The sequence below is a fragment of the Rutidosis leptorrhynchoides genome, chromosome 4 (genome assembly GCF_046630445.1).
Source record: "Rutidosis leptorrhynchoides isolate AG116_Rl617_1_P2 chromosome 4, CSIRO_AGI_Rlap_v1, whole genome shotgun sequence".
Taxonomy (NCBI): domain Eukaryota; kingdom Viridiplantae; phylum Streptophyta; class Magnoliopsida; order Asterales; family Asteraceae; genus Rutidosis; species Rutidosis leptorrhynchoides.
In genome coordinates this window covers 195656260-195728348 of record NC_092336.1, presented here as the reverse complement: position 1 = coordinate 195728348, position 72089 = coordinate 195656260, and positions in this window count along the sequence as shown.

The window sequence follows — 72089 nt, the reverse complement described above, 5'->3', positions numbered from 1 at the left end:
TTTATCCATGTGTTGTAGTGACTAGCTAGGTCGAGTTAGTCAATTACGGTTTGACTAACCAGGTCGGGTTAATCAATTGTTGTTAGGTGTTGACCGAGTCGGGTTGACCAAGGGTATTTGACTAACCAAGCCGGGTTACTCAAATTGTTTTTAGGGGTTTGACCGAGTCGGGTTGACCAAGGGTATTTGACTAACCAAGCCGGGTTACTCAGATTGTTTTTAGGGGTTTGACCGAGTCGGGTTGACCAAGGGTATTTGACTATCCAAGCCGGGTTACTCAGATTATTTTTAGGGGTTTGACCGAGTTGGGTTGACCGAGATAGTTTGACTAACCGAGTCGGGTTAATCGATAAATTGTTAGGAGTGTTGACCGAGTCGGGTTGACCGAGTGCGTTTGACTAATCAAGATGGGTTAATCAATTGTTGTTAGGACTTAACCAAGTCGGGTTGACCGTGTGTGTTGACTTAACCAAGTAGGGTTAATCGATTGTTGTTAGGTGTTGACCGAGGCGGGTCGACATAGTGTATTTGACTTGACTGAGTCGGGTTAATTGGGTTGGTGTTGGAGGCTTAACCAAGTCGAGGGTAACCATGGGATGATTAGAGGGTTACTTGTATTGTTCTCCATAAGGGTTAGCATAGGATGGCATGCCGTTCGAGAGGCGCTTACGTTGATCATGTAGGTGTGCGAGAAGAGTCACGATTGTTGACTATCTTTGGTGTGTGTAAGTAACCGTGTTAACGGTTGAGAGGATACGAGTTGGGGTGTAAGTCTTGGTGGCACCAAGCATCACCATTGTAAGTGAAAGGATTGCTAGGCTTGCTTTGCGGCCTAGGCAGAAAGTGACAAGCAGGCGTCACTAGAAAGTTGTAGGCGTTGAGCCGTAATGTCCATTGGATTTGTGTGACTTCGAATAGTCAAGTGTCATATGACACCGAGGAGTTACCCGAAAGGGTCGAGTGATTTAGACTCAGTGGTAGTAATGGGAGTTGCATAACACTACGTCAGGTGCCCTCCGTATACCTGCAAGTGGAATGCTTCACTCTGGTGTTGTGATTATTTTGTACTTGGGTACCAACGAGAAAACCCGAAGGTACGAAGATGGTTTATTGTGAAGATTAGCGGGCGTCGACGTTTGACCGATTCAAAAGGTCGAGTTTCGAGTATCTTGAGGTAAGTTCGCAGAAAATTTTGAGTATGACCAACGTTGGTGCCGGTCATGTGTGTGTGGAATGTTGAAATTTCACAAGATATTATCGTCTTGACGGTGATAAGGTAGGGTTAAAACCCTAAGTGGGGGAGTATGTACCCGGAGGGTACGATGTTTCTTCGGTTTGGTAGGCGTGTTTGAGCCATTTACCGGAAGTTGTCTCGTTTAGGGAGCTAACTAGGGGCGTAGAGTGTTAGTTTGGACTGTCTCATGTAGGGGCGTGTTAGTGTATAGTGCATTCGGGAACGAACTCTCTAGAGTATTGGCGGTGGGCGTTAGAACTCTAAGTCGTGAGTTGGAGTACGCCAAGGAATTTCTGAAGGATAGTTGTGCGATTGGAACGTTGCATGGTGGTAAAGCGTGATCGATAGGATGCAATGGCGGCATCAAAGGGTCCGAAATTGTGTGAGAACTCGAAGACTTGAGGAAAGTGTGTTGTTTTTGTTCGCGATGAGGTTTAGATCGCGAGGACGCGATCCAATTTAAGTGGGGGAGAGTTGTAAGACCCAAATATTTATTGTACATAATGTATTCATGGTGTACGATGCGTATATGAAGTGTACGAAGCATGTACGTGTTGCTTGCTCGAATGTCGAAGAAAACTGGACGTTGTTTGAGGTACAAGGTGTGTACGTATCTTTTCAACCCTAAATAAAGTTTGAGTTGATGTTTCAAAGCCTTACCATTGGATAGAATATCTTATTACGTTTCCAACGATATTTGATTCATCGAAAACGGAGTTACGGTCGAAAAGTTATGGCCAAAACAAGTTGCTGAAACCTGTTTTGGGCTCGACCACAATTTCCAGTTATTTGGAGCGGCGCTCCACCTTCTGGCGCGGCGCGGCGATTGCTGCAGAGGCAATTTTCAGCCTTTTTAAAAGGTTTAAATGAGGGTTACTTTGGTCTTTTCAATTAGGGTCGGTTTGGGGTCATCAAAACTGATCTAGAGCTCCATTGGAGCTCATTTTCACTCATCAAACACTCTCATCTTCAAACCCTAGAGTAAGAGGAGAGTTTTAGAGAGAGAGAGCTCCAATTGGAGAAAAAGAAGGGTGTTTCGGGTCAAACCTCGGGTATTAAAGTTGTTCTACTCGTCAACGGCATCATTTTGGCGGTATTGGTAAGTTCTAACTCCGAATTACGTTTGTTAGATTTTATATTCAAGTTAGGGTTTGAGTTTGATTTGTAGTGAAACCCTTTTAGATGATGAAATGGGTTTATGGTGACTAGTTATTCTTGTCACTTGGCGGGTTTTGGGTTGGTTGACGATTTGGCCTTGATTAGGCTTTAAGCTTGAGTTTAATCACTAGGTTTTGTGATTATGAAAGTGTTGGAATCACTTTAGGTGAATTTGGGTTGACTAATTTTGACTTGAGTCAAAATTAGGGTTTGGTGATGATTATGACCCAATTGTCGATTTAATAAGGTTTATAAACTTAAAATGGATTAAGTTGAAGTATAAAACCGAGTTAAATATGTTTTGGTATCAAAACTCGCTAATGGCGCGATGTTGACTCCTTTGGGTCAAAATTAGGGTTTAAGTGCCATTTTGGGCAAGATAGGTGTTTAACACCTATGATTGGGTATAATTGGCGTATTAGGACCATTCTCACTTGTGTTAGTGATTATTGGTTAGTTTGGGCACGGTTTGTGCTTGGAAGTGCATTTGGGTCGAAATTGCACTAGTTGTCAATTTGGGTTGATTTGTAAATCCACCCTAATTGTGTTGTTGTGTTTGTGATAATGGAATAGGTACATTCCATCGGTGTGTTGCGGATTATTCGGTGGCATTTCTTCAAGGCGACAAGGTGAGTGGAATATTTATACATGTATGTATGTGGTTTATTTACTCGTACGCGATGTGGGCCTTTGGTGCCACATCGTGAGTAGTGGGCGTTATGTCACAAGACGGTGACATATTTGTTGGTATGATGGGATGGGAACTACAAGTCGGTAGTGTCTCGACAGGTTATTCACAAGTCGGTGACACCTCATAGTGGTTCACGGGGCGGTGACACTTAGTAGTTAGTTGGTGTATCACAAGTCGGTGTCACCATAAGTCGGGGAAGTGATTCACGAGTTGGTGACACTTCATATTGTTCACAAGCCGGTGACACTAGGTGGTGCTTCACAAGTCGGTGATGCCACATGGAGGTTCACAAGTCGGTGACCCATATGTATTGATGGGGGTTCACAAGTCGGTGATACCCTTGGGTGATTCACAGGTCGGTGACACCCTATAGTGTTCACAAGTCGGTGACACTTAGTAGCACTTCACAAGTCGGTGATGTCACATGGCGTTCACAAGTCGGTGACCCATAGATATTGGTGGGTAGTTCACAAGTCGGTGACACCCTTTAATGAGTCACAAGTCGGTGACAACATACGAGTGAGACTCGACGTTATTGGTCGTCTACAAATCGGTAGTGCCATAGAGGGGAACGGTTTGTTATATTTATGCATTATTGTGATTTAGTATATTATTGTGGCGATTTATATACTAACGTTGTTGCTAGTCGTATGTTTAGTGTTGCTAGCTCGTTTATGCATTTTGTTTGCATGGTATTGTAAGTGGATGCGTGTAGGTAAATTACATATGTATATGTATAAGTATTGCATTCACTAAGCGTTAGCTTACCCTCTCATTGTTGACTTTTTTATAGATTGCATGGATGCGGAGGCTTGGGTAAGCGGGGACTAGTGGACTTGCGTAGTTGCTTTAGAAGGCTTGCTTTTGGATTGATTAGGATTGGGTAGCGTATCCCCAATCGCCATGCTCGGCCTTTATTTTGTATTACAAATCATGTGGTTGAAAACTTGTATTTTCGTATGAAAGTCGTAAAACGGACGATGTGGGCCCGGTCCTCTTAAAACTTATTTTATGAATGGAACACGTTAGTTTTTCATACATGAATATGTTGTGAATAGCGTTTTGTCTAAATACGTCGGGAAGTGGTCAAACATTTTAGCATTTCAAGACTTTTTGGACAGGCCACTTTGGCGCGCCGCGCAAGGTTATGGCGCGCCGCGCCACCTGCTGAACAAAGAATTTTTTTTTATTTTGGTAAATTTCACGTGGTCGATTGTATATCGGGTTGGGTTGTTACATCTAGCTCATAAATCCTAACCTATATCAACTTATAAAACAACTACTCAAGAAAACTTCAAAAACACTTTCAAGTTTGCAAGTCTACTTCCAAGCTTTCTAATTCATTCCAAGTAATCATCCAAGATCAAGAAACCTTTGTTATTTACAGTAGGTTATCTTTCTTATTCAACGTAATACTCATATTCAAACTTTGATTCAATTTCTATAACTATAAACTATCTTAATTCGAGTAAAAATCTTACTTGAACTTGTTTTCGTGTCATGATTCTACTTCAAGAACTTTCAAGCCATCCAAGATCCTTTGAAGCTAGATCATTTCTTGTCACTTCCAGTAGGTTTACCTACTATAATTGAGGTAGTAATGATGTTCATAACATCATTCGATTCATATATATATATATAACTATCTTATTCGAAGATTTAAACTTGTAATCACTAGAACATAGTTTAGTTAATTCTAAACTTGTTCGCAAACAAAGTTAATCCTTCTAACATAACTTTTAAAATCAACTAAACACATGTTCTATATCTATATGATATGCTAACTTAAGGATTTAAAACCTTGAAACACGAAGAACACCGTAAAACCGGACATACGCCGTCGTAGTAAAACTACGGGCTGTTTTGGGTTAGATAATTAAAAACTATGATAAATTATGATTTAAAATTTGTCCTTCTGGGAATATGATTTTTCTTATGAACATGAAACTATATCCAAAAATCATGGTTAAACTCAAAGTGGAAGTATGTTTTTCAAAATGGTCATCAAGACGTCGTTCTTTCGACTGAAATGACTACCTCTTACAAAAATGACTTGTAACTTATATTTTCTACTATAAACTTATACTTTTTCTATTTAGATTCATAAATTTCAGTTCAATATGAAACCATAGCAATTTGATTCACTCGAAACAGGTTTAAAACGAAGAAATGATGGGTAAAATAAAATTGGTTAAAAATGGTTAATTTGACTACGGGATGAATTTACAAAAATCTATACTAACCATAACTTAACTAACTTATATTTTATTATACATGTAGTCTAACATATATTATGTAACCTTGATAGACCATAGACACGTATACAATGTTTTTACATATCGTATCGACGTCATCTATATATATTATTTGGAACAACCATAGACACTCTATATGCGGTAATGTTCGAGTTAGCTATACAGGGTTGAGGTTGATTCCAAAATAATATATATACTTTGAGTTGTGATCGTGTCTGAGACTTGTATACACTGGGTCATGGATTGATTCGAGATAATATATATTGATTTATTTCTGTACTACTAACTGTGGATAACTAATTGTGGACTACGAACATTGGACTGCTAACTTAACAAACTTAAATCGTTAAAACATAATAAAACATATTGTGAATATATTTCGATCATACTTTGATATATATGTATAAACATAATAAAACATATTGTGAATATATTTCGATCATACTTTGATATATATGTATATATTTGTTATAGGTTCGTGAATCGACCAGTGGCCAAGTGTTATTTTCCGACGAAGGGATAATCTTTGAAAGTGAGTTATAGTCCCATTTTTACTATCGAATATTTTTGGGATGAGAATACATGCAGTTTTATAAATGATTTACAAAATAGACACAAGTACTTGAAAATTACATTCTATGATTGAATTATCTTATTGAATATCACCCTTTTACTTGGTAACCTAAGAATTAGTGAACGCCACTAATTGACGTGAATCCTGAAGATAGATCTATGGGCCTAACGAACCTCATCCAGGTTATGGATGCTTTAGTACTTCGATTTTTATATACAGATGAGTGTACCTGTATATTTGGGGATATTCTATATGCATTTGTTAATGTCGGTTACCAGGTGTTCTTCATATGAATGATTTTTATACAGATGAGTGTTCTTGTATTATATATTTTTGTAGATGAGTGTTCATGTAGTTAATTATGAAAAATGAAATCTTGTGGTCTATTAATATAATTTGATATATAGGTTAAACCTATAGCTCGCCAACATTTTTGTTGACGTTTAAAGCATGTTTATTCTCAGGTGATTATTAAGAGCTTCCGCTGTTGCATACTAAATAAAGACAGGATTGGAGTTTGCATGCTTGTACAATATTATTTAAAAACTGCATTCGAAGACTTAAGTTGTTGTGTAATATTATTGTAAACTATTATGTAATGGTCGTGTGAAAACGCTACATTTTAGATTATCATTATTTGATAATCTTCGTAATATTTTAAACCTTTATCGCAAATATAAAGTTTATGGTTTGTTTCAAAAATCGAATGCAGTCTTTGAAAAAGTCTCATATAGAGGTCAAAACCTCGCAATGAAATCAATTAATATGAAACGTTTATAATTATTATGAACGGGACATTTCAACCTCAAATCGAGAAACGAGAATGTTCAAGTGCTCTTGAGAAATATTCTCCTCCTTGAGAGCCTCTTCTTGAGCTACGCGGATCTGGCTGTTGAGATTCGTCTGAACGATGATGTTCAAGGCACAGACATGAAGAGGTACCGTTCTCTCCTTTCGGCTTAAGGCATCGGCTACAACATTTGCCTTGTCAGGGTGGTAACGAAGTTCACAATCATAGTCGTTCAACGTCTCGATCCATCGACGTTGTCTCATATTCAGTTGCTTCTAATCCAAAATATGTTGGAGGCTCTTGTGGTCGGTGAAGATAGTGCTCTTAGTCCCATAAAGATAGTGTCTCCACAGTTTTAGTGCGACGACAACGGCTCCAAGCTCAAGATCGTGAGTAGTATAGTTTTGCTCGTGAATCTTTAGTTGTCGGGAGGCATAAGCAATAACCTTCTTCCGTTGCATCAATACACACCCAAAGCCTTGTCGGGAGGCATCGCAATACACAACGAAGTCATCACTGCCTTCAGGAAGGGATATAATAGGTGCGGTGATTAACTTCTGCTTCAGGGTTTGGAATGCAGACTCTTACTCGGTCTCCCAAACAAACTTCTTCCCCTTATGAGTTAATGCAGTCAAAGGACGCGCAATCAAAGAGAAACCTTCAATGAACCTTCAGTAATAACCGACGAGGCCTAAGAATTGGCGAATATGAGTAGGAGTAGTGAGGGTTTCCCACTTGCTGATAGCTTCAATCTTTGCGGGATCGACTTTGATACCTTAATCGCTCATGATATGACCAAGAAATTGAACTTCCTTTAGCCAAAATTCGTACTTAGAGAATTTGGCATAAAGTTGCTCTTGTCTCAAGAGTTCTAGCACGAGTCGATGATGTTGCTCATGTTCTGTTTTACTTTTGGAATAGATGAGGATATTATCTATGAAGACGATAACGAACTTGTCCAGATATGGCTTGCATACGCGATTTATGAGATCCATAAATATGGCAGGTGTGTTGGTTAAATCGAATGGCATCACAAGAAATTCATAATGACCATAACGGGTTCTGAACGCAGTCTTCATCACATCGCTCTCCTTCACCCTCAATTGGTGATAACCTAATCGTAAATCAATCTTTGAGTAAACACTGGATCCTTGCAGCTGGTCGAAAAGATCGTCAATCCTGGGAAGGGGATACTGATTCTTGATCTTTAGCTTGTTAAGCTCACGATAATTGATACACATGCAAAAAGATCCATCCTTCTTCTTCACGAACAAAGCAGGTGCGCCCCAAGGCGATGAACTCGATTGGATAAATCCACGGTCTAGCAGTTCCTGCAGTTGACTCTGCAACTCTTGCAGTTCAGAAGGTGCAAGTCGATAAGGTGAGCGAGCTACAGGTGCAGCTCCTAGCACTAGGTCAATCTGAAACTCCACTGATCTCGGCGGCAGTAATCCAGGCAACTCTTCTGGAAAGACATCGGGAAATTCGTTCACAATTCGTACATCATCCACACTCTTCTCTTCAACTTCTAGCTTCTTCGCATGTGCCAGAATAGCAAAACGCCCCTTCTTCATAACCTTTTATGCCTTCAAGCAACTAATAAGGTTCAACTTTTAACTACATCTCTCTTCGTAAATAATCAGTGGCTCTCCAGTCTCGCTTGGTATACGGAGAATCTTCTCACCTCAGATAACTTCGGCTATTACTTTGGACAACCAGTCCATACCGACAATCACAGCAAAGCTCCCCAATTTGATGGGTATTAGATCAATTTCAAAATCCACTCCGGCTAGGTTGATAATACCTCCTCAGCCAATTTGGTCAACCTTCTCATGTTTTCCATTGGCTACCTCAACAAGCATACTCTCCTCCAAAGGAACTAACAACCAATCTATCTTAGAGCAAAAGTGTCTACATAGATAGCTCATATTGGCACCAGTATCAAACGGAACAGAAGCTAATAGGTTATTGATAGTGAATGTACTTGTAACCAAGTCAGGATTCTCGCGGGCATCTCTTGCGTTCATGTTGAAGGCTCTTCCACGTGCTGGCCCACCATCCTTCTTCTTGTTAGGACATTCATTCCTGAAGTAGCCCTGTTGTCTGCACTCATAGCACTTCCTTGGTCCATTTGGGTTTGTTCTCACAGCTGGGGCGGTGCTCTTACAGTCTCTGCCGATGTGTCCAATCCTTTTGCACTTCTCACACACTACGTTGCATTATCCAGTATGATGCTTGTAGCATCTCTTACATTGAGGAAGGGTACCTTTGTAGTTAGGGTTGGAGCTAGGGTTCGGGTTCGGGTTCCTCCAGTCGTTGTTCCCTTTGAAAATCTCATACCTCTTAACTGGATTCTGGTCAAAACTTTTTCCCTTGTTTCCGTCCCACTTACGTTTCCCATTACTAACTCCCGATTCTGATTTCGCCTTCTCTGGCTCTTGGCGGGTAATTTGATTCATCAGGGTGTGCGCCATACGCATAGCTTCTGGGACATTCTGTGATGGCCCCGTCAAAACACTTAACGACTCCGTCACTTGGTCCCACAGCTTGATCGAACTTAAATGAATTTAATAAACGATATTGCATTCTTTTATTTCAAAAGTTTCTCAAAAAGGAAATATACCAAAAATATGTAGTTTAAGTAACCAAACATATTTAATACCAAAGTTGACATTAAAACATTGTCAAGGAAACCCACAAGTTTAAATTGTTCCAAAATAGAATGCAAGCTCAAAGTTCATAATTGTTTAATAAAATCTGCCCAAATGCATGCAAACTCTTCTAACACAGCGAAAGCATCAAACAAACTCAAGTACCTGTGAAAACATGCGAGTAAACTGTCAACAAAAATATTGAGTGAATTATAGGTTTAAATAAACGAATAAGCTTTAGACCACAAGATTTAAAATGTTAGAAAACATAAAACATTATTCCATTATCAATGAGCCACCTGGTAACCACTTAACCCTTTATTTACCCTTGCCAAACATAATAATAATATACACTGAACATGTATATCTTCAACTAAATACGAAGTACTAAACATTTCGATTAAAAATTGCTAGCGCGACTAGCTCGAAATGGGGTTGTCAAACCCGATAGATCTATCCGTAGGATTCGCGTTCACCAGTAGAAACCAGTGATTACAGTTACCATACTAGGGAATATTTTTGTTCAACTCATAACGAATAATTTAAATTTAATTGCTACTTGTGTCTAAACGTAAAATAAAATGCATGTAATCACATCCCAAATATATACTTTGAAAAGTATGTAAAAACGGGACTATAACTCAACTTAAAGTAAACGAAGTAACCACACAAAAAGCGAACAGCAAATGAAGTAAAGTGATCAGGAATGATCACAACACCGACCTATAAACAAAGAAGGTCGATATAAATAACTAACTTAGGTCAAGTCTTAGTATGATAGCTATTGTACATGTTACAAGTAGATATAGAACAACACTCAACATGCATCGGTTTGATCAGAACAACGTACGGACACACACGTTCTATTTTTAGAAAATTTCTATTTTTAGCAGGTTTCAATTTTTGGAAAGTTTCTATTTTAGGAAAGTTTCTATTTTAGGAAAGTTTCTATTTTTGAAAAGTTTCTATTTTTGGAAAGTTTCTATTTTTAGAAAGTTTTCATATTTAGAAAGTTGCTATTTTAGGAAAGTTTATAAGTTAGGAAAGTTTCCTTAATTAGAAAGTCAACAGAAAGTCAAAGTCAAGCGAAAGTCAACTCAAAAGTCAATCTTGGTCAAACATAGTCAACATTGAATTTTAATGTGTAAGTTATATTAATAATATAAGTTATAATGTTAATTAAAGTCAAATGTGTATAATTATGTCATAACATAAGTTTAATTAAATTAAAATAAATTATTAAAGTTAACATAAGTTTAAATGATATAATTAGTATAACATAAGTATTTAATTAATTAATTAAATATTAATCATAATATAAATATTATTAATTAATAATAAATTTTAATCATATCATAAGTATTATTAATTAATAATGAATTCTTAATCATATCATAAGTTTCTAATTATAATCATTAAATCATAAGTATTTAATAATTAAATTATAATTAAATAATAACTAAGCCTTATAATAATTAAATAATTAATTAATCCTTATTATAAGTCTTATTATAATAATCTCATAATATAAGTTTAATACTTACCATAAGTATTTTTCATTAATAATAAAAGTATTATTAATCATAAGTTTAATTAAATGTTTAATTAAATCTTAAGTAATTAATAAATGATATAATAAATATATATATCATAAGTCTTAAATTAAAATAATTACTTTTTATATCATAAGTAATTTATTAATAATGAAAATCATTATTCATATCATAAGTTTTATTTTATAACCAAAAGTTTTAATTAAAAGTTCATCGAGTCAAAACTTGAGCCCCGGGAATCAGTTTTCGGCGAGTCTTATATATATCTTCGCCTAACCAACCCACCCGACACTTTAATGTGCTCAAGAAAATCCCAATAATAGCCACCAAGTCGTGACTTACAGCCATTAATCAGTTTGGATCTTTAATCCGCTCAAAAACGTGTTTTAGTCATAACGGGTGATCCGTGGCTCGAATTTCGATGACCCGAACATAAAAGTTCATCCCATCATCAATCCTAACACACTAGTACACCCAAAGACTCTAAAAATGGTCACAAAGTCAGAACATACCTGTACCAATTCGTTTTCATATTTCAATTTCAATGAAACACCATTTTGATCATAACTTATGTTCCGGAAATCGAAATAACATGAATCCGGAGTCTAAAATTAATGTCTTGATGAGAGAACTCATCTAGACACTTTAATTTCACTTTTATAACAGTTATATTTACAGAAAACAACAATCAAACCGCTATCCCAAAATAATCAAACCGAAAACATGAATTAACGAGCATTTCTACGCATACTATCATCAATACAATAACATGTAATCATCATACTATTAATATTAATATAACATATAAAATCAGTAAAATAAATGAAAAATTAAAAATCTAGGGTTAGGGTTTATACCATAATCAAGAATCAATATATATCGTTGCGTAGAGATCGAAGAGAGGAACGCGTTTATGTAATTGATATGATGATCCAAGCAATTTTAATTGATGATGATGATGATATTGAGGGTGTAGGGCAACTGCTAAAAGGGAAGGGAGGAAGGAGAGAGCAAACTAAAATTTAGGTTTTGTTAATTTAGAAGGGAATGAGAAAATGATGAAAAAAAATGCAAAGTGGAAGGGGGTATACCCCTCCCCTTAGTTTAGGCCGAATGGGGTGAGTGGGGTGGGCCCCACTAGCCCAATATTGATATTTTCAACTTCCTTGTGGCCCGAATGCCCGATCGAAACCCGAAACGCTAAAACACGATTGCGCGATTGAAAATTTGGAGAGATATTAAATACGCGACGAAAAATATATATAAACACTATATATAAATATATGACATTAAAATATTATATTTAAAAATAATTAGGATTTAAAAATCCCAAAAGCTCGACCGTTGGTTTGAAAACTGAAAAGATTCACCGGATAGAAATCCGCGACACGTAGAAACGTACGATTTAAAATATGAATACAATATTCATTTAACACATAATACTTAATATATTATTATAATAATAATATATGTCATAGAAATGACGTGACACTAATAACAGTTAACGGTCGTTATATAATTAACGGTAAAAGATAACGGAAAAAAGTAGGGTCGTTACACATTCACTGGTTTCGATGAAGTGACATTCCCTTGAATGTCCTTGGGGAGTCCCCACAGATACCTCTCCATCTACTTGTACTCTAGAGTAACCATTGTGGGGCACATCAAAGCTAACTCCAAGTACCTTCGGTTATAGCCATCAAGATCAGTTCCTACAACTTTTAGTTCCCAAAACTCCGCTTCCATTTTCTAAATTTCGGTTCTGGGGCAGTACTCCTCGATCATGGCACTCTTAAACTCTTCCCATGGTGTAGCATAAGCTTCGTCGATTACTCACGCCTGGGCGAACGTATTCCACCAAGTCAAAGCGCCATCCGACAAAGTGCAGGATGCGAACTTAGTCTTATTCCCCTCGGAGCAGTTACTCACATGGAACACAGATTCCAACTTCTCAAACCATCTCGTCAGCCTAACTGGCCCTTCTGTTCCACTGAGATTGTAGGGCTTGCAGCTCTGGAACTCCTTGTAAGTATACCCGTTCTGAACAGCTGGGTTAGCCGATGGAGCTGAAGCAGGGTTGGCATTCGCTATATCCGCGGCTACTCGAGTAGCTATCATCTCCTCGATTTGAGCTGCGGTGGGGATTTCTCTTGGACCTCTTCCATTAGCCATCGATCTTCCAAACAAAAGTTTCGACTTAAGTCAAAATCTCATAATCGGTAACGTCACAGCATAAAGTAAACAGTACGGAAACAACACAATACACGATAACTAAGCATGGTAAACAGCAGCAGATATCACTAAAGCCAACATGTGATAACTTAAAGTAAACGCCGTACAACAATTAAGCAACAGTATTTCCATTCATAATAAGAAAGTTACGTACAATGGCATGAGGTTCGTACATTACATTAATGAAAAACAGGAAACTACAAATGGAATACATAAGGAAATCTAATACAATAGTCCTAGGGCGAAGGTGGGTAAATGATGTCCATCAGGTGGGACATCTGGTCCTCGAGCTCAGTTACCCGAGCACGGAGGGCATGCACTTCCCTCATCAGTTCCTCGACGACGGGAGATGCTGGTGGGGCAGGTGGTACAGATGGTGCAGATGGTGCAGGTGATACAGATGTAGATGGCACAGTGCGGGCGATCTTACGCACGAATGGATCAGCAGGATACGGTACGACCCTCTTATGAACGGTGACCCTAACCAACTGTCCATGTGCGTCCATGAACGGTCTACCTCCATTAACCCATGGAATAATAGTACCATCGAAATGGTACCGCTTCTTCGGTGGGGTAGAGGGCGGCTGCACGGGCTCCTCTTCAGGGTCCTCCTCAGAATCCTCCTCGGGATCCTCCTCGCTGGAGTCGTCGGATGATGAACCGTCTGAATCATCGGAAGGTAAAGCAGGATCATCACGGGCGGGAGAAAACGTCTGGCCGGTGGTCATAAGTCGATATCTGCCTGGTGGAATCGGTACAACACGTCCATCAGCGGTGCGTCTAGCCCAATATCCATGCTCGTTACAGAAAGGACCGTCTCCGTTTCCCCCAGGAATCACAGCATCACCGGAATGATGTTGTGGCTCCGGGAGTCTAGGGCTGGGTGGAGCTGGAATATCCTCTGGATCCTCGTCTCCATCTGAGACGTCCATCAGGTCAAGCACGAGTCCACTATCTCCAGAAGGCTAATCGACAGAGTCGTCGGAGGGTAGCGGTGAATCAGCAACAATCGTAGGCAAGGTAGCAGACGTATCCGAGTCACTCTCGAAGTCAAAGGTCATGGGCAGCATGTCTGACATCTGAACAAGGAAAAATAACTTTTTCCATGTCAGTAAGACATATAGCAAGCACGTAATAAGGCACTACAGCAACCTAGATTGTCTACCGTAGTACATAGCATGACAATAACAACAGTACTAAACAAAGTAACATGCAATCGAAAGCAGACAGCAACATGCAGTAAAGAGGATAAGCAATAGCATACAGCAAGTTCACATAGCAGTATAAGTAAGCAGTAGCATGCAGCAGTAGTAAGCAGTAACAAGTATACGAGCAAGTTGTAGATTAGTCCTATTAGTGAATCCTACTCGATCTGGTCTAGACTCACTAATGAAACCTAAATCCCTACAACCAATGCTCTGATACCAAATGTGACGCCCCATACAAAACCATCGTGTACGGTTCATCAACAACAGGATCATTACAAGGTCAAACACAATATGCTGTTTGAAAACCAGTTTTGCATTCATAAAAAGATAGCATTTTACAAAAGATAACGTGCTTCCTATGAATAGAAGCGTTAACATAAGTACGTGACCCAAAGGTCGTTATAAAGCCATTGTTTGAAAATAACATAAGTTACGAATGCAAAATAAAATTTTCATGATTGAGATATCTCTAAGTAATGCAGCGAAAATCTAATACAGCAGGTCCATAACAGCAAGTGTATAACACCAAGACATCAAGTCTAACAGCGGAAGCAACATCGTCTAAGCACCTGAGAAATACACGCTTAAAAGTCAACACGAATGTTGGTGAGCTATAGTTTATAATCGGTAAAGTAATGTAGACCACGAGATTTCAGTGCTTCAATCAGCAGTTTAAATCAGTATGAAAAGTATATGCTTAACTGTGATGCCCCGTACAAAACCATCGTGTACGATTCGTCAACAACAGGATCTTTACACGGTCAAATACTACATGCTATTTGAAAACCAGTTTTGCATTCATAAAAGACATAGCGTTTACAAAAGATAACATGACACAAAGGTCGTTACAAAGTCATTATTTGAAAATAACATAAACTACGAATGCAAATGAAAAGTTCCATGATTGAGACATCTCTAAGATTATGCAGCGGAATTCTAGCACAGCAGGTCCTTAACAGCAAGTCTAAACAGCGGAAGCAACAAACCTCTAAGCACCTGAGAAAACATGCTTAAAAACGTCAACAATAATGTTGGTGAGCTATAGTTTAAGTTGTAACAGTAATGTAAGGTAGGCCACGAGATTTCAGTGTTCCAAAGCAGTATGAAAAGTATATGTTTAACCGTGGGCACTTGGTAACTAACTTAACGTTTATAACCCACTAAAAGTACACTTGGTGAGTACGTATGTTTACGAAGTATTAAACACCTGTTAAATACTAGCGCGACTAGCTTGAGTGGGGATGTCAAACCCTATGGATCCATATCTAAGATTCGCGTTCACCGGTTCAAAAACCAATGACTAAACGTTACCTAGCTAAGGGGAAAGTTTATGCCATTGTATAACCCACACATATATAAAGCTTAAGTACTCGTGCCTAGTATGTAAAACGTAAAAAGCACATGTATTCTCAGTCCCAAAATAATTAAAGTAAAAAGGGATGCTATAACTCACAGTGATAAGAGCGGTAAAGTCGATAATGAAAGTATGCAAGTAGTAAGTCGGTCCGAAAGGTCGTCAACCTAAGTCAAAGGTTATTAGGTCAGTGTGTTATCCTCATAAGTTCTAGTAGTGCATAAAATAAGTTTAAGTGTCATCATCATCATCGTTCATCATCATAAAAGCTAAGTAAGTTTGACAAGAATAGAGATCGAAACAATAGGCTGACTTCGGTCAGCTGCTACGACCTCTACATAAATCGAAAAGAGTAATCAGTGGCTATGGCTCCGTATATGAGTCCCCTAACCGCTGACCAATTTTCAAAATCTAACTCGTCTTCGTTTGACCATGGTGGCGGTCTAAGTGCGAGTAGGTCAGAAATTTCAGCACAACGTTAATAGGGTGTAGTGACTTTCGGAAGGCCATAAATCCTAAATCGTAACTCGGATTAAGACAAGGTCTAAATGGAAAATCATCTACTCGAACCTATCTAACTGAAAATCAACTTTACAGTAGCCCAGGTGGTTTGATAAGATCCCGAAAACAGTAAGAAAGGTGCTCCGGTGGGGTTCTTAGTGCTTGATGCTCATCACGGTTCTTATCCTTAATGCTTGTAGCTTCAAGTGTACAACTCGTTGATGGGTTAGCATCACCTTGACCAAGATTCTACCATCAACACACAATATGTTAAGACCAAGTAAGAACAGAACTCATTTAAGAGTCTTAGATGGATGATGAACCAAGGTTACATCATATCCTTAGTCTTAACACAATTACAAGTTACATTTACAACTAAAGCTACAAACTTTACCTCAATCAAACAAGTATGAACATAATCTAAGTCAAATAAAGTGATGGAACCCTAAGCTAGAGAGCTTGGATCCTTTTCCCACAAGATATAAGGTCACAAAGCTAGAAAGCTTGAACCTTTAGTGTTCTTGAAGAACTTGAAGCATAAAGCTTAGATCTTTAAGTTATATGAAGACCATAAACACAAGTTTTGATCTTTATAACAAAATAATGAGATCATAAGTTATAAAACTTAGATCCAACAAAAGATATGAAGATTCAAGCTAGAAAGCTTGCATCTTGGTTGTTCTTGAAGATCTTGAAGCATAAAGCTTGGATCTTTAAGTTACATGAAGATTACAAACACAAGTTTGAATCTTTATAATAAAATAGCAAGATTAAAGTTAAAAAAAATATAGATCTACAAAGTGGGTGAAGATTCAAAGCTAGAAAGCTTGAATCTTCCATGTTCTTGAAGGATTCAAATCTAAGTTTGAATCTACAAGATGTAATCAAGATAAAAGCTAAAAAGCTAGACCCATGATGATGATGATGATGAATTTGTGAGAGAGAGAGAGGAAGAAGAAGAAGAAAAATCAATACTTACACTTTTTAGAGAGAGAATGACTAGAGAGAGAATTAGAGAGTGAGTGTGTGTGAATTACAAATGAAAGCAAGTGTAAAATGGAAGGAATGAGGCTTGTATTTATAGGTGGATGGGGTGAGGGAGGGGGTAAGGTGGCCGTGATTTTTGGAGGGGGACAAGGGAGACCAACTTTTTCTTTTTGGTTAATGGTTGTCTAAAGTTGGTGCTTATGTTGGGATCTCATGCAACATTAAGGATAATACTTGACATAAATTCTAGTATGTTCCCTCTAATAAATGGGCATTTGTCTTACATATTAATGGGTCACTAGTTAATAATAATTGGGCTAATTAAATAGTCCACTAACTAGTGTAGGGTGGGCTAAGGCCCAACAAGGTAGAAAGTCCAACAAAACTAACTAGTAAGCATAAGTAAATTACTATGCGTAATTAAGCATCCATAAACCCAAGTAATTATTATTATAAAATAATAATTAAAATTTCGTAGTCATAATATTCCGATTACGACAAAACTTAAACGTGTACATAGTACGCAGTTTGTTCGTAACGTCAAGTGACACTAACGGTCATAAAGGTTTTCGGTGATCAAGTTAAGTATCCTACGTACTTAAAGGCACGTTTTAACACATAAATGAAAGTAAGCCATGTGTATAAAGTAGCACAGTACGCACAAATACGCAGTTTCGCTAAAACACAAGGCACAAAAGCAAGTCGAAAAAGTCGGGTCGTTACATTACCCACCTGTTAATGGAAATTTTGTCCCAAAATTTTAGCTGAGGTAGGTGTTAAAGTCGGGAAAAGGTGAGGATACTTCTGCATCATTTGATCCTCTCGTTCCCAGGTAAACTCGGGTCCACGTTTGGCATTCCATCGGACTCGGACAATTGGAATCTTATTGTGCTTCAAAGTCTTAACCTCACGGTCCATGATTTCAACAGGTTCTTCCACAAAGTGGAGTTTGTCATTAATCGTAAGTTCATCGAGAGGAATGACAAGTTCTGGTTCGGCAAGACATTTCTTCAGATTCGACACTTGAAAAGTAGGGTGAACTGCGCTCAACTGAGTCGGAAGATCCAAACGGTAAGCAACGGGTCCAACACGCTCCAAGATTACAAAAGGACCAATATATCGCGGGTTAAACTTTCCGCGCTTTCCAAAATGGATCACACCTTTCCAAGGTGCGACCTTCAACATTACACGGTCACCCACGTTGAATTTGAAGTCTTTACGTTTAAGGTCGGCATAACTCTTTTGGCGATCGCGGGCTGCCTTAAGTCTCGCTTGAATTTGGACAATCTTCTCGGTTGTTTCATGGACTACCTCGGGTCCGGTGATTTGCTTTTCGCCTACTTCGGCCCAACAAATAGGAGAACAACATTTGCGGCCATACAACGCTTCAAAAGGTGTGGCATTAATACTCGAATGATAACTGTTGTTGTAAGAGAATTCAGCTAGCGTCAAATGTCTCTCCCAAGCCTTTCCGAAATCAATAACACAGGCACACAACATGTCCTCCAAAGTCTGAATCGTTTGTTCGCTTTGACCGTCGGTCTGTGGGTGATACACGATGCTCATGTCGAGACGAGTTCCCAAGGCTTCTTACAAAGAACGCCAAAACCTTGAAGCAAAACAGGTATCGCGATCTGAGATAATAGATAAGGGTACACCATGACGAGATACAACCTCTTTGATGTATAGTTGAGCGAGTTTCTCCATCGTATCAGTTTCCTTCATGGCTAAGAAGTGTGCTGATTTGGTAAGTCGTTCAATGATAACCCAGATGGTATCATAATTGCCTACCGTCTTCGATAGCTTTGTGATGAAGTCCATCGTTATCCTTTCCCACTTCCATTGCGGGATTTCCGGTTGTTGAAGTAATCCAGATCGCCTTTGATGTTCGGCCTTAACTTTCGAGCAAGTCAAACACTTACCAACGTAAGTTGCACTATCCTTCTTAAGGTTAGGCCACCAATACTGTTCCTTGAGATCGTGGTACATTTTACCGGCTCCTGGATGAATCGAATATCTCGACTTGTGGGCTTCATCTAGTATAAGGCTCCGTAGATCTCCATAACTAGGTACCCAAATCCTTCCGGCAAAGCATCGGAGTCCAATCTCCTTAACCTCGAATCGTGAAACGAGAATGTTCAAGTGTTCTTGAGAAATATTCTCCTCTTTGAGAGCCTCTTCTTGGGCTACTCGGATCTGGCTATTGAGATTTGAATGAATGATGATGTTCAAGGCGTGGACACAAAGAGGTACCGTCCTTTCCTTTCGGCTCAGGGCATCGGCTACAACATTTACCTTTCCAGGATGGTAACGAAGTTCACAATCATAGTCGTTCAGCATCTCGATCCATCGTTGCTGCCTCATGTTCAGTTGTTTCTAATCGAATATGTGCTGGAGGCTTTTGTGGTCGGTGAAGATGGTACTTTTAGTTCCATAAAGATAGTGTCTCCACAATTTGAGCGCAAAGACAACGGCTCTAAGCTTGAGATCATGCGTTGTGTAGTTTTGCTCGTGAATCTTTAGTTGACGAGAAGTGATAATGCTAAAAACGAACATATATTTCATAGCATTATTCCTCAAGAAAGACGAGCTTTTAGTTGCAATTGTTCTATTTACAACAGATATTCGTTTAAATAATAAAAGGTGAAGACAAAAGACAGATTCGACGAATTGAAGACGCAAACGACCAAAAAGCTCAAAAGTACAAAAGACAATCAAAAAGGTTCCAATTATTGATAAGAAACGTCTCGAAATTACAAGAGTACAAGATTCAAAACGCAAAGTACAAGATATTAAATTGTACGCGAGGACGTTCGAAAATCCGGAACCGGGACCAGAGTCAACTCTTAACGCTCGACGCAACGGACTAAAAATTACAAGTTAACTATGTATATAAATATAATATAATATATAATTAATTATATTAATTATATATATATTATATTTATAAATAAAAAACCGTCGGCAGAGAAAAACTCCAAGGACTGAGCTGTAAAAGTAATCTCCGCGACTCGCGGGGTTTGAAGGCAAAATTCACCGCGAGTCGCGGAGCCCCAAAAATCAAAAATCCCTATAAAGCAAACCGAATTCTGATCAAAATTTCATATTCTATTTCTCTCTTCTCTCATATATACGTAAAATATATATATATAATTTATATTTTAATTTTAATTATAATTCTAATAATAAGGGTATGTTAGCGAATGTTGTAAGGGTGTAAGTCGAAATTCTGTCCGTGTAACGCTACGCTATTTTTAATCATTGTAAGTTATGTTCAACCTTTTTATATTAATGTCTCGTACCTAAGTTATTATTATGCTTATTTAAAACGAAGTAATCATGATGTTGGGCTAATTACTAAAATTGGGTAATTGGGCTTTGTACCATAATTGGGGTTTGGACAAAAGAACGACACTTGTGGAAATTAGACTATGGGCTATTAATGGGCTTTATATTTGTTTAACTAAATGAAAGTTTGTTAATGTTAATATAAAGATTTACAATTGGGCGTCCCTATAAATTACCGTATACACTCGATCGGACACGATGGGCGGGGTATTTATATGTACGAATAATCGTTCATTTAACCGGACACGGGAATGAATTAATAGCCACTAGAATAATTAAAACAGGGGTGAAATTACATTCAAGGGTAATTGGTGTAATTGTTAACAAAGTAGTAAAACCTTGGTTTACACGCAGTCGATAACCTGGTGTATTCATTAAACAAAGTATTAAAACCTTGTTACAATTCGAATCCCCAATTAGTTGGAAGATTTAACTTCGGGTATAATAATAATCTGACGAGGACACTCGCACTTTATATTTATGATTGATGGACTGTTATGGACAAAAACCAGACGGACATATTAAATAATCCAGGACAAAGGACAATTAACTCATGGACATAAAACTAAAATCAACACGTCAAACATCATGATTACGGAAGTTTAAATAAGCATAATTCTTTTATTTCATATTTAATTTCCTTTATTTTATATTTAATTGCACTTCTAATTATCGCACTTTTATTTATTGTTATTTAATCGCACTTTTAATTATCGTACTTTTTAATTATCGCAATTTTATTATTCGCAATTTCATTATCATTATTTATTTTACGCTTTAAATTAAGTCTTGTATTTATTTTATATTTTACATTAGGTTTTAACTGCGACTAAAGTCTTAAAATCGACAAACCGGTCATTAAACGGTAAAAACCCCCCTTTATAATAATAATAGTACTTATATATATGTTTGTATTTTTATAAAAGTAAACTAATATAGCGTTGAGCTTTGTTTAAAGATTTCCCTGTGGAACGAACCGGACTTACTAAAAACTACACTACTGTACGATTAGGTACACTGCCTATAAGTGTTGTAGCAAGGTTTAAGTATATTCATTCTATAAATAAATAAATATCTTGTGTAAAATTGTATCGTATTTAATAGTATTTCCTGCTAAAATTAATAACTATTTTATATACACCTCGCATAACATCAAGTATTTTTGGCGCCGCTGCCGGGGAACTATCTTAAAAGCCGGAAGCGCAACGCTAATATAAAAAAAAAAGATTTTTAGTTAACTTTTATTAAAATTCGTTTTTGTAAAAATATGTTTTAATTATTCAAAAATATAAAAAGAAAAACAAAAATTTATATATTTTTAAGATTTTGTTAAATATTTAAGTTTTATAAGTTTCTTTATTTTTATTTTAGTTTATAAAAATATAAGTTTAATTTTAATATCTTTTATTTATATAAAAATTAAAAACAGAAAATAAAATAAATAAATAAATAATGAAAAACGCGTTGAAGATAAAACCTGTCAGCTGAAATTCTGAACCCCGCGACTCGCGGGGTTTTCTTTATAAATTACCGCAACTCGCGGAGGCTACCTGACACACGGACAAAAACCCTAAACCAGCATTAATTACGAATTATTATTAATTATTAATAATATAAACCCTAATTATGTATTATTATTATTATTAGTTTTATTTTAACTTTTACTTTTTATTTATTTTATATTTTGTTTAATTAGTTTTATAAAAATTGTTAAATTAATAGTTTAATAAAATAAATAATATAAAAATAATATTTTTATAAAAATTGTACTTTTTACAACTTTTTGTATATTTTTATATTTTGTCCCTTTTTAATCGTTGTAGCATAACTTTTGTATTTTTAGCTCATATTTAATTTTAAACTTAGTTTTTGCTATAGTCATTTTTACTCCTAGATTTTTAGGCTTTGCCGTAGAATTCCTTAAGTGCTTTTTCTTTAGACTAAGATTTAGGTGCTTTAGAATTTTGCGACGCCTTTTTAAGTTTTAGTTTCTTTTTAAGTTATTTCTATTTGGGATTTAGTTTTTCCTGTAAGCTTTAATATTTTTAGACCTTTTACTATGTATCAATTATCATTCCAATTAGTAATATCAATTTGCGATTATAATTTTAAGTTAGTTGTAGTAATAAGGTTAGGTTAGTTAAGTATTTTTAAGTTTTTATAAGTTTCTTTTATTTTTCCGTCACCTTTTATTTTTCAACCATTTTTTTTCTTTTTCAACCTTTTTCGACGAACTCTTTTTCTCTCTTATTTCTCGCTATTCTAGGTTTTAGGACATAGATTTTTATTCTACTTCTTATCTAAATTTCTTAAAATTACGAAAATTTATTTTAAGTGGTTAAATTAATAGACATCAAAATTTTCTGGTTCGTAGTAATAGTTGGATTTGTACGTGGACCGGGTTATTGGAGCCAAACAGTCCACAATTATATTGAGACCAAACGAATCCTGCCCCTCTGCTGCATCTTTTGGCTATTCGAAACGTGGGCAAAATCAGAAAAGTCTATTAATTGGATAACTTATTATAATTTTTCTTTCCTTTTAAAAACTAATAGGATATTCAGTGAATGCACCGAGCAAGACGTTCATCACCTTTTGTACGTTCACCACCTGTAACTCGATCAAGACATCGTTTAACAAATATAACCGCCGTTGATTTTTCTTTAGAATCGTCATCCAGTCGACCAAGTACTTCAGTTCAAATTTCCGATAATCCATTTTTTGAACCCAACCTCACAATTGAGAATCCGGAAAATATTCAGGAACGGTTCGTAGATCCTGAACCACTAAACTTTCCTCCGGAGCCACCAATCATTCAAACAGAGATTGTTGAGGAACGAACCATTAAATCAGAATCATCTAGTGATACCGATTCAACAAATTCAATTATGGAGAATCTGGAACCTTTAAGTATGGAAGACCGAATGAGAGCTAAACGCACTGGCCAAGGTCACGCAATTACTCATCCAGACATTAATGCGCCAGATTATGAAATCAAAGGACAAATTCTACACATGGTGACTAATCAATGCCAATTTAGTGGTGCGCCGAAGGAAGATCCAAATGAACATCTACGTACCTTTAATAGGATCTGCACACTATTTAAAATCCGAGAAGTGGAGGATGAACAGATATATCTCATGTTATTTCCCTGGACTTTAAAGGGAGAAGCCAAAGATTGGTTGGAATCGTTACCTGAAGGGGCGATCGATACATGGGACGTTTTAATTGACAAATTTCTTAAACAATTCTTTCCTGCATCTAAAGCCGTAAGACTTCAAGCAGAAATTGTTACGTTCACACAGAAACCAAATGAAACTCTATATGAGGCATGGACAAGATATGGAAAGTTATTAAGAGGATGTCCGCAACATGGTTTAGACACCTGTCAAATAGTACAAATATTCTACCAAGGATGCGACATCACTACAAGAAAAGACATAGATATAGGTGCTGGTGGTTCTATTATGAAGAAAACCGAAACTGATGCTTACAAAATTATTGATAACACTGCTTCCCACTCACATGAGTGGCACCAAGAAAAAGATATCATTAGATCATCTAAATCAGCTAGAGCCGATTCTAGCCATGACTTAGATTCCATTTCCGCAAAGATAGATGCTGTGGAGAGACGAATGGAAAAGATGACTAAGGATATTCACTCAATACGAATTAGTTGTGAGCAGTGTGGAGGACCACATTTGACAAAAGATTGTCTCAGTATTGAATTAACAATGGAACAAAGAGAGAATATTTCATACATAAACCAAAGGCCTGAAAATAATTATCAGAATAATTATTAACCGCCAAGACCGATTTACAATCAAAACCAGAATTATAACCGAAATATTCCATACAACAACCAACAAGGTCCTAGCAATCAACAAGTATCCAATAATACTTACAATCAGCAAAGACCGAATTTTCAAAACAAACCACCACAACAAACCGATGATAAAAAGCCGAATTTAGAAGATATGATGACGAAGCTAGTTGAAACTCAAACACAGTTTTTCACATCTCAGAAACAAACAAATGAACAAAATGCTCAAGCATTTAGAAATCAACAAGCTTCTATTCAAAATCTGGAACAAGAAGTAAGTAACCTAGCAAGGTTAATAGGTGAAAGAAAACCGGGAAGTCTACCTAGTGATACAAACGCTAACCCCCGGAATGAAACAGCTAAAGCTATTACCACAAGAAGTGGTACAACACTTAAATCACCTGAAATACCTGTAACTTCTGATGAAACTATTCCTACTCCACAAGAACCACAACCTGATTAAGATAAGGAAAAAGAACCGGTAGTTGAAAAGGTTAATGAAAATAACACAGTTAAGGATAAACCTTATGTTAAACCATACCAACCACCACTTCCTTACCCGAGTAAAATGAAGAAAGAAAAACTTGAAGCCGAGCAATCCAAATTCTTGGATATGTTTAAACAGATAAATGTAAATCTTCCTTTCATTGATGTGATTTCAGGAATGCCTAGATATGCTAAATTCTTGAAAGATCTAATCTCAAATAGAAAGAAAATGGAAGAACTCTCGGCTGTTACTATGAATGCTAATTGTTCAGCAGTGCTGTTGAATAAGATACCAGAAAAACTATCTGATCCAGGAAGTTTCACAATTCCATATTTTCTGGGTAGTCTTAGTTCAATAGAAGCATTGGCAGACTTAGGTGCTAGTATAAATCTAATGCCGTATTCACTATACACTAAACTAGACCTTGGAGAATTAAAACCAACCATAATAAGCATACAACTAGCCGATAGATCAATAAAATATCCTAGAGAGATAATGGAGAATATTCTAGTTAAAGTTGGTACTTTAGTATTTCCAGTAGATTTTGTTGTTTTGGACATGGAAGAAGATTCTCAAGTTCCTCTCATATTAGGAAGACCATTCTTAAACACGGCTAAAGCAATGATAGACGTGTTCGGTAAGAAACTGACCCTAAGTATAGAGGATGAGAGTGTTACCTTTTCAGTTGATAGAGCAATGCAACAACCACAATCTGCAGATGATACATGTTATTATATTCAAACTATAGATGCACATGCAGAATTATTAGAAGAATTTCCAGAATTACAAGGAACAGGAGAATGTTCTTTAGGAGAAGGTAATGAACCAATTGATGAAGCTGAAATGTTAGCTACACTTATAGCTAATGGATATGAACCACCAACAGAAGAAATTCAAATGCTAAAAGAAGAAGACAGATATCGATATAAATCATCGATAGAAGAACCTCCGAAATTAGAGTTAAAGCCACTTCCAAACCATTTGGAATACGCTTATTTACATGGTGAATCTGAATTACCTGTAATAATATCGTCTTCTCTTACTGAAAATGAGAAATCACAACTCATTTCTGTGTTGAAAGCTCATAAACCAGCCATTGCATGGAAGATTCATGATATTAAAGGAATAAGTCCTTCGTATTGCACACATAAAATCCTTATGGAAGAAGGTCATAAAACGTATGTGCAACGCCAATGAAGACTAAATCCTAATATGCAAGATGTAGTTAAGAAAGAGATTATTAAACTGCTAGATGCAGGTTTGATATATCCAATTTCTGATAGTCCATGGGTAAGCCCAGTTCAATGCGTGCCTAAGAAGGGTGGCATGACTGTCATTACAAATGAGAAAAATGAGCTTATTCCTACTAGGACTGTAACAGGATGGCGTGTGTATATTGATTATAGAAAATTAAATGACGTCACCAGAAAAGATCACTTTCCCTTACCTTTCATAGATCAAATGTTGGAAAGATTGGCCGGAAATAGTTACTATTGTTTTCTAGATGGATTTTCCGGATATTTTCAAATTCCAATAGCACCCGAAGATCAAGAGAAAACCGTAGGATCAAATCCAAAGGAATGGCCCATTAAATTGGAGGATGCACTCTGGGCTTTTAGAACAGCCTACAAAACTCCAATTGGAACCACACCTTTTAGACTTGTTTATGGAAAAGCATGTCATCTTCCAGTAGAAATTGAACACAAAGCATTTTGGGCTTTGAAGACATGTAATCTTGATTTACATGGAGCTGGACGTCTACGATTAAGTCAACTAAACGAATTAGAAGAATTAAGACACGAAGCATACGAAAATTCGTTAATCTATAAAGAAAGAACGAAGAAATGGCATGATAAAAGAATCAGAAGTTCATAAGAATTTAAAGAAGGAGACAGAGTTCTTCTTTTCAATTCACGATTCAAGCTATTTCCTGGAAAATTGAAATCAAGATGGTCTGGACCATTCATAGTCAAAAGAGTTTTCCCATACGGAACGATAGAATTGATAAATTCAAATGGGATTGAATTTAAAGTTAATGGTCACAGAGTTAAACATTACATACATGGTCAGATGGAAGTCGACAGCGAAGTTAATCACAATTTCGACACCACAGCTAACTAAGTGTGAGGAGAATCAAGTCTTTAAAGGATAATATGTATTTCTGTTAGAGTTAGATTGTCTGTTTTCGTGTAGTTCTCAAAAATGGAACCCGAATGGTCTTTCCCTAGCAGACCCTAAAGAACTAGTCTTCTCCCCCCATTCTGAATTTTTATTTTTTTTAGGTTTTTACAAAATGAAGACTGCCTGTGAACTAAACCATGGTCTAATGCTACACGCTTTGATCACTAAAAGAAATAATGACATACTACCGAGTGAAATAGTATCAGTAATCAGAGAAAGAATGGACGGAGTTAGAAAAGAATCCAGATGCGAAGATAATAAGTTACAATTTGGTAAAGGAAAATCAAAATCCGCAGCGAAAAGAAGAGCACGACACCTAGAACGATGTCACAAATGCGGAAAATGGTCACATGGAGGTAAATGTTCAAATAATCAAACCTATTCAAATACCGAATTTGTTACTTTATGCAGAGACGGACCGTTCATATGTTTAGAAGAAAAGACACTGAATGCTCGAGGTTACGCCTATGTAGCCATGGAAAATCAATTAAACCGACTATCTTATGAATGGAATAGATCATATAACTAAGAAATCTATTTCACAGGTATGTCTGTACAGTTTTTAGTTTTTATTTTTATTTTTAACCTTTTGATAATAAACGCTAATTTGTTCGCTAAAAAGTATTAAATTGGTATTGAATAAAATTAGGTTTGGCGACCGAAATTATTGATATCATTCAAAAATTTATTACATCACTGCGAAATTTAACGTTTATTCTTAAGGTATAAATATCTTTAATCAATCAACCCAAAATATTTCAAAAATTCGTCATGAGTTAAATTAGGTCTTGGAACCGAAATTACTTTACCGAAAAGAGGGGCGCATATTTTTGATAATATTTGATTGATTAAAGTGGGATAAAAAGACAAAAAGATTTTTTTTTTTACCATGTTTTTATAATTAATATTTAAATCTTAAATTAATATTGTAAACTTTGTAAAAACAATATATTTAAAATTGTAAATATTTGAAAAATTAATTTTAAGTTTGGTGTAAATTTTTAATTTTTAAAATATTAATTTTTAATTTTATGCATTTCAAATTTTAAGTTTGGTGTGAATTTTTAATATTAATTTTGAATTTTATATTTAAGTTGTGTGAATTTAAAAACAAAAATTTACTTTATCTCATTTAAGTTAAGAATATGATTTTTAAAATTCGTCGTAAGTTGAAGACTAGGTCTTTGAACCGAAATTGCTTTACCCAAGGGAGGGACGAGAACTTTTATTATCATTATTTTTAATCTTATTGAATTAAAGTATGCCAAAAACATTGAAAAAACCCAAAAATCTTAGCTTTTAAAACAATCGCTACAAAAAGACAAATTTTAAAATTTTGTCGAGAGACGGACTAGGACATCGATCCGAAACGACCTCGTCCTAAATAATAAGGAAAACAAAATTTTAAAATTAATTTCTTAATTGTTTTTAATAAGTTAATGATTATAAAAAATATATATATATATATACCAAACTCCGCGAGTCGCGGAGTTTGGAGGGGAAATCCCCGCGACTCGCGGAGAGACTAAAAACCAGAAAAAAAATATAACTGCAGAACAGATCAGTCCCCAACCCAAAACAACAAAAACACAGCGAATTCTGCACCCGAAAAACCCGAAAAATACCCCCAAAAATCCCAATTTTTAACCGTTAATCACCAAATTTTTTGCTAAAATCATGTTGAGAAGGATGCTATCTAAGAATTACTCAAGAAAAACGGTAAATTTCTACACCTAAACACCATTTAATTCGAAATTTGATGTTCTTGAGCAATTTTTTCCCCAATTTGATTTTGATGCTTTTTAGTGTAATTAGACTTAAATTGTTTATGTATTATGCTTGTATAACCTAGATTGATGCTGTTTAACATGATTAGAAGCCTTAAACTTCAAATTTTAAATAATCTGGGGTTTGTGTTCTTGAGCAAATTTGGGGCTTTTTGATATAAACAGGTTATGGCCGATTTTTGTCATGAATTGTTGCTAAAATAAGTAGTGTAACATGTCTAGGTAGTTAAATGATCCAAACTTTGAGCCTAAACATGATTTTGAGAATTAAAGTGGACTTTTTCAAGTCTAAAATTCATGAACTTGATTTTTGAAAGATAATGCCATTTGAGACTTGTTTAATTGCTAGTAATGATTATTTTGACATGTTATTTGAGTTGAATGCTTATGAACTTGGCGAACATTTTCGTATATGCTTATTTGAAAAAGTGTAGATTTGATGAAAATATGAAAATGAGCTTAAGTTTGATATAAATTGATAATGTCATTGTAATTATTTTGATTGATGATTTTGCTGACACTAATGCATATTTGGATGCACAAAATTTGTGTTTGATGTGTTTTGCAGAATGAAAGGGGTGAATCTTCATCCCAAGCCCGCAATGCTCCTGCTGAGAATTTGGAACAACAGGAGGTGGATAACTACTACAAGCAGGATGTACCTCATCCAGTCATGACTTTTTCCGATATGCACTTGGAAGAGTTGCACCCGAACCTGAGATTTGACAGACTTTGGATAGATTATCCAAAATATCAACGGGGTTTGCATACTCTTCATTCCAAGGTTGTTGAGGTACCGAGGGTCATAGAATGGGGACCCTTAGAAGCTGTAGAATTGGCCGGGCCAATTAGGGAATTACTTGTACAGAGGTATGGTAATTCTTCTTTTAATGACTGGATATGTTTATTCACCATACGTAGACCTGTATATAAAGTATGGTGTGAAGAATTGTTATGTAGTATAGAGTTGAATGATCGGGTAGCTAGTTTAACCGATCGTTCTTTTATTAGATTTTTGTTAGGCGGTTCGATGCGCCACATGTCTTTACTGGACATGGCTCAGGCTTTACGTATATATACGCCTGAGGAGTTAGCGTCTGCCGATTGTAGAGGATTGATACTAAACGGTAGAAAGATAGATGAGAATTTTGATACACACGGTGTGTGGAGTCAAATGACAAGCCATCACCGTTTCAAATGGGGAAATTACTCTTATTTGGATATAGATAGAGCCGAATTAAGAGTGATACATAGGTTTTTAGCTAATTCGATTACACAAAGGGGTAAAAACAAGGAAAAAGTAAATGAACAGGATTTGTTTTACCATATGTGTATTCGAGACCCACAGAGCGCTGTAAGTATACCATATTGTGTGGGTTATTATTTATCAGCTATGGTTCGGGGGATGCGACCACATAGCATAATAGGAGGTGGTATTTTTATTACTTTGATTGGTGAATATCTCGGTGTGGATATAAGTCGGGGGGGATTATTACTAGAAGAGCCGGAACCCCACGATACTATAGGTTTAAATGTATACCATGGTGCAAAAGTTTTGAAGAGACGAAATAACGCCGCAGTACGATACCATGGTAGACATCCACAGGTGGAGAGAAACCGGCAACAAGGTAATGTAGGAGGGGGGAATGAGATGCAAGAAATGCATAGGTTTATAGCTTCTCAGGAATACGAAAATGCTAGACAGAGAGCATTTGAAGATTGGCAAGTTCATCAGAACCAAATCATAGCACATTGCCAACATATAGGTAGAAACTATATTCCTACACCGAAACCCATCTTCCCTCCTTGGTCTATAGAGATGCAGCCACCATATCCTACGTATGACCCTGCCGAAGCATTCTATAGCACTTATGGTTATGCCTGGAACCCCTATTGGTACCAATATCATCCTTAGTTTACTTATTATTATTTTTTTTATTTTGTAATTTGTAATTATTGATACATTTAATATTTTTGTTAATATTGTAATCATTTTTATAATTATCTAACTTTTATTCTTAGATTTTAATAATTTTTGAATGTGGGGTAATATACCAAACTTCAAAAATATGTATATATGTTTGCAGTTTATCTTATGTACACAACAGGGTAAAACAACGCATTTTCAAAGACTGGCATTAAGTTCAGCAAAAGCAACTAATTTTGACAACAAGATGCAAAATATATGTGAAATAACAACAAGACAGAATGAACAAATGATGTGCACCATTTATCATTCAGCAAACAAACGCCAATATATTTGGAAACTTTGGTAAAATTTAATCATTTTCACACTAATCACCCTCAATAATTTAAATTGTTACTGATTTCTTGCAAATGAGGGCATTGCAAGATCTTAAGTGTGGGAAGGGGTTAAATTCTTTCGGATTTAAAAAAAAAAAAAATTTATTTTATACACTTGGTTACCATTAAAAATACTAGTAAAGCAGTAGTTGTATTAGAATCTAGTGCTCTCTGATAAAAAAGAACAGCCCTAGTCTTATATACTGACTACCCAATTCTAGTAAAATTTTTCAAAATTTTCAATTAAATGAATTCAAATCATGTTTATACATATTTATGAACGATAAAACTAGGTTTTAACACCGAAATTATTGTTACCTCGGAAAGGACATAAATTAAGAAACAAACTAAAATGTCAAAATTCATTTAAAATGGAATAGAGGACGATAAAAAGGAAAATAAAAGCCAAGTGTGGGAAAATTTACCAAGTTATCTTAAACATATGTCACATATATCTGTAACAAATAACTGAAAATACTTTTGCTTTGAACTAAACTAAACTGTTTTACCCGATGAAAGAAAAGAAAAGATGGATCTACATGATGAATCAATTCCATCATTAAAAGGAAGTAAAGTCTTCCGAAAAAGACACGCGCTTCTTGATTTAGGTCATGAAGTTGTCGTCCAGACCAGCTGCAGGTTGACGAAAAATCTAGAAAAGTCATCACTAAAATCAGCAGGAAATCCACGCACCTCAGCATTAAACAGGGTCGCCAAGTGGTCAGATTTATCCTAACCATGAGAAGGATTTATCTCGTACAATGGGGGGGCACCATGCAAATTAGCTGGATAAGACTAATGAATCAGATCCCCAGAAAGGATAATCTCCTTAAAGATTAAAAATCAGCTTTTAAGACTGATATTACTCAATCCTAGAGATTGACCTTAAAGATTGAGAATTACAAACTCATGGAATTCGATGATATCTAAACTCGAGCTTAAACGAGAAAATATTTTGATCAAAATTATAAACCGATTTGTTTTCTGAAAACCCTATTTTCAATGCGTTCATTACCATTGAACGTAAAATCCTAGGAATTCACCTGGAATTCATTAGGTCACCTGAACTAAATCGGGTGTCAACCGTAAGAACGGTGGTTGCATAGCATGGTCAAAGACAGGACCTTGTGCCAGGCCGAAAAATTATAAGGGTGAGCTTTACTATTGCTCCTACCAAGGATAGTAATTGCGTCCGACACGTTATAGACCATAATCAAAAGCATGTCACGGGACATTGCCTTAACAGTTGCTTGTTCAACGCTTTCCTTTACAACCGGACGGTAGTTTGCCGAAAGGTAATATACGGAACAAGTAAACTGGACGTGTTGCTTTCCAAATACAAGGTTAGCAAGTGGGTGACACAAAACCGCAAGTTTGAGCTAAAATTTTCAAATCTGAAACCCACCAAACCCACAAAAATATTTTGCAAACACCGGTAAAGGGTTATTCCGGAAAACTTATCTAGGGTAAAAACTAGATTTAATTTTCAAAAGATCAAATGTTTTCATAAAGATCCAATTTCCTTAATGGATCTAAATTTTTATAGTCATGTGGGACTGTAAACCATATCGTTACTACCATTGTTTATACCGCCGTATATAAATCACTGATGTACAAAGTGTGAAGAATAAAGAAGTGATTCTAGTATTTCAAGACGATATTGCTTGAGGACAAGCAACGCTCAAGTGTGGGAATATTTGATAATGCTAAAAACGAACATATATTTCATAGCATTATTCCTCAAGAAAGACAAGCTTTTAGTTGCAATTGTTCTATTTACAAGAGATATTCGTTTAAATAATAAAAGGTGAAGACAAAAGACAGATTCGACGAATTGAAGACGCAAAAGACCAAAAAGCTCAAAAGTACAAAAGACAATCAAAAAGGTTCCAATTATTGATAAGAAACGTCTCGAAATTACAAGAGTACAAGATTCAAAACGCAAAGTACAAGATATTAAATTGTACGCGAGGACGTTCGAAAATCCGGAACCGGGACCAGAGTCAACTCTTAACGCTCGACGCAACGGACTAAAAATTACAAGTTAACTATGTATATAAATATAATATAATATATAATTAATTATATTAATTATATATATATTATATTTATAAATAAAAAACCGTCGGCAGAGAAAAACTCCAAGGACTGAGCTGTAAAAGTAATCTCCGCGACTCGCAGGGTTTGAAGGCAAAATTCACCGCGAGTCGCGGAGCCCCAAAAATCAAAAATCCCTATAAAGCAAACCGAATTCTGATCAAAATTTCATATTCTATTTCTCTCTTCTCTCATATATACGTAAAATATATATATATATATATAATTTATATTTTAATTTTAATTTTAATTATAATTCTAATAATAAGGGTATGTTAGCGAATGTTATAAGGGTGTAAGTCGAAATTCTGTCCGTATAACGCTACGCTATTTTTAATCATTGTAAGTTATGTTCAACCTTTTTATATTAATGTCTCGTAGCTAAGTTATTATTATGCTTATTTAAAACGAAGTAATCATGATGTTGGGCTAATTACTAAAATTGGGTAATTGGGCTTTGTACCATAATTGGGGTTTGGACAAAAGAACGACACTTGTGGAAATTAGACTATGGGCTATTAATGGGCTTTATATTTGTTTAACTAAATGAAAGTTTGTTAATGTTAATATAAAGATTTACAATTGGGTGTCCCTATAAATTACCGTATACACTCGATCGGACACGATGGGCGGGGTATTTATATGTACGAATAATCGTTCATTTAACCGGACACGGGAATGAATTAATAGCCACTAGAATAATTAAAACAGGGGTGAAATTACATTCAAGGGTAATTGGTGTAATTGTTAACAAAGTAGTAAAACCTTGGTTTACACGCAGTCGATAACCTGGTGTATTCATTAAACAAAGTATTAAAACCTTGTTACAATTCGAATCCCCAATTAGTTGGAAGATTTAACTTCGGGTATAATAATAATCTGACGAGGACACTCGCACTTTATATTTATGATTGATGGACTGTTATGGACAAAAACCAGACGGACATATTAAATAATCCAGGACAAAGGACAATTAACCCATGGGCATAAAACTAAAATCAACACGTTAAACATCATGATTACGGAAGTTTAAATAAGCATAATTCTTTTATTTCATATTTAATTTCCTTTATTTTATATTTAATTGCACTTCTAATTATCGCACTTTTATTTATTGTTATTTAATCGCACTTTTAATTATCGTACTTTTTAATTATCGCAATTTTATTATTCGCAATTTCATTATCATTATTTATTTTACGCTTTAAATTAAGTCTTGTATTTATTTTATATTTTACATTAGGTTTTAACTGCGACTAAAGTCTTAAAATCGACAAACCGGTCATTAAACGGTAAAAACCCCCCTTTATAATAATAATAGTACTTATATATATGTTTGTATTTTTATAAAAGTAAACTAATATAGCGTTGAGCTTTGTTTAAAGATTTCCCTGTGGAACGAACCGGACTTACTAAAAACTACACTACTGTACGATTAGGTACACTGCCTATAAGTGTTGTAGCAAGGTTTAAGTATATCCATTCTATAAATAAATAAATATCTTGTGTAAAATTGTATCGTATTTAATAGTATTTCCTGCTAAAATTAATAACTATTTTATATACACCTCGCATAACATCAAGAAGCATAGGCATTAACCTTCGATCTTTGCATCAATACGCAACCAAAACTGTTTTTCGAGGCATCACAATATACGATGAAATCATCACTGCCTTCAGGAAGAGATAAGATAGGTGCGATGGTTAACTTCTACTTCAGGGTTTGAAATGCTGATTCGTGTTCTTTTTCCCAAATGAACTTCTTCCCTTTGTGAGTCAGCGCGGTCAAAGGACGCGAAATCAGAGAGAAACCTTCAATAAATCTTCGGTAGTAACCGGCAAGACCTAGAAATTGGCGGATGTGAGTCAGAGTAGTGGGGGTTTCCCACTTGCTGATAGCTTCAATCTTCGCGGGATCAACTTTGATACCTTGATCACTCACAATATGACCCAGAAATTGGACTTCCTTCAACCAAAATTCACACTTGGAGAATTTAGCATAAAGTTGCTCTTGTCTCAAGAGTTCCAACACTAGTCAAAGATGTTGTTCATGTTCTTCTTCACTTCGGGAATAGATAAGGATATCATCTATGAAAACGATAACGAACTTGTCCATATATGGCTTGCATACTCGATTCATGAGATCCATAAATACGGCAGGTGCATTGGTTAAACCGAATGGCATCATTAGAAACTCATAGTGACCATAACGGGTTCTGAATGCAGTCTTCATCACATCACTCTCATTCACCCTCAATTGGTGATAACCTGATTGCAATTTGACCTTGGAGTAAATGCTGGATCCTTGCAGCTGATCGAAAAGATCGTCAATTCTGGGAAGGGGATACTGATTCTTAATCGTCCACTTGTTCAGCTCACGATAATCAATACACGTGCAGAAAGATCTGTCCTTCTTCTTCACGAATAAAACAGGTGATCCCCAAGGCGATGAACTCGGTTGGATAAATCCACTGTCTAGCAATTCCTGCAGTTGACTCTGCAACTCTTGCAGTTCGGAAGGTGCTAGTCGATAAGGTGCACGAGCTACGGGTGCAGCTCCCGGCACTAGATCGAGCTGGAACTCCACTGCTCTCGGTGGTGGTAATCCAGGCAATTCTTCTGGAAATACATCGGGAAATTCGTTCACAATTCGTACATCATTCACACTCTTCACCTCGGCTTCTAACGTTTTCACATGTGCTAAAACAGCAAGACGTCCTTTCTTCATGATCTTTTGTGCTTTCATGCAACTAATGAGGTTCAGTTTCGAACTACATCTCTCTCCGTAAATAATCAGTGGCTCACCATCTCCGTGGGGTATACGAAGAGCTTTATCTCCACAGATAATATCAGCCCTTACTTTGGTCAACCAGTCTATACTGACAATCACATCAAAGCTTCCTAATTTGATGGGTATCAAGTCAATCTCGAAATCCACACCAGCTATGTTGATAATAGCTCCTCGGCCAATTTGGTCAACTTTCTCATGTTTTTCATTGGCTACCTCAACAAGCATACTCTCCTTTAAAGGAACTAACAACCAATCTATCTTAGAACAAAAGTGTCTACAAACATAGCTCCTATCGGCACCAGTGTCAAATAGGACAGAAGCTAATAGATTATTGATAGTGAATATACCTGTAACCAAGTCGGGGTTCTCACGGGCATCCCTTGCGTTTACATTGAAATCTCTTCCACGTGGCGGTCCGCCGTCCTTTCGCTTGTTGGGACATTCATTCCTAAAGTGGCCCTATTATCCGCACTCATAGCACTGCCTTGGTCCAGTAGGGTTTGTCTTCACCGTTGGGGTGGGAATCTTGCAGTCCTTACCAATATGCCCGGTCCTTTTGCACTTTTCACAGACCACATTACAGTACCCAGTATGGTACTTTGTAGCACCTCTTGCACTGCGGTAGAGTACCCTTGTAGTTGGGGTTCAAGCTAGGGGTAGGGTTGGGGTTCCTCCAGTCGTTGCTTCCCTTGAAACCTTCATGCCTCTTAGCTGGGTTTTGATCAAAGACCTTTCCCTTGTTTCCATCCTACTTACGCTTCTCATGACTAGTCCCCGATTCTGATTTCGCTTTCTCAGGTTCCTTGTGGGTGATCTGATTCATCAGGGTGTGCGCCATGCGCATAGCTTCCGGGATGTTGGGTGACTTCGAAGAGGTGACATTTCCCTGAATGGACTTGGGAAGTCCCCACAAGTATCGTTCCATTCTCTTAAACTCCGGGGTAACCATCGAGGGACACATCAGCGCTAATTCCAGATACCTACGGTTGTAACCATCAAGATCGTTTTCCACAACCTTCAACTCCCAGAACTCAACCTCCATTTTCTGTATCTCTGTTCTTGGGCAATACTCTTCGATCATAGCTCCCTTAAATTCTTCCCAAGGAGTAGCATAAGCCTCGTCAATACCTTTGGCTTGAGCAAGTGTGTTCCACCAGGTTAGGGCGTCATCCGACAGTGTACAGGAGGCATACTTGGTTTTGTTCGTTCTGAGCAGTTGCTTACACGGAACACAGCTTCTAGTTTCTCAAACCATCTAGTCAATCTAACTGGCCCCTCAGTACCACTAATGTTGTGGGGCTTGCATGTAACGTCCTCCCAATAGGGTCTGGAAGGAACGTCACTATTATCAAAACATACCAACATATTATAATAAACGAGAACAATACTAAATGATGAATTTAACTTTAATGAGTACGCAGCGGAAAATGAAATGTCGTTACAATGACAGGAATAACAATATCGTAAATGTTCACATGCAGAAGTAATAAATGCGATATCTCTTGATCCTATGTCCAAGTAGCATCACATAAGCAGTAAGTATAAGAGCTTGAATCAAACAGCACCTGAGACAAAACATGCTAAAGTGTCAACCAAAAAGGTTGAGTGAAGTTCATAGGTTTAACAAAAAGTTTGTCGTTGTTTTAGACCACAAGATTTAGTTTGTAAAGTTGATCTCCCGCAGGATCAAAAAGTTATGCCAATGCGTGATATTTAGACTAAACGTTCAAGTTTGCCCCATGACAAGTTGTGTCTGTCCTTGTCGGTTTAATTTCATTATTAAGTAATACAATGACTTGGTCAAATGTATCGGGGACGTTACTCCCGATAGGCCTACCCCCAATAATTAAGCATGCCGCAGTAATTAAAAATATCACTGTAGGGACTTAGTCGGATATAGCCGGGTATAGCATAGTTTAACAGTTTGGTACTTGTGTCTAAAGTGTAAAAAGTAAAAACAGCATGTGTCTCACCCCAAGTAAAAGTAAGTAAGTTTGCTAGCAATTAAAGAGGGGCTATGAATTCACCTTAGTAAGTAGAGAGAGAGTTATTCCTCGGAATAAAGATTTGAACGAGTGAGCAGGAAAGTCAACCTATTGACATTTAAGAGTAGTTAAGTGTTTTGCCCATGTTTAAGTTTAAGTATGTGTTTAAGTATAGTTTGTTTTACTAAGTTTCTATTCCTAGTAAGTTACTATTTTTATAAAGTTTCCATTTTAGAATGTTTCTTATTTTACTAAGTTTCTATGACTAGAGAGTTTCTACTTTTATCAGTGTTTTCCATTTTAGGATACTTGTCGTATTAGATAAGCTTCCAATCACCCATTTCCCTTCGAATGGCTAATTTAGATCTAGGGGATTGAGCCATAGGACCCTTTAAATCGGAAATCCAAACCCTCTGCCTAGAATCTCATAGAAACCATTCGTCAAGAAAGTTCGAAGATCTATACATCTCTAATACATATCCCAAAATATTTTTATGTTACAATATAAGTAGTAGGTTATAGGTGCTAGTAATAGTAATAATGTATACATGTTATTTATTTTATTTTTAATTGCATATAATTTATAACATTATTTACATATTTCGGTAAAAATAATAACCGAAGTAAAAAGTAAAAAGTAAAAAGTAAAAAGTAAAAAGTAAAAAGTAAAAAGTAAAAAAAATAAAAAGTAAGAAAAGAATACTTACTAGTAGTAATTCTTCAAAGAGAGACTGAGAGAAATTTTGGTGTGAGTTTGAATGAGAAATGAGGGGTATTTATACTTGAAAAAATTAGGTAAAAAGAATAAAATAATTAAAAAAAAGAAATATTTAATTCTTAATGGGATTTTAAAATTAAAAAGTATTAAATTTTAGGTCATGGGATAATGCACAAAATAAAATAATAAAAGTAGTTTTTCCATTAAAATTTTTAATTAAAAAGTAATTTATTTATTTATTTATTTATTTATTTATTTTTTATTTATTTTAAGGATTTTTTTTATGTAAATAAACAAATTTATTTAATGTTTTTCCAAGAATATTTGTCAATAATATTTTATTTTATTTTTATTTTATTTTTTTTATTTAATTAATAAATACAAATTTTGCATAAAAATAATAAATAATTCGGTATTTTGTATTTTTAATAATAATTATGATTTTAATTATTAAACTATAGCTTTAGTAAGTTTGTAAATATTATTACATTTATATATAATTGGATTTATTATATAGTTAAATATATAATACATTAACTAAATAATAAAAGTGATACAAAGTTTATATACTTAGTTAAATTATTTCAAAATATATAAATTAATAATATATTATTTATTTAAGCGTACATTGTTGACTAAAAATTACTATTCGGTCAATATTTAATTGTATATAACAACCCTTAATACATATAGTCAGACATATAACCCTAGGGTTAATTCAGTAATTTAGAAGTCGAAAAGTGAGGGTTGTTACAGTACCTCCCCGTTAATAAAAACTTCGTCCCGAAGTTTTAGGTAGACTTCTCGGATGCATCAGCGGTTGAGAAGAGATGGGGATATTTCTGTTTCATTTGGTCTTCACGTTCCCAGGTATACTCGGGGCCACGTCGTGAATTTCAACGGATCTTAACAGTAGGTATGGTGCTTTGTTTTAAGCGTTTAGCAGATCGGTCCATGACTTCTACGGGTTCCTCTATGAAGTGCATTTTATCATCAATGCGAATGTCATCCAAAGGAATAACGAGAGTGTCATTAGCGAGACACTTTTTAAGATTCGAGACATGAAATACGTTGTGTACGCTACTAAGTTCAGCAGGTAATTCTAATCGATAAGCCACGGGTCCGATCCTTTCAGTAATCTTGAAGGGTCCAACAAAACGCGGACTTAGTTTGCTTCGTTTACCAAAACGAATGACGCCTTTCCAAGGGGATACTTTTAACATGACTTTGTCACCAACTTGGAATTCCAAATCTTTCCGACCTTTATTAGCATAGCTCTTCTGTCGGCTGCGGGCAGTTTCTATTCGTTTCTTAATCTGAACTATCTTTTCGGTTGTCTCGTGTATGATTTTAGGACCAGTTAACTGTCTGTCCTCTAATTCATCCCAGCACAGTGGGGATCTACATTTTCGTCCATATAAGGCCTCAAAAGGTGCAGCCTTAATACTTGAGTGGTAACTATTATTGTAAGAGATTTCAACCAAAGGCAAATGTCTATCCCAGCCTTTGCCGAAGTCGATAACACAAGCGCGAAGCATATCTTCCAATGTTTGAATGGTTCGTTCACTTTGACCATCGGTTTACGGATGATAAGCAGTACTCATGTCGAGTTGAGTTCCAAGAGCAGATTGTAAGGATTTCCAGAATCTGGAAGTGAATCTACTGTCGCGATCGGATATTATTGATATAGGAACACCATGACGAGAGACAATTTCTTTGATATACAGTTGTGACAATTTCTCCATCTTGTCGGTCTCCTTGATCGGTAAGAAATGAGCAGATTTAGTAAGACGATCTACTATGACCCATATAGTATCATTGCCACTAGAAGTCTTGGGCAATTTAGTAATATAGTCCATAGCGATACATTCCCACTTCCACTGCGGAATATCAGGTTGTGTCAACAGACCAGAAGGCTTTTAATGTTCAGCCTTGACTTTCAAACAAGTGAGACACTTACTAACATAAGTAGCAATGTCGGCTTTCATATTAGGCCACCAGTAGAATTCCTTCACATCGTGGTACATCTTACTGGAACCCGGATGAATAGAATACCTAGTCTTATGCGCTTCATCCAAGACTAGTTCACGGAGATTACCGAAGCGAGGAACCCAAATTCTGTTGCCAAAGTACCGTGTACCATTAGCTTTCACTTGGAGTTGGTTCTCGAAACCGATAGGTCCTTCACCTTCGATAAGTGTTGGTTTAATAGCTTCCAGTTGAGCTTCGCAGATTCGTGATATAAGATTTGATTTGATTTTCAGGTTTAAGGTACGAACACGTTTAACATCGTCTTTTCGACTAAGGGCATTAGCAACTACGTTTGCCTTGCCAGGATGATATTCCATCTTACAGTCATAATCGTTCAATAACTCGAGCCATCGGCTTTGCCTCATATTTAGCTGTTTTTGATCAAAGATGTGTCGAAGACTTTTATGGTCAGTGTACACCGTAAACTGGGTACCATATAGATAATGTCTCCATATCTTTAATGCAAATACCACGGCACCTAACTCAAGGTCGTGTGTGGTATAGTTCTCCTCGTGTTTCTTCAACTGTCTAGATGCGTAGGCAATAACCTTTTCATGTTGCATTAAAACACAACCAAAGCCTTGCTTTGAGGCATCGCAGTAAACAACAAAATCGTCAGTACCTTCAGGTAAAGATAGAATCGGGGCTGTGGTCAACTTCTCTTTCAGAATCTTGAAAGCAGATTCCTGTTCTTCGGACCACTCAAACTTTTTCCCTTTTTGAGTTAGCTTCGTATGAGGTTTGGCAAGAAGGGAAAAATCCTTTATGAATCTCCGATAATAACCGGCAAGTCCCAAAAATTGACGAATATGCTTCGCCGTCTTTGGTATCTCCCAGTTCTGGATAGCGGTAATCTTAGCTGGATCGACATGTATTCCATTACTATCAACAACGTGTCTGAGGAATTGTACGGTTTTGAGCCAAAACTCGCACTTAGAAAACTTAGCGTAGAGTTGTTCCTTTCGTAAGAGTTCAAGAATCACGCGCAGATGTTGCTCATGTTCCTTCTCACTCTTGGAGTAGATCAAAATGTCATCAATGAAAACAATGACAAATTTATCGAGATAAGGTTTGCAGACACGGTTCATGAGATCCATGAAAATGGTAGGAGCATTGGTCAAACCAAAAGGCATGACACAGAATTCATAGTGCCCATAACGAGTGCGAAAAGCAGTCTTAGGAATATCAGATTCCTTGACTCTAAGTTGGTGATATCCGGACCTCAAATCAATCTTTGAATAAACAATTGACCCTTGAAGTTGGTCGAATAGATCATCAATACGTGGCAACAGATAACGGTTCTTGATAGTAAGCTTGTTAAGTTCGTGGTAATCAATGCACATCCTTAACGTACCATCCTTCTTTTTAACAAATAGAATAGGAGCTCCCCATGGGGACGAGCTTGGACGAATGAAACCTTTATTCAATAGTTCTTGGAGCTGGTTGGAAAGTTCCTTCATTTTGGAAGGTGCTAAACGGTATGGTGCTTTAGCAATAGGAGCAGCACCGGGAGCTAAATCAATTTGAAATTTAACTTGTCGAGGAGGTGGAAGACCTGGAAGATCTTCAGGAAACACATCGGGAAAGTCTTTAACCAATGGTACATCTTCAATACACTTCTATTTCGATTCGATCATCTTAACGTGGGCTAGAATAGCTGGATAACCTTTCATAAGATGTTTGCGGGTTTTAATACAGGAGATAATATTGAGATTGGAACCACTCTTTTCACCTTGGATGATAAGAGTCTCTCCATTTCCCAATGGAACATGAATGGTTTTATCGTAACACATGATGGCAGCTCTCAATGGACGTAACCAGTCCATTCCAACTACGACGTCAAAACTTCCGAGCTCGACCAGCAAAAGGTCTATCTTAAATTCTTTATCGGCTAAGATTAGGTTGCAGTTTTTATAGACTTTATCGACTTGCATGACCTTTCCATTGGCTACTTCTACTAATCTTTTAGTTTCTAAGGGTTGAGGCTTTTCAGCAAATAGGGTACAAAAATCACTAGACACGTAACTTCTGTCGGCACCAGTATCGAATAAAATAGTTGCAAAGAAATTATTGACAAGATACGTACCCGTGATAACTTCATCTTCATCTCGGGCTTCAGCAGCAGTAATAACAAACGCACGACCCTTCGCAGCAGTAGCATTAGCTCCAGTAACGGGATTATCTTTCTTCTTAGGACAATTCGGACTAATGTGTCCCTTCTCGCCACAAGTATAGCATGTAGGAGGAGCTTTGGCCTGAACAATAGCCTTATCCTTCGGAGGAGTCTTACACGTCTTAGAAACGTGTCCCACTTTCTTACACAACGCACAAACCGCAGTACACTTCCCCGGGTGATGCCTTTCACAACGAATACAGAAAGGATAAGTACCCTTATAATTCAACCTTAAACCATCCGCAGGCTTCTTATTATAATTCTGAGCCGAACCTTGAGATGGCTCAAACTTCCTCTTACCATCATTACACTTAGTTTCAACTTGCTTATTGGTCGACGCCCTTCTTCTCTTGGCCAACATGAGATTTTGTGCCATGAGAATTACAGCATCCAAAGTAACCTTCTCAGTAGCAATAACATTCCCTTGAACATCCTCGAAAAGACCTTCAATATACCGCTCAATTCTTCTAGCTTCAGTAGGAAACATTTCAGGACATAGAGTAGATAGCTCCAGATAACGATTGGTATAGTTCTCAATGTCAGTACCCTTGACCTTGAGTTCCCAGAACTCAGCTTCAAGTTTCTGAACTTGACTTCGAGGACAGAATTTGTTGACCATCATGCTTTTGAGTTCATCCCATGGAATTGCATTAGCATTATCAATTCCTATGGACTTGGCATGAGCAGTCCACCAAGTTAAAGCATTGCCACCCAATGAGCTAGTGGCATACTTTACTCGATCGTTATCACCACAGTTGCAAATACGAAAAATAGATTCCATCTTCTCGAACCAACGAACTAGTTCGACATCTTCTTCAGTCCCTTTAAATGCAGGAGGATGACAGTTTGAAAAATCCTTGTAGGAACAAGGTTTCGGTTGAGTATTAGCATGATTAGCTTGGGCGTTGCCTTAGGCGGCAGCGAGTAACTGTTGGAATTGTTCAGTAGTTAACACAACGTTGTTAACGGTAGGTGCAGCTGAATGAACCATGATGTCACTACATAAAAGTGAACATATGTTTGATAAGTTTAACAAGTTATAAGTTTGAGCAATCACAAGTATGAATAAAATAAAGTATTGATATCGCATGATATTAATAAAACACTTTATATTATTAGAATGAGGCATTAAATAAGTCTTTATTACACGATTTTCAAATAGAAATAGTTTAAGGCATAGCCTTTACATAGACAAGGAATTGGAAAAATAATCTAGGAAATATTAAGATTGAAGTAATCTTCATATTTCTTCTTCTCATCCTCCACCTTCTTCATAAACTCATCAACTTTCTCGTTCCTTGCCTTTTGTTTCTCATGCAGGAACTCGAGATTATCATAAAGTTTAGAAACTTCATTGTTGATTACATGGTACTTGTGGTCCCTTATAGAAAGTTGATTATTCACACGGTTTTCCTCCATCTTCAATCTAAGGTCAACATCTTCTCTTAAGCAAGAGAGAGATTGCTTCCCCCATCGGGTATTTCTATCACCTTCATACTTCACCAACTTTATCTCTTTTCTTTAGTTCAGCATTTTCCTCCCTGAGCTTCTTGATCGCTAGGTCTTTTTCCTTCATTTGAAAATCGATCCTTGCAATATGGCGAATTAGGTCATCGGTAGTTTTTCGCAGATTCATGAGCTCGTACTTGGCATCAACTTCATCGTAGGAAGGAGATCGGGATCTTTTCTTTGACGGCCCAGTTTCTTCAAGACATTTCCTCTTGTCTTTATTCCTTGGGGTTGGATAGTATTCAGGAGACCCATGTAACTTTAGAGTAGTATTTGGGCTATAATTTGGTGAGGGAGGACCACCAAAGTCATAAGGTGGACTTTGGACTGGTCTTTCTGTGGAAGACCTTTCAGTATCTTTTTCGGTTGGCTTGAAAAGACTCATTTTGGTCGTTTGATGATAATTAGACATCCTAACATTAGGAAGGATATTTTGATTAGAATCTTTAAGTCAAGTTTATTAAAGCATAATCGTTAAGATTGTGGGGCAATCCTAAGTGCTTTAATTCTAAGGCAGGAAAGGTTATAGTTTCCTAGATTGCTAAGGCACCCTAGCTAACAAATAAGGCACACATAAAAATGCAATCCTGGTTCTCTATAACAGCCTGGTTATGCTCTGATACCAATCTGTAACGTCCTCCCAATAGGGTCTGGAAGGAACGTCACTATTATCAAAACATACCAACATATTATAATAAACGAGAACAATACTAAATGATGAATTTAACTTTAATGAGTACGCAGCGGAAAATGAAATGTCGTTACAATGACAGGAATAACAATATCGTAAATGTTCACATGCAGAAGTAATAAATGTGATATCTCTTGATCCTATGTCCAAGTAGCATCACATAAGCAGTAAGTATAAGAGCTTGAATCAAACAGCACCTAAGACAAAACATGCTAAAGTGTCAACCAAAAAGGTTGAGTGAAGTTCATAGGTTTAACAAAAAGTTTGTCATTGTTTTAGACCACAAGATTTAGTTTGTAAAGTTGATCTCCCGCAGGATCAAAAAGTTATGCCAATGCGTGATATTTAGACTAAACGTTCAAGTTTGCCCCATGACAAGTTGTGTCTATCCTTGTCGGTTTAATTTCATTATTAAGTAATACAATGACTTGGTCAAATGTATCGGGGACGTTACTCCCGATAGGCCTACCCCCAATAATTAAGCATGCCGCAGCAATTAAAAATATCAGTGTAGGGACTTAGTCGGACATAGCCGGGTATAGCATAGTTTAACAGTTTGGTACTTGTGTCTAAAGTATAAAAAGTAAAAACAGCATGTGTCTCACCCCAAGTAAAAGTAAGTAAGTTTGCTAGCAATTAAAGAGGGGCTATGAATTCACCTTAGTAAGTAGAGAGAGAGTTATTCCTCGGAATAAAGATTTGAACGAGTGAGCAGGAAAGTCAACCTATTGACATTTAAGAGTAGTTAAGTGTTTTGCCCATGTGTAAGTTTAAGTATGTGTTTAAGTATAGTTTGTTTTACTAAGTTTCTATTCCTAGTAAGTTACTATTTTTATAAAGTTTCCATTTTTAGAAAGTTTCTTATTTTACTAAGTTTCTATGACTAGAGAGTTTCTACTTTTATCAGTGTTTTCCATTTTAGGATACTTGTCGTATTAGATAAGCTTCCAATCACCCATTTCCCTTCGAATGGCTAATTTAAATCTAGGGGCTTGAGCCATAGGACCCTTTAAATCGGAAATCCAAACCCTCTGCCTAGAATCTCATAGAAACCATTCGTCAAGAAAGTTCGAAGATCTATACATCTCTAATACATATCCCAAAATGTTTTTATGTTACAATATAAGTAGTAGGTTATAGGTTCTAGTAATAGTAATAATGTATACATGTTATTTATTTTATTTTTAATTGCATATAATTTATAACATTATTTACATATTTCGGTAAAAATAATAATCGAAGTAAAAAGTAAAAAGTAAAAAGTAAAAAAATAAAAAGTAAGAAAAGAATACTTACTAGTAGTAATTCTTCAAAGAGAGAATGAGAGAAATTTTGGTGTGAGTTTGAATGAGAAATGAGGGGTATTTATACTTGAAAAAATTAGGTAAAAAGAATAAAATAATTAAAAAAAGAAATATTTAATTCTTAATGGGATTTTAAAATTAAAAAGTATTAAATGTTAGGTCATGGGATAATGCACAAAATAAAATAATAAAAGTAGTTTTTCCATTAAAATTTTTAATTAAAAAGTAATTTATTTATTTATTTATTTATTTATTTATTATTTATTTTAAGGATTTTTTTATGTAAATAAACAAATTTATTTAATGTTTTTCCAAGAATATTTGTCAATAATATTTTATTTTATTTTTATTTTATTTTTTTTATTTAATTAATAAATACAAATTTTGCATAAAAATAATAAATAATTCGGTATTTTGTATTTTTAATAATAATTATGATTTTAATTATTAAACTATAGCTTTAGTAAGTTTGTAAATATTATTACATTTATATATAATTGGATTTATTATATAGTTAAATATATAATACATTAACTAAATAATAAAAGTGATACAAAGTTTATATACTTAGTTAAATTATTTCAAATTATATAAATTAATAATATATTATTTATTTAAGCGTACATTGTTGACTAAAAATTACTATTCGGTCAATATTTAATTGTATATAACAACCCTTAATACATATAGTCAGACATATAACCCTAGGGTTAATTCAGTAATTTAGAAGTCAAAAAGTGAGGGTTGTTACATTGCAGCTTTGTAACTCCTTATATGTACACCCGTTATGGATGGGCGGGTTAACTGGTGGAGCTTGGGGGTTGATTTTCGCAATAGCTGCGGCTACTCTTTATGCAATCATTTCCTCAATTTGTACTGCTGTTGGCGCTGCTCTTCCGTTTGCCATTGCTCTTCTAAACAGAAATTTTGACTTAAGTCAAAATCCAGCATTTAATAAATAATATAGTATATGGCAACCAACATGGAATCAACGCAACACATGTTAACTAAGCAATGTAACTAGATACAGATACCACAAAATCACCATACAGTAACGTAATTAGAACACCGTACAAAAATTAAACAACACTAAGTTCCATTCATTAATAATAAGTTGCATACATCTGCATGGGTTTGCACAATACATGAGTAGAACATGAAACTACAAATGAGATTACATAATGAAATCTACTACAATGCCCTATGGTGACGGTGGGTAAAGGATATCCATTACGTGGGACATCTGGTCCTCGAGCTCAATTACCCGAGCACGGAGGATCTCCACTTCCCTTGTCAGTTCCTCGAAGGAGGGAGATGGTGGGGCAGGCGGTGCAGTCGGTACAGGTAATGCAGGTGGTCCAGCGCCAGAAGTAGATGGTGCGTAACGGTAAGCCTTATGCACGAATGGATTGGCAGGATACGGCACAACCCACTTACGGGCGGTGACCCTAGTCCTCAGTCCATGTGCGTTAACGGAAAACCTACCTCCGTTAACCCCTGGAATAACGGTACCATCGAAACGATGCCGCTTCTTCGGCGGGGTAGAGGGTGGCTGCCTGGGCATCTCCTCAGGGTCCTCATCGGAATCCTTGTCACTGGAGTCATCAGAGGATGAGTCGTAGGATGATGAGTCGTTGAAAACAGCTGAGGGTGGCTCTGCTCGGCCGGTAGTCATAATCCGATATCTGAAAGGCGGAATCGGCACGACACGTCCATCAGGAAGGCGTCTGCACCAATGGTTATGCTCATTATGGAATGGAACGTCCTTATATTCCCCTGGAATCACAACACCACCAGAATGGTGATGTGGCTCTGAGGGTCCTGGGATGAGTGGAGCTGGAATCTCTGGTGGATCCTCGTGTCCGTCTGAGGTGATCACTGGGTCGGGTGCATGGCCACTGGCTCCAGAGGTCAAAGCGCCAGAGTCACTGGAGTGTGTTGACGATGGGATCTGTGAATTGGCAACAATGGTCGGCGAGTTGGAGGGTGAGTCTGAGTCGCTCTCCAAAATGATAACGGGCGGGACATCCAACATCTGAACAGGGAAAAATATCTTTTTCCATGTCAGTAAGTCATAAAGCAAGCATGTATTAGGCAAAATAACTACGATAGTCTAGATCACCTATAGCAGTAAATAGCATGGCAATAAATCGTACAGAAATATCATGCAATCGAAAGCAGATAATAGCATACAGTGATGAAAATCAAGTAGCAGTATACGTCATATAGCAGTAGAAGTAAGCAGCAGCATGCAGTAAGTTCCTCAGAAACAAGTAAACTAGCAAGTTGTAGATTAGTCCTATTAGTGAATCCTACTCGGTCCGGTATAGACTCACTAATGCAACCTAATTACCTACAACCAATGCTCTGATACTAAATGTGATGCCCCGTATAAAACCATCGTGTACGATTCGTCAACAACAGGATCTTTACACGATCAAGTACTACATGCTATTTGAAAACCAGTTTTGCATTCATAAAAGACATAGCGTTTACAAAAGATAACGTGACACAAAGGTCGTTACAAAGTCATTATTTGAAAATAACATAAACTACGAATGCAAATGAAAAGTTCCATGATTGAGACATCTCTAAGATTATGCAGCGGAATTCTAGCACAGCAGGTCCTTAACAGCAAGTCTAAACAGCGAAAGCAACAAACCTCTAAGAACCTGAGAAAACATGCTTAAAAACATCAACAATAATGTTGGTGAGCTATAGTTTAAGTTGTAACAGTAATGTAAGGTAGGCCACGAGATTTCAGTGTTCCAAAGCAGTATGAAAAGTATATGTTTAACCGTGGGCACTTGGTAACTAACTTAACGTTTATAACCCCCTAAAAGTACACTTGGCGAGTGTGTATGTTTACGAAGTATTAAACACCCATTAAATACTAGCGCGACTAGCCTGAGTGGGGATGTCAAACCCTATGGATCCATATCTAAGATTCGCGTTCACCGGTTCAAAAACCAATGACTAAACGTTACCTAGCTAAGGGGAAAGTTTATGCCGTTGTATAACCCACACATATATAAAGCTTAAGTACTCGTGCCTAGTATGTAAAATGTAAAAAGCGCATGTATTCTCAGTCCCAAAATAATTAAAGTAAAAAGGGATGCTATAACTCACAGTGATAAGAGCGGTAAAGTCGATAATGAAAGTATGCAAGTAGTAAGTCGGTCCGAAAGGTCGCCAACCTAAGTCAAAGGTTATTAGGTCAGTGTGTTATCCTCATAAGTTCTAATAGTGCATAAAATAAGTTTAAGTGTCATCATCATCATCGTTCATCATCATAAAAGCTAAGTAAGTTTGACAAGAATAGAGATCGAAACAATAGGCCGAATTCGGTCAGCTGCTACGACCTCTACATAAATCGAAAAGATTCGTAATCAGTGGCTATGGCTCCGTATATGAGTCCCCTAACCTCTGACCAATTTTCAAAACCTAACTCATCTTCGTTTGACCATGGTGGCGGTCTAAGTGCGATTAGGTCAGAAATTTCAGCACAACCTTAATAGGGTGTAGTGACTTTCGGAAGGCCATAAATCCTAAACCGTAACTCGGATTAAGACGAGGTCTAAATGGAAAATCATCTAATCGAACCGAACTAACTGAAAATCATCTTTCCAGTAGCCCAGGTTGTCTGATCAGATCACGAAAACAGTAAACAATGTGCTCCGGTGGGGTTCTTAGTGCTTGATGCTCATCACGGTTCTCATCCTTGATGCTTGTAGCTTCAAGTGTACAACTCGTTGATGGGTTAGCATCACCTTGACCAAGATTCTACCATCAACACACAATATGTTAAGACCAAGTAAGAACACAACTCATTTAAGAGTCTTAGATGGATGATGAACCAAGGTTACATCATATCCTTAGTCTTAACACAATTACAAGTTACATTTACAACTAAAGCTACAAACTTTACCTCAATCAAACAAGTATGAACATAATCTAAGTTAAATAAAGTGATGGAACCCTAAGCTAGAGAGCTTGGATCCTTTTCACACAAGTTATAAGGTCACAAAGCTAGAAAGCTTGAACCTTTAGTGTTCTTGAAGAACTTGAAGCATAAAGCTTAGATCTTTAAGTTATATGAAGACCATAAACACAAGTTTTGATCTTTATAACAAAATAATGAGATCATAAGTTAGAAAACTTAGATCCAACAAATGATATGAAGATTCAAGCTAGAAAGCTTGCATCTTGGTTGTTCTTGAAGATCTTGAAGCATAAAGCTTGGATCTTTAAGTTACATGAAGATTACAAACACAAGTTTGAATCTTTATAACAAAATAGCAAGATTAAAGTTAAAAAAATATAGATCTACAAAGTGGGTGAAGATTCAAAGCTAAAAAGCTTGAATCTTCCATGTTCTTGAAGGATTCAAATCTAAGTTTGAATCTACAAGATGTAATCAAGATCAAAGCTAAAAAGCTAGACCCATGATGATGATGATGATGATGATGATGATGATGATGATGATGATGATGATGATGATGATGATGATGATGATGATGATGATGATGAATTTGTGAGAGAGAGAGAGAGAGAGGAAGAATAAGAAGAAAAATCAATACTTACACTTTTTAGAGAGAGAAGAACTAGAGAGATAATTAGAGAGTGAATGTGTGTGAATTACAAATGAAAGCAAGTGTAAAATGGATGGAATGATGCTTGTATTTATAGGTGGATGGGGTGAGGGAGGGGGTAAGGTGGCCGTGATTTTTGGAGGGGGACAAGGGAGACCAACTTTTGCTTTTTGGTTAATGGTTGTCTAAAGTTGGTTCTTATGTTGGGATCCCATGCAACATTAAGGATAATACTTGACATAAATGCTAGTATGTTCCTCTAATAAATGGGTATTTGTCTTACATATTAATAGATCACTAGCTAATAATAATTGGGCTAATTAAATAGTCCACTAACTAGTGTAGGGTGGGCTAAGGCCCAATGTGACGATCGCTCTAAATTCATATGGACGAACACGTCATTCATCGATTTCATTGCGAGGTATTTGACCTCTATATGATACGTTTTGTAAACATTGCATTCTTTTGAAAAGGCACACCATAAATGAATATTTAAATCAAAGGTTTTCGACATCTGATGATTTCTACATATAGACAATCATCGTAAATAATAGTTTACAATAATACTTCCGTTGACAATGCAGTCAAAATAAGATACATGGTGATGATTTGATGAATGCAACGTTTCCTTGAAAAATATGTCATGTAAGATTCCATGCACATAGCTTGTCTAACATATAAGCAAACATCGGAAGACTTCAAGGAAACCTGAGAATAAACATGCTAACAAGTGTCAACACAAAGGTTGGTGAGTTCATAGTTTTAGTGTTGCACATAATTTGTATATAAAGGTGGATCACAAGATTTCAGTTGTTTCATCCAGAAACGTTTATCAAAATATTCTACAAGATTGAGCACCCTGGTAACTAAACTTTAACGTTTTAATAAGTACCCCTGTTTTAAACATACATGCAACCAACAAGTACAATACACGCAAACTAACGTGTACTAACCTCAAATAGCATACGTCTGTTTTATAGTTCAGGCTAGGGTTTCTATACCTGAAACAGACGGGGATGTCAAGCCCTATGGATCCATATACAACTACTCACGCCCACCAGTTCTTATAACCGGCAGTTACTAGTTACCAAAGCTAAGGAATTTTCGGTTCAAACTCGGTGTAGAATTTAGTATGTACTTGTATCCATTGCGTTTAAAATAAAGTGCATGTATTCTCAGCCCAAAAATATAGATTGCAAAAGCAATTAAAAAGGGAGCAAATGAAACTCACCTTAGCAGCACATAAAGTTGTTCATCGAAATGTGACCAAAACTCGGAATACCAAATAACCGTAGATCTCAACCTAGAGAACATATGTTGGTCAATAAATGTCTATCAAGCTAGGTCAGGTCATAGTGTATCACAATCCTAATGCTCGAGATCGATATACAATAGTTATCAAAAGTTATTTCAAAAAGTCAATCTGACTCCATACAATAGTTGAATGATCATGGCAATCGAATCATTTTAATATTTCACATAGTTTCCCAATTCTTGTAAGATTAAACTATAGTTTTTATAAGGCTTTAAAATATGATAAAACAATCAGTTTTGACAATTGTTCAACAAAACGAGACGTGTCTTATATAAGGATTTATTTACTCGGTTGGTAATATTCAAAAATCCATTTTATCAATCTCGTAAAAAAGTTGTTTACATATTAATTGCAGATTCAAAAGCAATTCCAATTAACGTCAATTATAATTCAGTTGATCATATCTTTTAATCCGTTCATCAAAACTATTCGATATCTAAATGAAAAGTTATTGATTTTTCGCCAGCTTTCCAAAAACATGTATATCATATACCTTTTACCAGTAATATATGTATTTAATTTGTGATTCATTATAAACTGTTTAATGACGAAATTTAGCATACAAGCATGCTTAAATATATATACTCGAGCACTAGACATGGATACACAATTAATATATAAAAGATAAAATATGAGTGCTTACGTATCAATATTGAGATTCAATATTGTAGAAAAGTACGTAGACACAACGGAGATGATAAACACTAGGTTTGACTTGCGAACAGTACCCATGAATATTACCCATAACCTTCATAGCTATAACCCATATTTTCCTTAGCTCTATCCCGCTCGTAAAACTTGTTTTTAAATTACTCGAACGGCACTCCGTCGTAGTATTTTATGTATAATACTAATTAATAATACTAATATTAATAAGATTAACAATAATATTAATCTTAATAATAATAATAATAATAATAATAATAATAATAATAATAATAATAATAATAATATAATAAATAAATATAATGCATACGGAGTGAGGATAGATGGATAGATGAAAAGGTGTAAAAACTGAACCCAAACTCGAGCAATTTATAGAACCTTTTCTGAAAAAGTACCCCATGCGATCGCATGGGATTTGTGCTTCAAGGCCATGCGATCGCATGGCCCTCTGATCAAGCTCACAAACTTTTAACTTTTTGTTTGTCGACATAATTTTATATAATATATATAATATATTTAATTTATATAATTAATTATAAATTATATTAAATTCACATGCATAGTTGACTTGTAATTTTCGTTCCGATGACTCGTACGTTGTCACTTGACTTATGTCCCGGTTCCGGTTTCTCGAACGCATTTTCGTACGCTTAGAAAACTCGCAATTTACGTTTTGTGACTCGTACGTTTGTCAATATATAGTCTTAAATTATCAATAAACTATATCATTCAAAGTGTATCTTAAACTTTCGAGTGTTTTGGTCATTTACTTCTATAAATCATTGTCTCGCTATTTGTTGATATATATATATAATAACAAATCGTTTTATGACCAACTTAATATATATTTTCAACATTCATAAACACGTTTTAAATATACGTCGCAAGTTATTCATACAATTAATATTCAAACTTATCATATATATTCAAATAAATATTTAAACCAATAAGTTTAATGTACGGTATTAAACAATTAAAACTTTGTTACGTTTTCAAGTTATAGTATATATATATGTATCTATTTACATATAATGGTTTGCGAATCGTTGAGAACAACTGAAGGGTACTTGAATAGTTCAAAAATTTTGAGATTCGGTTTTACAGACTTTGCTTATCGTGTCGAAAACATTAAATCATTTAAAGATAAAGTTTAAATTTGGTCAGAAATTTCCGGGTCATCACAGTACCTACCCGTTAAAGAAATTTCATCCCGAAATTTAAGTGAGGTCGTCATGGCTAACAATTGAAATGTTTTCATGATGAATATGAGTTGATAAATAGAATTTTATCACCGTTGAATTATATGGATAAAACAATCCAATTTCTCGAAGCGTATGAGAGAAGTTATCGTAAAAGAGTGAAATGAAAGAATAGAGATTCGTCTTAGCTTTTAACGTAGTTACGATTGATTTTCGGAATTTAAGGAATAGAAAATCTTCATAATCTAAATAAGATTTGATTCTTCAGAATTTGCAGAAATTAGGATTTTCTTTGATTAAATTCGTAATCTGCCTCGATTGCTATGTCTGATATTTCTCTATAAATTGACCTCTTCCGTTTCATTTATTTTCACCACTCCTATAATCTTCTTTCTTATTTCATACATCCCAATAGATTGTGAAAATGCTTAATCCAGTTCTGATTCTGGATATTTTCCTGGCTATCGTATCCTTCATTCTTCTTTTTCATCTGTCACCAGAGGAAGTTATTTTCTTCTACTATTACCTTGGGGTTATAGTGTTTTTCATTCTCCCGTGTCTTTATATTGCTATACGCATTGATATACACGGTTTGTAATTTCATTGTTGTTATCGGGCTTTATGTTCTCCATTATATTTCAGAACTTCATGCTTTCGTTTTCTCTTCCCGACCTTAAGTCAAGCGGATAATGGTCCAGAATTCGTAGGTATGAAGTTTCAGATGAACATAACTAATGTTCTAAGAAAGAAATGGTAATAGCACAATCTGACTTGTCAAATTACTAGAATACCTCGAAAAAGACCGAATCATTAAGAAAATATTTTCTTGATATTTTTAGAGATTATATAGAATGAAAGAGTTATGTAACATGGTTCATGATGAGGATATGATCTGTGAACCTTTATCACGTTCCATTAGAAACTCATCATGACTTACTGTAATATATTCACGTTGATCAAGTGTCATTATATTATACTAACTCATGCTTCAATTCCCAACATTACTTCAAAACATTTATATTTTAAACTTGAAAGTTTCAGAATTTAGAAACTAAAATAGTTTCTTTTATGGTGTAACACAGATATCGTAAGGAGAAAATTGATTTCCGATAAGAATGATTATGGAATTATCTCCAGAAATATGGAGGAAATTTATAATGAAAGATACGATGAATCTTAGAATTTCTAATATCAGAGGATGATGAAGAATATTGTTCACAAGGGTTTAGATTCGGAAGCAAGGTATTCGTTAATGGCTTCAGCAGATACTGAATCATTTGGATTCTTTGAAGACAGATTTCATCCTTGTGATTTATCCACAGCCTCTTTCATACTTTGCTCAATCCGTTTTCCAGTTCCAAACTTTCTCTTTTTTCTGAGCTTTGCCAGCACACTATCCTTTATCATCAAACTTTTTACTGTTAAGGTCGTTTACAGTTTTTGCTGCTTCATCAGCATTTTTCAAGATTTCAAGAACTAGTTCATAGTTTAAGGTGTTTTTCAGAAAATTCACATTCGAAATCTGTAGGTCTAGAAGATAGACGTTATCTATATATAACTGTTGTCGTAGAAAATGCTGCGAGATTCAAAATACTGATTGCTAATTCTCGGTGGTTGGTATGACAATTGTTGTTACTAGTTGTATATGAGTACTTGATAGAGTTTCAATGAATAATTATTGGGATTTTTCGAAGAAACTTAGGTCACAGATTAATGAAGTTGCTGGTAAATTTACTGCTAATGTGGTGGGACATGAAAGGTTCCCTTGTAACAAGAACGTATATGTCAAGGTTACAATAAAGTTAATCTGAAAAGTCGAAGTTGACTGGTTGGAAGTGTGATGAAAATTGATATCTTGAAAAGAATTGCAAGATTATTTTCGATATTAACAACATTAAAGGATCTTGCACAGTTTTGAAGTCAATGTATAGCTTTGAAAGATGTAGAGATCTAAGAATGATGTCACGGGTTCAGAGTTATGACTTGGATTCTGATCCGTCAATATCAGAATATGTAATTGAATTTGTATGAAAACGATTGTATATCGTTGTGAAGATAGTGAGTATAGTTAATGATTTTTGAATCAAAATTGAAGAATGTACAGTGTAACATATTAATTGCGAACTTAAATATTTCCCGGGTATTACCTACCCGTTAAAGATTTCACAATTAATACTTAGTACAAAAGAATTTTTTTTATTACTGTCTTTATGAAAATATATGTATGTATATTTTCTTCAGATGTAATACAGATTTAATGAGTTAGTATCATATTAAGCTCATTTGATTTTTGGCTTGGATGAATAATCTCTAAAACATTAGAGATTACATAATCTTCGCAGAGTATTTCACTAATGAAATCAATACTTCATTATTTATTCTTATTGATATTCCTCGGTGAAGGATGTTGATGCTTGTGGAATTCTTGCGAACTTTGCAAGGCACATATGATGTTTTCTGGAAAGTTTCGAGTATATCGAAAATGAAAATGTATAATCAATTATGTAATTGAATAATACACTTGGTTTATTATGAAATGGGATTCATTAAGTTGAAACAGAGATTATAGTTAACAATGGTTAAGTTGTTAAGGAAGGATGTACATCATTGCATATTAGTAATATGAACTAACCGAGTAGTACCTACCAGTTAAGATTCACACGTAATAGCTTAGTACGAAAAGATTTATTTTGATTTAAAAATTCATATATATTAAATATACATAAAATTTCTTCAGGGGAAATTAATACTTCATCGGTTATTGTTGCTGGTATTTCTTGGTAACTACGGTGCGTATGACGTTGATGCTCGTGGAACAGATTGTGAAGTTGAGGTTTGCGATGCGGATGTTGTTGGTGGTGGTAATGGTACTGTTGGTGTTGTTGTCGGTGGTACTGTTGATGCCGGTGATGCTGCTGGTGCTTGTAACCTTTGCACTATATTCTCCAAAGCTACTACCCGAGCGTGAAGCTCGTTGACTTCTTCTACTACACCGGGATGATTGGCGGTTCGGACGAGCGAATGAATAAGATCCAAAATTTGAGAGAGTATATGATCATGACGAGATATTCTGGAGATGGGAGAAAAAATGGTATTACGAATAGGTTCGCCGGTAAGTGCTTCAGGTTCTTTGCCAAGAGGGCAATGTGGTGGATGGAATGGATCACCTTCTTCTTGTCTCCAATAATTAAGTAGACTACGAACCCATCCCAAATTCATCCAGAATAGATGATGGCTAATTGGTTGATCCATTCCGGTTACACTGTCTTCAGAATTCAGGTGAATATCCATATCGGAATAGCTGTCGGAGTTTAAGGAATTTGAACTAGATACGGGATTCATCTTACACGATTAGATAAAGGATTTTTGGTATGAAATGATTTTTGGGTATCGGATGATATTCTAATTACATAGAATACCAATATATAGTATAAGGGATCCCGCAAATTAGGGAGAAATTTTCAAAAGCTGTCAGGTAAAGTTGACAGTAACAGATATGCTAATATATGAAATTTGGTCTATACACTATCTATGCAATCAATGCAATAAGACGCATTTAGACTTAAGATGATAGACAGGTAATTTCTGATAATAAATGATAAGCAAAACTTTTGACATGCAGACACAGTCGAAGTCCAGACTTACTAATGTATCCTAACAATTATCAGTTAGACACACTAATGCAAGACCTGGTTCACTAGGACCAACGCTCTGATACCAACTGTGACGATCGCTCCAAATTCATATGGACGAACACGTCATTCATCGATTTCATTGCGAGGTATTTGACCTCTATATGATACGTTTTGTAAACATTGCATTCTTTTGAAAAGGCACACCATAAATGAATATTTAAATCAAAGGTTTTCGACATCTGATGATTTCTATATATAGACGATCATCGTAAATAATAGTTTACAATAATACTTCCGTTGACAATGCAGTCAAAATAAGATACATGGTGATGATTTGATGAATGCAACGTTTCCTTGAAAAATATGTCATGTAAGATTCCATGCACATAGCTTGTCTAACATATAAGCAAACATCGGAAGACTTCAAGGAAACCTGAGAATAAACATGCTAACAAGTGTCAACACAAAGGTTGGTGAGTTCATAGTTTTAGTGTTGCACATAATTTGTATATAAAGGTGGATCACAAGATTTCAGTTGTTTCATCCAGAAACGTTTATCAAAATATTCTACAAGATTGAGCACCCTGGTAACTAAACTTTAACGTTTTAATAAGTACCCCCTGTTTTAAACATACATGCAACCAACATGTACAATACACGCAAACTAACGTGTACTAACCTCATATAGCATACGTCTGTTTTATAGTTCAGGCTAGGGTTTCTATACCTGAAACAGACGGGGATGTCAAGCCCTATGAATCCATATACAACTACTCACGCCCACCAGTTCTTATAACCGGCAGTTACTAGTTACCAAAGCTAAGGGATTTTCGGTTCAAACTCGGTGTAGAATTTAGTATGTACTTGTATCCATTGCGTTTAAAATAAAGTGCATGTATTCTCAGCCCAAAAATATAGATTGCAAAAGCAATTAAAAAGGGAGCAAATGAAACTCACCTTAGCAGCACATAAAGTTGTTCATCGAAATGTGACCGAAACTCGGAATACCAAATAACCGTAGATCTCAACCTAGAGAACATATGTTGGTCAATAAATGTCTATCAAGCTAGGTCAGGTCATAGTGTATCACAATCCTAATGCTCGAGATCGATATACAATAGTTATCAAAAGTTATTTCAAAAAGTCAATCTGACTCCATACAATAGTTGAATGATCATGGCAATCGAATCATTTTAATATTTCACATAGTTTCCCAATTCTTGTAAGATTAAACTATAGTTTTTATAAGGCTTTAAAATATGATAAAACAATCAGTTTTGACAATTGTTCAACAAAACGAGACGTGTCTTATATAAGGATTTATTTACTCGGTTGGTAATATTCAAAAATCCATTTTATCAATCTCGTAAAAAAGTTGTTTACATATTAATTGCAGATTCAAAAGCAATTCCAATTAACATCAATTATAATTCAGTTGATCATATCTTTTAATCCGTTCATCGAAACTATTCGATATCTAAATGAAAAGTTATTGATTTTTCGCCAGCTTTCCAAAAACATGTATATCATATATCTTTTACCAGTAATATACGTATTTAATTTGTGATTCATTATAAACTATTTAATGACAAAATTTAGCATACAAGCATGCTTAAATATATATACTCGAGCACTAGACATGGATACACAATTAATATATAAAAGATAAAATATGATTGCTTACGTATCAATATTGAGATTCAATATTGTAGAAAAGTACGTAGATACAACGGTGAAGATAAACACTAGGTTTGACTTGCGAACAGTACCCATGAATATTACCCATAACCTCCATAGCTATAACCCATATTTTCCTTAGCTCTATCCCGCTCGTAAAACTTGTTTTTAAATTACTCGAACGGCACTCCGTCGTAGTATTTTATGTATAATACTAATTAATAATACTAATATTAATAAGATTAATAATAATATTAATCTTAAGATTAATAATAATAATAATAATAATAATAATATAATAAATAAATATAATGCATACGGAGTGAGGATAGATGGATAGATGAAAAGGTGTAAAAACTGAACCCAAACTCGAGCAATTTATAGAACCTTTTCTGAAAAAGTACCCCATGCGATCGCATGGGATTTGTGCTTCAAGGCCATGCGATCGCATGGCCCTCTGATCCAGCTCACAAACTTTTAACTTTTTGTTTGTCGACATAATTTTATATAATATATATAATATATTTAATTTATATAATTAATTATATATTATATTAAATTCACATGCATAGTTGACTTGTAATTTTCGTTCCGATGACTCGTACGTTGTCACTCGACTTATGTCCCGGTTCCGGTTTCTCGAACGCATTTTCGTACGCTTAGAAAACTCGCAATTTACGTTTTGTGACTCGTACGTTTGTCAAAATATAGTCTTAAATTATCAATAAACTATATCATTCAAAGTGTATCTTAAACTTTCGAGTGTTTTGGTCATTTACTTCTATAAATCATTGTCTCGCTATTTATTGATATATATATAATAACAAATCGTTTTATGACCAACTTAATATATATTTTCAACATTCATAAACACGTTTTAAATATACGTCGCAAGTTATTCATACAATTAATATTTCAACTTATCATATATATTCAAATAAATATTTAAACCAATAAGTTTAATGTACGGTATTAAACAATTAAAACTTTGTTACGTTTTCAAGTTATAGTATATATATATGTATCTATTTACATATAATGGTTTGCGAATCGTTGAGAACAACTGAAGGGTACTTGAATAGTTCAAAAAATTTGAGATTCGGTTTTACAGACTTTGCTTATCGTGTCGAAAACGTTAAATCATTTAAAGATAAAGTTTAAATTTGGTCAGAAATTTTCGGGTCATCACACCCAACAAGGTAGAAAGTCCAACAAGACTAACTAGTAAGCATAAGTAAATTACTATGTGATGTTTCGCGAGGTGTATATAAAATAGTTATTAAATTTTAGCAGAAAATACTATTAAATACGATACAATTTTACACAAGATATTTATTTATTTATAGAATGGATATACTTAAACCTTGCTACAACACTTATAGGCAGTGTACCTAATCGTACGGTAGTGTAGTTTTTAGTAAGTCCGGTTCGTTCCACAGGGAAATCTTTAAACAAAGCTCAACGCTATATTAGTTTACTTTTATAAAAATACAAATATATATATAGGTAATATTATTATTATAAAGGGGGGTTTTTACCGTTTAATGACCGGTTTGTCGATTTTAAAACTTTTAGTCGCAGTTAAAACCTAATGTGAAATATAAAATAAATACAAGACTTTAAATTAAAGCGTAAAGTAAATAACAATAATGAAATTGCGAATAATAAAAATGCGATAAAATTAAATTGCGATAATTAAAAGTACGATAATTAAAAGTGCGATTAAATAAAATAACAATAAATAAAAGTGCGATAATTAGAAGTGCAATTAAATATAAAATAAAGGAAATTAAATATGATATAAAAGAATTATGCTTATTTAAACTTCCGTAATCATGATGTTTGACGTGTTGATTTTAGTTTTATGCCCATGGGTTAATTGTCCTTTGTCCTGGATTATTCAATATGTCCGTCTGGTTTTTGTCCATAACAGTCCATCAGTCATAAATATAAATTGCAAGTGTCCTTGTCAAATTATTATTATACCCGAAGATAAATATTCCAACTAATTGGGGATTCGAATTGTAACAAGGTTTTAATACTTTGTTTAATGAATACACCAGGTTATCGACTGCGTGTAAACCAAGGTTTTACTACTTTGTTAACAATTACACCAATTACCCTTGAATGTAATTTCACCCCTGTTTTAATTATTCTAGTGGCTATTAATCCATTCCCGTGTCCGGTTAAATGAACGATTATTCGTACATATAAATACCCCGCCCATCGTGTCCGATCGAGTGTATATGGTAATTTATAGGGACGCCCAATTGTAAATCTTTATATTAACATTAACAAACTTTCATTTAGTTAAACAAATATAAAGCCCATTAATAGCCCATAGTCTAGTTTCCACAAGTGTCGTTCTTTTGTCCAAACCCCAATTATGGTACAAAGCCCAATTACCCAATTTTAGTAATTAGCCCAACATCATGATTACTTCGTTTTAAACAAGCATAATAATAACTTAGCTACGAGACATTAATATAAAAAGGTTGAACATAACTTACAATGATTAAAAATAGCGTAGCGTTACACGGACAGAATTTCGACTTACACCCTTACAACATTTGCTAACATACCTTATTATTAGAATTATAATTAAAATTAAAATATAAATTATAAATATAAATATATTACGTATATATTGAGAGAGATTGAGAAAATAATATGTTAAATTCGATCAGAATTCGGTTGGCTTTATAGCCAGAAGTGAATTTTGGGGCTCCGCGACTCGCGGCAAAATAGCCTTATAACTCCGCGAGTCGCGGAGAGGTATTTTCATTTCACACCCTTGGAGTTTCTGGCTGCCGACGGTTTTTATTTATATATATAATATATATATATAATTAATATAATTAATTATATATTATATTATATTTATATACATAGTTAACTTGTAATTTTTAGTCCGTTGCGTCGAGCGTTAAGAGTTGACTCTAGTCCCGGTTCCGGATTTTCGAACGTCCTTGCGTACAATTTTATATCTTGTACTTTGCGTTTTGAATCTTGTACTTTTGTAATTTCGAGACGTTTCTTATCAATAATTGGAACCTTTTTGATTGTCTTTTGTTCTTTTGAGCTTTTTGGTCGTTTGCGTCTTCAAATCGTCGAATCTGTCTTTTGTCTTCACCTTTTATTATTTAAACGAATATCACTTGTAAATAGAACAATTGCAACTAAAAGCTTGTCTTTCTTGAGGAATAATGCTATGAAATATATGTTCGTTTTTAGCATTATCAAATATTCCCACACTTGAGCGTTGCTTGTCCTCAAGCAATATTGTCTTGAAATACTAGAATCACTTCTTTATTCTTCACACTTTGTACATCAGTGATTTCTATACGGCGGTATAAACAATGGTAGTAACGATATGGTTTACAGTCCCACATGACTATAAAAATTTAGATCCATTAAGGAAATTGGATCTTTATGAAAACATTTGATCTTTTGAAAATTAAATCTAGTTTTTACCCTAGATAAGTTTTCCGGGATAACCCTTTACCGGTGTTTGCAAAATATTTGTGGGTTTGGTGGGTTTCAGATTTGAAAATTTTAGCTCAAAACTTGCGGTTTTGTGTCACCCACTTGCTAACCTTGTATTTGGAAAGCAACACGTCCAGTTTACTTGTTCCGTATATTACCTTTCGGCAAACTACCGTCCGGTTGTAAAGGAAAGCGTTGAACAAGCAACTGTTTAAGGCAATGTCCCGTGACATGCTTTTGATTATGGTCTATAACGTGTCGGACGCAATTACTATCCTTGGTAGGAGCAATAGTAAAGCTCACCCTTATAATTTGTCGGTCTGGCACAAGGTCCTGTCTTTGACCATGTTATGCAACCACCGTTCTTACGGTTGACACCCGATTTGATTCAGGTGACCTAATGAATTCCAGGTGAATTCCTAGGATTTTACGTTCAATGGTAATGAACGCATTGAAAATAGGGTTTTCAGAAAACAAATCGGTTTATAATTTTGATCAAAATATTTTTTCGTTTAAGCTCGAGTTTAGATATCATTGAATTCCATGAGTTTGTAATTCTCAATCTTTAAGGTCAATCTCTAGGATTGAGTAATATCAGTCTTAAAAGCTGATTTTTAATCTTTAAGGAGATTATCCTTTCTGGGGATCTGATTCATTAGTCTTATCCAGCTAATTTGCACGGTGCCCCCCCATTGTACGAGATAAATCCTTCTCATGGTTAGGATAAATCTGACCACTTGGCGACCCTGTTTAATGCTGAGGTCCGTGGATTTCCTGCTGATTTTAGTGATGACTTTTCTAGATTTTTCGTCAACCTACAGCTGGTCTGAACGACAACTTCATGACCTAAATCAAGAAGCGCGTGTCTTTTTCGGAAGACTTTACTTCCTTTTAATGATGGAATTGATTCATCGTGTAGATCCATCTCTTCTTTTCTTTCATCGGGTAAAACAGTTTAGTTTAGTTCAAAGCAAAAGTATTTTCAGTTATTGGTTACAGATATATGTGGCATATGTTAAAAATATCTTGGTAAATTTTCCCACACTTGGCTTTTTATTTTTCTTTTTATCGTCCTCTATTCCATTTTAAATGAATTTTAACATTTTAGTTTGTTTCTCAATTTATGTCCTTTCCGAGGTAACAATAATTTCGGTGTTTGAAACCTAGTTTTATCGTTCATAAATATGTATAAACATGATTTTAATTCATTTAATTGAAAATTTTGAAAAATTTTACTAGAATTGGGTAGTCAGTATATAAGACTAGGGCTGTTCTTTTTTATCAGAGAGCACTAGATTCTAATACAACTACTGCTTTACTAGTATTTTTAATGGTAACCAAGTGTTTAATATAAAAATTTTTAAAATCCGAAAGAATTTAACCCCTTCCCACACTTAAGATCTTGCAATGCCCTCATTTGCAAGAAATCAGTAACAATTTAAATTATTGAGGGTGATTTGTGTGAAAATGATTAAATTTTTACCAAAGTTTCCAAATATATTGGCGTTTGTTTGCTGAATGATAAATGGTGCACGTCATTTGTTCATTCCGTCTTGTTGTTATTTCACATATATTTTGCATCATTGTCGTCAAAATTACTTGCTTTTGCTGAACTTAATGCCAGTCTTTGAAAATGCGTTGTTTTACCCTGTTTTGTACATAAGATAAACTGCAAACATATATACATATTTTTGAAGTTTGGTATATTACCCCACATTCAAAAATTATTAAAATCTAAGAATAAAAGTTAGATAAATATAAAAATGATTACAATATTAACAAAAAATATTAAACATATCAATAATTACAAATTACAAAATAAAAATAAAAATAAGTAAACTAAGGATGATATTGGTACCAATAGGGGTTCCACGCATAACCATAAGTGCTATAGAATGCTTCGGCAGGGTCATACGTAGGATATGGTGGCTGCATCTCTATCGACCAAGGAGGGAAGACGGGTTTCGGTGTAGGAATATAGTTTCTACCTATATGTTGGCAATGCGCTATGATCTGGTTCTGATGAACTTGCCAATCTTCAAATGCTCTCTGTCTAGCATTTTCGTATTCCTGAGAAGCTATAAACCTATGCATTTCTTGCATCTGGTTCCCCCCTCCTACATTACCTTGTTCCTGGTTTCTCTCTACCTGTGGATGTCTACCATTGTATCGTACTGCGGCGTTATTTCGCCGCTTCAACACTTTCGCACCATGGTATACATTTAAACCTATAGTGTCGCGGGGTTCCGGCTCTTCTACTAATAATCCCCCCCGACTTATATCCACACCGAGATATTCACCAATCAAAGTAATAAAAATACCACCTCCTATTATGCTATGTGGACGCATCCCTCGAACCATAGCTGATAAATAATAACCCACACAATATGGTATACTTACAGCGCTGTGTGGGTCTCGAATACACATATGGTAAAACAAATCTTGTTCATTTACCTTTTCTTTGTTTTTACCCCTTTGTGTAATCGAATTAGCTAAAAACCTATGTATTACTCTTAATTCGGCTCTATCTATATCCAAATAAGAGTAGTTTCCCCCTTTAAAACGGTGATGGCTTGTCATTTGACTCCACACACCGTGTGTATCAAAATTCTCATCTATTTTCCTACCGTTTAGTATCAATCCTCTACAATCGGCAGACGCTAATTCCTCAGGCGTATATATACGTAAAGCCTGAGCCATGTCCAGTAAAGACATGTGGCGCATCGAACCGCCTAACAAAAATCTAATAAAAGAACGATCGGTTAAACTAGCTACCCGATCATTCAACTCTATACTACATAACAACTCTTCACACCATACTTTATATACAGGTCTGCGTATGGTGAATAAACATATCCAGTCATTAAAAGAAGAATTACCATACCTCTGTACCAGTAATTCCCTAATTGGCCCGGCCAATTCTACAGCTTCCAAGGGTCCCCATTCTATGACCCTCGGTACCTCAACAACCTTTGAGTGAAGAGTATGCAAACCCCGTTGATATTTTGGATAATCTATCCAAAGTCTGTCAAATCGCAGGTTCGGGTGCAACTGTTCCAAGTGCATATCTGAAAAGGTCATGACTGGATGAGGTACATCCTGCTTGTAGTAATTATCTACCTCCTGTTGTTCCAAGTTCTCAGCAGGAGCATGACGGGCTTGGGATGAAGATTCACCCCTTTCATTCTGCAAAACACATCAAACACAAATTTTGTGCATCCAAATATGCATTAGTGTCAGCAAAATCATCAATCAAAATAATTACAATGACATTATCAATTTATATCAAACTTAAGCTTATTTTCACATTTTTATCAAATCTACACTTTTTCAAATAAGCATATACGAAAATTTTCGCCAAGTTCATAAGCATTCAACTCAAATAACATGTCAAAATAATCATTACTAGCAAATAAACAAGTCTCAAATGGCATTATCTTTCAAAAATCAAGTTCATGAATTTTGGACTTGAAAAAGTCCACTTTAATTCTCAAAATCATGTTTAGGCTTAAAGTTTTGATCATTTAACTACCTAGGCATGTTACACTACTCAATTTAGCAATAATTCATGACAAAAATCGGCCATAACCTGTTTATATCAAAAAGCCCCAAATTTGCTCAAGAACACAAACCCTAGATTCTAAAGATTTTGAAGTTTTTGGCTTCAAATCATGTTAACAAGCATCAATCTAGGTTATACATGCATAATATACTAACAATTTAACACTAATTACACTAAAAATTAACAAAATTCAAATTATGAAAATATGCTCAAGAACACACTAAAATTCGGATTTAAAGGTGATTTGGGGTGTAATTGTACCTGTTTTCTTGAGTAATTCTTAGATATCATCCTTCTCAACATGATTGTAGTGAAAAATTTGAAGATTAACGGTGAAAAATCGAGTTTTTGGGATGATTTTCGTGGGTTTTTCGGGGGTTCTTTTCGCAGAAAATTTCTGTGTTTTTGGTGGTGGGAGTAAACTGATCGAGCAGCTCCTTATATTTTTTTTTCTGTAATTTTGTTCCTCCGCGAGTCGCGGAGGTTTTCACTGAAAACTCCGCGAGTCGCGGAGTTACTTTTTTTTTTTTTTTTTTTTTTTTTTTTTTTATAATCTTTAACTTATAAAACAATTAAGAAATTAATTTTAAAATTTTGTTTCCCTTGTTATTTAGGACGAGGTCGTTTCGGATCGATGTCCTAGTCCGTCCCTCGACAAAATTTTTAAAATTTGTCTTTTTGTAGCGATTGTTTTAAAAGCTAAGATTTTTGGTTTTTTTTTCAATGTTTTTGGCATACTTTAAATCAATAAGATTAAAAATAATGATAATAAAAGTTCTCGTCCCTCCCTTGGGTAAAGCAATTTCGGTTCAAAGACCTAGTCTTCAACTTACGACGAATTTTAAAATCATATTTTTAACTTAATGAGATAAAGTAAATTTTTGTTTTTAAATTCACACAACATAAATATAAAATTCAAAATTAATATTAAAAATTCACACCAAACTTAAAATTTGAAATGCATAAAATTAAAATTTCATATTTTAAAAATTAAAAATTCACACCAAACTTAATTTAAAAATTCATAAATTCATACCAAACTTATTTTTTAAAAATTCATAAATTCATACCAAACTTATATTAATTTTTCAAATATTTACAATTTTAAAAATATTGTTTTTACAAAGTTTACAATATTAATTTAAGATTTAAATATTAATTTTAAAAACATGGTAAAAATAAATTTAAAAATCTTTTTTTTTTTTCTTTTTATCCCACTTTAATCAATCAAATATTATCAAAAATATGCGCCCCTCTTTTCGGTAAAGTAATTTCGGTTCCAAGACCTAATTTAACTCATGACGAATTTTTGAAATATTTTGGGTTGATTGATTAAAGATATTTATACCTTAAGAATAAACGTTAAATTTCGCAGTGATGTAATAAATTTTTGAACGATATCAATAATTTCGGTCGCCAAACCTAATTTTATTCAATACCAATTTAATACTTTTTAGCGAACAAATTAGCGTTTATTATCAAAAGGTTAAAAATAAAAATAAAAATAAAAACTGTACAGACATACCTGTGAAATAGATTTCTTAGTTATATGATCTATTATATTCATAAGATAGTCGGTTTAATTGGTCTTCCATGGCTGCATAGGCGTAACCTCGAGCATTCATTGTCTTTTCTTCTAAACATATGAACGGTCCGTCTCTGCATAAAGTAACAAATTCGGTATTTGAATAAGTTTGATTATTTGAACATTTACCTCCATGTGACCATTTTCCGCATTTGTGACATTTTTCTAGGTGTCGTGCTCTTCTTTTCGCTGCGGATTTTGATTTTCCTTTACCAAATTGTAACTTATTATCTTCGCATCTGGATCCTTTTCTAACTCCGTCCATTCTTTCTCTGATTACTGATACTATTTCACTCGGGAGTATGTCATTATTACGTTTAGTGATCAAAGCGTGTAGCATTAGACCATGGTTTAGTTCACAGGCAGTCTTCATTTTGTAAAAACCTAAAAAAAATAAAAATTCAGAATGGGGGGAGAAGACTAGTTCTTTAGGGTCTGCTAGGGAAAGACCATACGTGTTCCATTTTCGAGAACTACACGAAAACAGACAATCTAACTCTAACAGAAATACATATTATCCTTTACAGACTTGATTCTCCCCACACTTAGTTAGCTGTGGTGTCGAAATTGTGATTAACTTCGTTGTCGACTTCCATCGGACCATGTATGTAATGTTTAACTCTGTGACCATTAACTTTAAATTCAATCCCATTTGAATTTATCAATTCTATCGTTCCGTATGGGAAAACTCTTTTGACTATGAATGGTCCAGACCATCTTGATTTCAATTTTCCAGGAAATAGCTTGAATCGTGAATTGAAAAGAAGAACTCTGTCTCCTTCTTTAAATTCTTTTGAACTTCTGATTCTTTTATCATGCCATTTCTTCGTTCTTTCTTTATAGATTAACGAATTTTCGTATGCTTCATGTCTTAATTCTTCTAATTCGTTTAGTTGACTTAATCGTAGACGTCCGGTTTCATGTAAATCAAGATTACATGTCTTCAAAGCCCAAAATGCTTTGTGTTCAATTTCTACTGGAAGATGACATGCTTTTCCATATACAAGTCTAAAAGGTGTGGTTCCAATTGGAGTTTTGTAGGCTGTTCTAAAAGCCCAGAGTGCATCCTCCAATTTAATGGACCATTCCTTCGGATTTGATCCTACGGTTTTCTCTAGAATACGTTTTAAAGCTCGGTTGGTATTTTCAACTTGTCCACTTGTTTGTGGATGATATGCGGTGGAGATTTTATGAGTTACTCCATATCTTTTAAGAACTTTCTCAAGTTGATTATTACAGAAATGAGTACCCCGATCACTTATTAAAGCTTTCGGTGTTCCAAACCTTGCAAAAAGACGTTTCAAAAAGTTTACTACAACTCGTGCATCGTTAGTTGGGAGAGCTTGTGCTTCCGCCCATTTAGATACATAATCAATGGCTACGAGTATATATAGATTATTATGAGATTTTGGAAATGGACTCATAAAGTCAATACCCCAAATGTCAAATACTTCACATACTTGGATGACATTTTGTGGCATTTCATCACGTTGACTTATTCTTCCGGCCCTTTGACATGCATCACAGGATTTGCAAAGAAGGTGTGCGTCTTTGTAAATTGTAGGCCAATAGAATCCAGCTTCATAAATTTTTCTTGCTGTTAGTTGAGGCCCATAATGCCCTCCTGTTGGTCCTGTGTGACAATGGTTTAAAATTTTACTAGCTTCATCTCCAAATACACATCGGCGTATTATTCCATCGGGACAACTTTTAAACAGATGTGGATCTTCCCAGAAATAGTGTTTTATATCACTGAAGAATTTCTTTCGTCTTTGGTACGATAATCCTTTTTCAAGGAATCCACAAACTAAGTAGTTTGCATAGTCTGCAAACCATGGGATTTCTTTATAATCTATCTTCAATAGATATTCATCAGGAAAGTTGTCTTGTATGGCCGATTCATTCAGAACTTCTAATTCGGGATTTTCAAGACGAGAAAGATGATCAGCGGCGAGATTTTCTGCTCCTTTTTTATCTCGGATTTCAATATCAAACTCTTGTAAGAGTAAGATCCAACGGATTAATCTTGGTTTAGCATCTTGTTTTGAAAATAGATATCTAAGAGCAGAATGGTCGGTATAGACCACCGTTTTTGCTAGAACGAGATATGATCGAAATTTGTCAAAAGCAAAGACAATAGCAAGGAGTTCTTTTTCAGTAGTTGTATAGTTCGTTTGTGCTCCTTGTAACGTCTTACTAGCATAATATATAGGTTGAAATCGTTTTTCAATCCTTTGTCCTAAAACGGCTCCCATTGCAAAATCACTTGCATCGCACATTAGTTCAAATGGTAGATTCCAATTTGGTGTTATCATGATCGGTGCATTAGTGAGTTTTTCTTTAAGAATATTAAAAGATTTGATACACTCATCTGTAAAGATGAATGGCGCATCCTTTTCTAGGAGTTTATTCATAGGAGTGGCAATTTTAGAAAAATCTTTTATGAAACGTCGGTAAAAACCGGCATGCCCTAGAAAACTCCTAACTCCTCTAACATTGGTGGGATGTGGAAGTTTAGCAATTACATCTACTTTAGCTCTATCCACTTCAATTCCTTCTTTTGAAATTTTATGTCCAAGAACGATGCCTTCTTTAACCATGAAATGGCATTTCTCCCAATTAAGTACTAGATTTGATTTTTCGCATCTAATTAGCATTCGTTCCAGATTTACTAGACATGATTTAAATGTATCACCGAAGACTGAAAAGTCATCCATGAATACTTCCATGCATTCTTCTATCATGTCATGAAAAATCGCCATCATACACCTTTGAAAGGTTGCAGGGGCGTTGCAAAGTCCAAATGGCATGCGTTTGTAAGCAAAAGTACCATAAGGGCACGTGAATGTGGTTTTCTCTTGATCCTCGGGTGCTATTGGAATTTGAAAATATCCGGAAAATCCATCTAGAAAACAATAGTAACTATTTTCGGCTAATCTTTCCAACATTTGATCTATGAAAGGTAAGGGAAAGTGATCTTTTCTGGTGGCGTCATTTAATTTTCTATAATCAATACATACACGCCATCCTGTTACAGTCCTAGTAGGAATAAGCTCATTTTTCTCATTTGTGATGACAGTCATGCCACCCTTCTTAGGTACGCATTGAACTGGGCTTACCCATGGACTATCAGAAATTGGATATATCAAACCTGCATCTAGCAGTTTAATAATCTCTTTCTTAACTACATCTTGCATATTAGGATTTAGTCTTCGTTGGCGTTGCACATACGTTTTATGACCTTCTTCCATAAGGATTTTATGTGTGCAATACGAAGGACTTATTCCTTTAATATCATGAATCTTCCATGCAATAGCTGGTTTATGAGCTTTCAACACAGAAATGAGTTGTGATTTCTCATTTTCAGTAAGAGAAGACGATATTATTACAGGTAATTCAGATTCACCATGTAAATAAGCGTATTCCAAATGGTTTGGAAGTGGCTTTAACTCTAATTTCGGAGGTTCTTCTATCGATGATTTATATCGATATCTGTCTTCTTCTTTTAGCATTTGAATTTCTTCTGTTGTTGGTTCATATCCATTAGCTATAAGTGTAGCTAACATTTCAGCTTCATCAATTGGTTCATTTCCTTCTCCTAAAGAACATTCTCCTGTTCCTTGTAATTCAGGAAATTCTTCTAATAATTCTGCATGTGCATCTATAGTTTGAATATAATAACATGTATCATCTGCAGATTGTGGTTGTTGCATTGCTCTATCAACTGAAAAGGTAACACTCTCATCCTCTATACTTAGGGTCAGTTTCTTACCGAACACGTCTATCATTGCTTTAGCCGTGTTTAAGAATGGTCTTCCTAATATGAGAGGAACTTGAGAATCTTCTTCCATGTCCAAAACAACAAAATCTACTGGAAATACTAAAGTACCAACTTTAACTAGCATGTTTTCCATTATCCCTCTAGGATATTTTATTGATCTATCGGCTAATTGTA